The sequence below is a fragment of the Taudactylus pleione genome, unplaced genomic scaffold (assembly GCF_031769625.1).
Source record: "Taudactylus pleione unplaced genomic scaffold, aTauple2 ptg001008l, whole genome shotgun sequence".
NCBI classification, from domain to species: domain Eukaryota; kingdom Metazoa; phylum Chordata; class Amphibia; order Anura; family Myobatrachidae; genus Taudactylus; species Taudactylus pleione.
The window spans coordinates 86,866-158,954 of NW_028285409.1; the positions used below are offsets into that span (position 1 = coordinate 86,866).

General features: G+C 45.0%; 1 protein-coding gene across 1 annotated transcript; it reads left to right on the top strand.

The window, feature by feature from the left end:
• Window positions 1–13,771: 13,771 nt before the first annotated feature.
• Window positions 13,772–35,612, top strand: LOC148454317 (ciliary microtubule-associated protein 2-like). The gene is made up of 10 exons (XM_088461051.1): window positions 13,772–13,916; window positions 21,071–21,158; window positions 21,654–21,812; window positions 21,890–22,012; window positions 22,580–22,715; window positions 22,782–22,925; window positions 31,897–32,064; window positions 33,645–33,773; window positions 34,146–34,267; window positions 35,522–35,612. Exons 5-10 carry the CDS (start codon window positions 22,674–22,676, stop codon window positions 35,610–35,612), a joined length of 696 nt encoding a protein of 231 aa, XP_088317177.1. The 5' UTR covers window positions 13,772–13,916; window positions 21,071–21,158; window positions 21,654–21,812; window positions 21,890–22,012; window positions 22,580–22,673.
• Window positions 35,613–72,089: the final 36,477 nt, after the last annotated feature.

Sequence of the window (72,089 nt, forward strand, 5' to 3'; positions counted from 1 at the left end):
TGCTGCCCGACTTTGAGTGCCTCCTTGTGAGTGATGTAAGCCACTGTTGTGGCATTGTCGGACTGAACCTGTACAGGTTTTCCGTGAAGTATGTGCTGGGCTAGTTTGAGGGCCCAGTAGACACCTCGAAGTTCCAATATGTTGATTGGCAGGGTTGATTGGACTGATGTCCAACGGCCCTGAAAGGAATGCGGACTGGTCACTGCGCCCCAGCCCCGGAGACTAGAGTCCGTTGTTAGGATTACCCAGTCCGGGATCCAAAAGGGGCGAACCCTTGATTAGAATAGATGTCTGTAGTCACCAAGATAGAGACAGAAGCACCTCCGGAGAGAGCACCATCGTTTGAGCTTTGATCCGATGTCTTAACCTGTTCCATCTGGAGAGAACTAGCCTCTGCAAAGGCCTGTAATGGAACTGAGCATATTCCACCATGTCGAAGGTGGACAACATGGATCCCAGAACTTGCATTGCTGAGTAGATCGACACTCGGTGATTGTGAAGACATCTGTGCACTCGTACTCGAAGTGTGGAGATCTTGTCTGATTTCAGAAAGATTCTCTGATCCTGAGAATCCAGCAGGGCCTCCAGATGAATCATTCTATGTGAGGGATTCAGGGAGGCCCTTATTTCCAGATGATTAACCAACTGTGCTTGTGAAGGAAAGCAATGATTAGCTATAGATGGCTTTTTAAGCCCCTCTGGGGATTCTGCTAATAGCAGGAAGTCGCCCAGATATGGTAGCAGTCGGACACCCTGACCATGCAGGTGGGCTGCTATGACAGCCATAATTTTTGGAAACACCTATGGAGCTGTGGACAGTTCAAAGTTCAGAAAACTGGAGATATCGGTAATGAGAGGGCGCTATAGGTACATGTATGTACTCGTCCTGAATATCCAGCGATACCATAAAGTCTCCCAGCTCCATAGCTAGGATGATGGAGCATATGGTTTCCACCCTGAACCTTAGCACCCTTAGGGATTTGTTCAGGGATTTGAGGATAAGCCGATGAGACCTATTCGGCTTCTGAACCAAAAAGAGTAGAATTATATTCAGTCCCTCGCTGAGATAGCAGGACTGGCACAATTACCCCTGCTTGCAGCAAGTACTGTATGGCCTTCTGGATTTGTATAAAAACTGGTGGGGAGGCAGTCTGAGAAAGTAGAGGGCATACCCATGAGAGACCACTTCTCTCATGGTCTCCAAGCATCCGTGGTGGTTTGACACCAATACTGGGCGAACTGAAGAAGTCGGCCTCCTTCTCTGGGAACCCCTAGAGGGAGGCCCGTCCCACCAGGCTAAGGGGTTTATCCTCGGGTTTTGAAGCAGGGCGTCTGCTTGGTTCTGGTTTTGGGGAGCCCTCGTGGAAGCCAAATGCCTAGAAAAGGATTTCCTTTAGGCTTTCCTTGAGGAGGAAAGGACTTAAAAAGATTTAGAGCCTGATTCAGACCCGCTCGCGAGCGCATAGCACTCACAAGCGGGTCGATGTTTGGCCCCTGCGCATGACGGGTGCTCCGTCGCTACGGGTCTGGTACCAATACAGGTCGGCTGTTGATTATAATTGACAGCTCGCCCTGTTTTGGAGGTGGGCAGGGGGGGTTGGCTTGACAAACGGAGGCGTTCCAAAGGGAACACCTGCCGTTTGTAGGCAGCCCTACTGACATCACCAGTGATGTCAGTAGGTGGACTTCCTGCTCTATTAGAGCAGGAAGTCCACTGGGACTTGCGATGGACGAGACCCTACCTCAAGGGTCTCGTCACAAGCCCGATGGTCGCGACCATCACCTGGCCGCTCGCAAAAGCTGTGGGTGGTCACCCACAGCTATGCGAGCGGCCAGGAGGCCAACACACACAAATAAAAGAAAAAGGCCCTGATTCAGAGCGAGCACTCTGAAAGAGCGTCCGGCTCTGAATCAGGGCCATAGTCCGAGGCCTTGTAGTAGAGGTAGCTGAAGGCAGAAATGCCGCTTTTGATACTACCAACGTGGTTACGATATTTGTCAATGGGTCAAACAAGATCTCCCCATTATAGGGTAATCCTTCAAGGCCTTTCCTGGAATCCACATCTGCCTTCCATGATCACAGCCACAGGGTACGGCAGGCAGACAAAGAGGCGGCCGAAACTGTGGAGGTTAGGAGACTGGCATCTAAGGTTGCTTCACCAATATAGGAAGCTGCATCTCGAATGTGAGCAACAAAAGACATCTGATTCCTAGAAGCTTCTGAGGGAAAAGTGTTTTCAAGTGCGTCAGCCCAGCTCTCTATAGGTTTAGCTACCCATGTGATAGCCATGGGTGGGCGGGCAACAGTCCCTTAAAGAGAGCATATCGATTTCAGGCAATCTTCCACCTTCCTATGTAGTTCAAGGAAGTAATTGTAGGAATAGGCAACGTATTTTAATTAAACACGTAACATGGGAATCCACAGGGGGTGTTTCTGACTTTGCACAATGAGCCACAGAAAAAGGGTAACATGAAGTTAGCTATTTTTGTGGTTGAAACCTCTTACCAGACCGATTGCCAGGCTGCAGCCATGTGTTCAGCTAGCTGATCCGATATAGGGAAATCTGCTGAAGTCCCTTTCTGCCATTTAAACAGCGGGTGCTTGGATTTAGGGGCTGGCTCGTCATCTTCTATTAATAAGATGGATCTGACAGCTCGCACCAAAGCAGGAATATTATTTTTGACCGACTCTCATTCTCCTCCAGAAGGGAGTCAGGTTTAAAGAGATCAGCATCTTTTACCTCATCGGATGATACCTCAGAATCTGAAAGTTGCGTGGACTGTGACGATACCACAGGACGCTTAAAGGGGTTACTGGGAAGGGGCTTCTTACCCTGCAACATGGAGTGAAAGCCATTAGATGTAGCCACCAGACTCTGCACCGAGTTAGAAAGTACATCTACCCATGGTGGCAGTACAGGGGGCTTGTATCGCCTGAACCTGTTGAGGCAACCCCAAAGGGGACATTACTGCCTGCTGTGATAACCCCATAGGGGGAATTACAGCCAGATCCGCTATGCGGTCCGCAATAGTGGCTAGTACCTTGGAGAAAATTAAGCTCAGGAGGGCCCTAGCACCGGCTCTGTCTGATGGGCCAGGTGGAGTATAATACTTACTACATAGCCCATCTTGTATGAAATCCTCCTCACTTAAGCCTGCAGCACATAACTTGCAAGATAGCAGTATGTGAGCAGATGCCTGTTGTTACTCTTGCCTTTGCTAAGCATAGCTGCAGAGTAAATTGCACACAATATGGCACTGGGTATAATGCAACCTCTGTGTTATTGTAGGATACTAGTAGCAATGCAAAATACTGGTCTTGTCTTATGCTTGGCTAAGCAGCATGAGCCCACAGCCCAAATATGGCACAGTGCAACGAACTCCTGTATGTGACAAACCTCACAAATACTTAGTTCTATAGAAGTGAGGCATTGGAAACCCCCTGAATACACCTGTATGTTAGGGTAATAGTCAGAGAAAAGATAAGGATAAATTCCATCCCATCATGGTACCATAATAATCTATGGTATTTAGTGTTCCCTCTAGCTCCGGCGGCAGGCAGGGCGCCGGAGCTAGAGAGGGCAATGTTGTGCGCGCGACGAAGGCGCGCGCGTCCGAAAAGGGGGCGTGGTTATGAAAAGGGGGCGTGTCTATAAGACGCGTCCCCTTTTCGTCATACTTGGGGGCGTGCCCGGCGCTTACGGACATGCCGGGCAGTCCCCAAGCGCTGCAGAAAGGGAGAATAGACGTCGGGCACATGCGCCCGGCGTCTATTCTCCGGCGGTGACCGGGTCACCGCATGTTTGTCCACCCGCGGGACACTGCGTCCCGCGGGTGAGAACGGCTCCCGCAGGCTGTTAGGGCAGGGTGCTTTTTGCCCTCCTCCTGGAGGGCAGGGTGCTTTTTGCCCTCCAGAAGGAGGGCAGGGCGCCGCGCCCCGCTAAAACAGCCTAGCGGGAACGCTAGGTATTCTAATGGTGCATACACACGGTCAGATGTGTCAAATGAACAATTAAACGATTTTACCAATGATTTGAACGATTTCTGACTGCATTAAAATGAATGGAATCGTCCAAATCTGACTGCAAAGACATCAGATGTCAGATATCGTTATCTGACAAGCGGGAACGCGCATCGTTCATCTGACCAACATGTCAGATATGTCAGATTTTCCTTCAGATATGAACGATTTTTAAAATCGTTATTGTACAGATCTGAAGGAAGATCTGACTGTGTGTATGCACCTTAACCCTATATTAGTCTTCTTTTGCATCCTGAAGATAGTGCATTAAAGCACTGAAACGAACTGTGAGTGGAGTGGTTCTTTATGGATGAGTGCTGCACCTATGACATACTTATTGGATTTTATGTGAAGGCACCGTCTGCAGTTAAAGGTTTGGTATTTGAAGCGCCAGACCACGATATATATAAAGATACAGTCAAATCCTGCATACTCAATAATCAAATGAATGATGGGTGCTCAGTCATAGGTGATAAATGAAAAAGTCCGGTATGCACTAAAAACAAGTAGTGTGTGTTATTGTTTAACTGTGATTTGCCCCGTGATGAATATGCCAGTGGCCACCGAAGCGGCCGTCGGGCTATCTATATATCATGATCAATTGCTGTTGTATCGGCTCCAGGCAGATGAAGTCCGTTAAGTATTAACTGGTATTTTCTGCATGTAGCACTTTGATTTGTGACTGAAGAATCATACTGGAGGCTGTTTTATGAGCATGCATTATATATAAATTACATTTTGGCATAGTTATTTGAAGTGCTGTTTTTTTTCAGTGCATACCGGCACTCTCTCTAATTCTATACTTCACCCCGCTGCTCTCATTATGTCATGTCTCCAACATGAGGATGTATGCAGGTATTGACTGCGGCACTCAGGGTTTCTCAAAAGAATAAAACAGCAGCCTTTGGTATGTCAACGTTTCAATGTTTAAACCAACATTTTCATCAGAAATAAAGAATAAGTGTGTATTCACCATTTATATGTGCTCCCCTTCACCATGCTCAGCCTCCTGCCGGGGGTCCTGTCAATAGGATAGAGCAGCCATAAAGAAAAATTTAATATCAAAAAGTATAGTATGTAGTATACACCATATGAGGAAAGCAACACATATTCATGTCACTATCATTGATGTCAATGAGGGAATAGTCCCAGAAGAAACATATTGGCCAGAAGTATGTATGGGGACCGAACCAGGAGACTGCATCCATAGGCACCTCTCTCTGGTCTGCAACCCAGCCGTCCAAGCCAGTCTAACTGTCACAGAAAACATGAGTACGAAATACTTACATTTAGGCCCCAAGGAGCGACAACATCGAGTTTAAAATTCACTGTGCCTCCCGTCTAAGCAGCATCTTGCCCAGATCACCCCTATGTTTAAGTGGAGGGATGTGGTCTATCATTCTGTATTTTAGCGATGTAAGGGGATGATTATATTCTAGAAAGTGGCTTGCCACCGGTTGTTCACTAACACCAGTGCTACCCGGATGGCTGATCTGTGGACCGCCATCCTTTCCTTTAATTTTCCTGTCAGGTCATAAAATAATAATAATAATAATAATAATAATAAAATACATAAAATAGAAATATAAAATTATTATTAACATAACATTGTGCTTAGCTGCCATCCTTTAGATGAATGAAGTGGTGCTGTACACACCTGTATTTCTATGGTCTGCACCACTTCTGATGGCAGACACCAGCCATGGGGAGGTGGAATATGCACACATGATGAGGTAGCAGAGGTACTAGATGGGGAAAGAAGCATAGGGACAAATGGAGATGGTTGCAGAGGTACAGATGACAAAGGGGGCAGAGACATAGCAGGGGGAAGTATCAGAGGCACAGATAGAGGAGGACAGAAGGAAAATGTGGCAAAGGATGGGAAACAGGAATGAGGCATACCTGTAAGGGGAGGGGCAGAGGCACAGCATATAACGGTGGCAGAGGCACACATTGGTGGCGGTTTAGGGGAACACGTGGGGTGGGTAGGTGGAGAGGCACAGGTGAGGAACGTCTGAGTGCCTCTATTTAGCCCAGCGAGGGGAAGTAGGGGGTGGAGGAGAAAGGAGGAGCTGTGGGGGACCTTGGGGTGGGGCATCATGCAGAGTAGTCGGGAGAGGAAAGTGAAACTCAGCCGGACAGTGAGACTAAAGTCCCCTGCAAGAGTGGGGGAGGAGAGCACACACCACCAATGCCCCCATCTAAAATATGGCTGGGTCTAATGATCAAAACTGAGGGGCCACTGGTGCTAACGATCCCAGCCCAAGCGGCTTCTGACTCACAGACAGAGACATGTGGCTGTGAGCGAGAGGCAGGCTGCAGCTGCGATCATCAGCACCAGCAGCCCATCTGTCAGATCTGTGCCCTGGCGCTTCCTTTACTTTCCTTTATGGGAGTGTTTAGATCCCCTTCAATATATGTACTTGGAAGTAGCGTTCCCGCTAGGCTGTTTTAGCGGGGCGCGGCGCCCTGCCCTCCTTCTGGAAGGCAAAAAGCGCCCTGCCCTCCAGAAGGAGGGCAAAAAGCGCCCTGCCCTAACAGCCTGCCGGAGCCGTCTTCACCCGCGGGTCGCAGTGTCCCGCGGGTGAAGAAATTTGCGGTGACCCGGTCACCGCCGGAGAATAGACGCCGGGCGTATGCGCCCAGCATCTATTCTCTCTGTCTGCAGGGCTTGGGGGCTGCCCGGTGTGTCCGTAAGTGCCGGGCACGCCCCCAAGAGTGACGAAAAGGGGACGCGTCTTATAGACACGCCCCCTTTTTGATGACCACGCCCCCTTCTCGCTCCGGCCCTGCGTCACGCCGGAGCTAGAGTGAACACTATGGAAGTGACGTGGATTGAGTGCAGTAAGGAATGACATTGGACAGTAACTAATGTCAGGGTACAAATAATGAAAGGGATCTATCCACTACCCTTCCTTTATACCCCTCAGCTCCATCTGCCGCCCAGCTCATCTGTCAGCGTGGCCTCCCAGCACAACCGGCTGACTGACGTATGCTGCGTATACGCGCAGCAATTTAAATGAACGATTTGAACAATAACGATATCGTTCATATCGTTATCGATCATTTTTTGCCTACCAACGATCAGCGATGTGCGGGCACGTATGGACGATAGCGATACCGTCCATCGGCCATGCATGCTGGCCAACCTGCTCGATATCGAGCAGGTTACTATAGGGACCTCGCTATAGTCATTGGTGTGCTGAATGATCGATATCGATCATCCAGTACACCAGGACGATCAGCCAGCGATATCGTTATCGCTGGCTGATCGGTCCGTGTGTACGGAGCTTTGTAGAGCAATTTCCGGCCCACTTAGCTCCGCCCACCTCATTTGTCAGCCCGCCCCTCAGCCCCGCAGGATGACTGCAGACTGTAATATATGCCTGGCCTCACACTTTAGCCTGCCGTGTGTAATTTAATGTGGTCCGGCCCCACTGCAGGCTGCCTCGGCTCACCGGGAATCTTCCTGCTGACTCCAACAGCCAATCCACCCCTGGCAGAAGACACGCAAATGCAGAACGTCAATGCAGCGATCTTTAGCATCTGTGAGATATGGCAGCAAAAGACCCACCAGAGTGCCCATTAACACTACGACACCAGACACAGCGCCTCACCTGGGCTCTTGACGTACAGTCAGGTGAATAAATATTGGGACATTGACAGAATTTTCATATTTTGGCCTCTATTCACCACCACAATGGCTTTGAAATGAAACAAACAAGATGTGCTTTAACTGCAGACTTTCAGATTTAATTTGAGGGTAATTACATCCAAATCAGGTGAATGGTGTAGGAATTACAACGGTTCTATATGTGCCTCCCACTTTTTAAGGGGACAAAAGTAATGGGACAAACTAAACAATCCTAAATCTAACTTTCACTTTTAATACTTTGTTGCAAATCCTTTGCAGGCAATTACTGCCTGAAGTCTGGAACGCATAGACATCACCAGACGATGGGTTTCATCCCTGGTGATGGTCTGTCAGGCCTCTACTGCAAATGTCTTCAGTTCCTGCTTGTTCTTGGGGCATTTTACCTTCAGTTTTGTCTTCATCAAGTGAAATGCATGCTCAATCGGATTCAGGTCAGGGGATTGACTTGGCCATTGCATAACATTCCACTTTTTAGCCTTAAAAAACTCTTTGGTTGCTTTTGCAGTATGCTTCGGGTCATTGTCCATCTGCACTGTGAAGAGACGTCCAATGAGTTCTGAAGCATTTGACTGAATATGAGCATATAATAATGCCCGAAACACTTCAGAATTCATTCTGCTGCTTTTGGCAGCAGTCACATCATCAATAAATACAAGGGAACCAGTTCCATTGGCAGCCATACATGCCCACGCCATGACACTACCACCACCATGCTTCACTGATGAGGTGGTATGTTTTGGATCATGAGCAGTTCCTTTCCTTCTCCATACTCTTCTCTTCCCATCACTCTGGTACAAGTTGATCTTTGTCTCATCTGTCCATAGGATGTTGTTCCAGAACTGTAATGGCTTTTTTAGATGTTGTTTGGCAAACTCTAATCTGGTCTTCCTGTTTTTGTGGCTCACCAATGGTTTACATCTTGTGGTGAACCCTCTATATTCACACTTGTGAAGTCTTTTCTTGATTGTTGACTTTGACACATATACACCTACCTCTTGGAGAGTGTTCTTGATTTGGCTAACTGTTGTGAAGGGGTTTTTCTTCACCAGGGAAATAATTATTTTGTCATCCACCACAGTTGTTTTCCGTGGTCTTCCGGGTCTTTTGGTGTTGCTGAGCTCTCCGGTGCGTTCTTTCTTTTTAAGAATGTTCTAAACAGTTGATTTGGCCACACCTAATGTTTTTGCTATCTCTCTGATGGGTTTGTTTTGATTTTTCAGCCTAATGATGGCTTGCTTCACTGATAGTGACAGCTCTTTGGATCTCATATTGAAAGTCCACAGCAACTGATTCCAAATGCAAGTGTCACATCTAGAATCAACTCCAGACCTTAATTGATAATGAAATAATGAGGGAATAGCCCACACCTGTCTATGAAATAGCTTTTGAGTTGATAGTCCCATTACTTTTGGCCCCTTAAAAAGTGGGAGGCACATATAGAAACCGTTGTAATGCCTACACCGTTCACATGATTTGGATGTAATTACCCTCAAATTAAATCTGAAAGTCTGCAGTTAAAGCACATCTTGTTTGTTTCATTTCAAAGCCATTGTGGTGGTGAATAGAGGCCAAAATATGAAAATTCTGTCAATGTCCCAATATTTATCCACCTGACTGTAGCTAATTTGACACTGGAGTACTGGCAACATGTGGCGTGGTCCGGTGAGTCACGGTTCCAGTTGTTTCGGGCTGATAGTAGGGTTCAGATATGGCGCAAACAACATGAGGCCATGGACCCCAGTTGTCAACAAGGTACCGTCTAGGTTGGTGGTGGTTTCATAATGATGTGGGGTGTGTTCATCTAGCATGGGTTGGGGCCACCTGAAAATGTCACTGACCGTTAACCTCTACGTTGCATAGCTTTATGACCATCTGCAGCCCTTCATGGATTTCATGCACCCCCACAATGATGGAATATTCCAGCAGGATAATGCACCGTGTCATCGGTCCCAAGTCGTCTAGTATTGGTTCGAGGAGCATTCTGGAGAGATTTGACAAATGGTGTGGCCACCATGTTCTCCCAACATGAAATCAAATCTAGCATTTATGGGACGTGGTGGAGAGGTTCATTCCTGCATCTACAAATATCAGGGAGTTGTGGGAAGCTATCCAGACAGCATGGGTCACATCTCTCCAGAAGTCTTCCGTCCACTTGTGAAATCGATGTCATGTCGAGTTGCTGCACTTCACCAGTCTAGAGGGCTTTCTACACGATACTAGGCATCTATCCCATGAGTTTTAGCACTTTTTGTCAGCAGGGATTTATTACAGACATTGCTGCTGCAAGGGAGATCTGTCTCAGGAGATGTCAGATGCTGTTAGCTCTGTCACATGTAATCTAGCAATTCTAACAGTAGGAAAGACCAGACAGAGGCTCCCAGACTAAGCATATGTACATAAGGTAAACTTTCTAAGGCTGCACAATAGAGCTGGCCCTAGCCAATTTGGTGCCCTAGGCAAAATTTTGACTGGTCTCCCTATCAAATAATCCCACCACCAATCTAAGGCCCCTATTTATCAATGAAGTATAACCCCTTTAGCGCTTGCTAAAGGGGTTATGCCATCTTTTCTAGAGAAAACAGTTATAATCAAAGATTACCGCTGTTTGTCATTATAGCTCTCGCTATCTTTTATATATACACACATTTACATATATACATATACAATATATATATATATATATATATATATATATATATATATATTAGTAACAAAAGTCAGGTGGCACTCAGAGTCTCAGTAAATCCATGGTTGCATGGTTGTACAGTGGGGTAAGTGCATATTGTTTTATGTGTTTATATGCCTTGTTGTATGTGTTTCACTTTGTTATGTTGTCCTGAGGAAGGGGTGGATCACCTCGAAACGTCGACCATTGACCATTAAATCCCTCTGGTGAGGGTATTGGATTTACTGAGACTCTGAGTGCCGCCTGACTTTTGTTACTATTACATTTTGGGGGTGCTGTCCTCCTTGGAGGGCACCAGAGCAAGTATTGGGCTTCTTGCCCTATGACACGGATAGTGGGAGTGCCGGTGCGCAGTATTGTATGTATGTATGTATGTATATACTATACGGACAGAGGTCGGCGCCACAAAATATAAACGGCAAGGGTGCACATCCAGAGACCAAAGCTGACCCCAAACGCAGAGAAGCGCAGCACTCCATGAACTTCAAGGAAATGACCACAGCGAAATGCATAATTTTCTGAACATTAAGCGCCGTATTCAATCAGAGGCGAAATCGGCCGTTTTCGCCTTCGTTTGCGAATCGGCCGATTTGTGAAAAACTGCGAAAAACTGACATTTTTCACCTAAAAACTGGAGAAACCTTTTCTCCAGCCTAGGGCAGGAGAAAAAATTTACAAAATCCCTATTTTTGGGTAAAAATGTGGGGATTTCTTACAGAACCCTTTGGACAGCCCCCCTAATGATAATTTAGCGAAAACATATTTCGTAAATTGCGTACTTTGTCAAATTCAGGCGCTGAAATTTCAGTCTAAATTTTTTTTCCCCGTAAAAAATGTGTTTAACGTATCGGGTCTGGTATTTCGGAGGGCCATAAGGCTGCGCCAAGTGTTTTAAACATCGCACGTGGCTGGCGCAGGTGGTTCTTTAAAACCACTAAAAAACCACCTGTGCCGGCAACGTACGATGTTTAAAACACTTGGCGCATCTTTATGTCCCTTCAAAATACCAGTCCCAATACATTAAATGCATTTTTCACAAAAAATAAATAAATTTCAGCTGTCATTTTTCGCCAAAGCACGCAATTTATGTAAAAATGTTTTGCCAAAGTATCATTGGGGGGGCTGTCCAAAGGGCTCTGTAAGAAATCCCCACATTTTTACACAAAAATAGGGATTTTGCCCATTTTCCACCTTTTTAAAAATGAAGGAAAGTTTTCTCCATTTTTACATGATGGCGATAATATCGCCGAAAAATCGGGTGATTGAATACGGCCCTATGCCTTGTGCCGTGGTTATTTCCTTGAAGTCCACAGAGTGCTGCAATTACTTCATTTGAGATAGATGAGAGAGAGATCTCTATCTATATATATATATATATCTATTTGAGATATATCTATTTGAGATACATTATATATATATATATAGATATATATATATAATATGCAAATGGCCCGGCACTCTGCAAACCCTAGTCAGGGTATATACCTTGCTCCAGGTGCCCTCAGATGGTAGAGATCACTCCCCTCAATGAAGTCGACAATGGATCAGCGGCACTCAGGAGTCTTTAAAAGTTAGTGAAGAAAAGGTGTCTTTATTTCGACGTTTCGGGGTCAAGTGACCCCGTCTTCAGGAACACACACAGGTTCCTAAAGACGGGGTCACTTAACCCCCGAAACGTCGAAATAAAGACACCTTTTCTTCACTAACTTTTAAAGACTCCTGAGTGCCGCTGATCCATTGTCAACATATATATATTATAAATATCTATAGATATATATCTATATATATCCCCAAAAAAACAAAGATATCATAGATATGTTTGTGTGTGTGTATGTATATCTATCTATATATAGATAGATATAAATACACACACACATATCTATGACATTGTTGTTTTTTTGGGGGATATATATATATATATATATGACAGCTCAGCCCCCCTCTCTGCCAACATTGCCTGCCTACGCAGGTTACACTTACTTTTTGATGCAGGTAATGCTGCTGGGCAAGGGCTGGGCGCTGGGCAATGCGGGTGGAGCGCCGGCGGTTAGTCTGGGAGCAGAGCCGTGAGGTCACACATGGCTCTGCTCCGCAAAGGCACATGGGAAGAGTGGCCGTGACTGGGCATGCGCAGCATACCCTCCGCGGCCATCTTCTCTCCTACTGCAGCCAATAGCCAGAATGAGCTTCTATGCAGACGCTCATTCTTCTGACCTGGCTCACAGTCAGTCACCTGACTGGCTGACTACCGTACTGTAGTGCCCGATCGGAGCTGCAACGGGAGGGGAGGGGGTGAGGCAGCGTCGCGAAGGGTGTGGGGGCAGCATCAGAGCCCTGGAATGCCTCCCCGCCCCAAGGCGTTTCAGTCGCCCTAGGCATTTGCTTAGTATGCCTAGGGCCGGCTCAGTATTTGTGGGAAGGTACATAAAGCAGTTCATATTCTCTGTAGAGCAATCACAGTAAAATGCACTGACAGGTAGCCACTAGCCAGGGCAGGAGGAGACATCATCTGCAGGTTATGAGGAGACAGGCGCTAACACACATAGGACGCTGCATGGCATCTGACGTCACACCACTGTGCCAGTGCTCTGATTGGCTAGTGAGTGTCATCACGTGATGCGGTAGTAGCAGGGAAGGAGACAGGCGTCTCCGTTGTTATGGTGACCAGGCGCAGGTATGGCGGAGAAGAAGAAGTTTAGTGGAGCTCCCTTCGGCAGCCAGGAGGCCAGGTACAAATGTCCAGCCCAGGACGCACAGGCTGCGGGAATATAATGCTTTTGGGACAGTGGGAAACTAAAGCAAACAGAGACATAACAGCACACCTTGGTGTATGAGAAGGTCTATAATGTTACAGCCTAACTTTCTTTAATGTATCGTTAAGTCAGGGGCGTATCTACATCCAGCGCTATCACACACACACAGCAGCTGGCTGGTTAGTTCTTCTATCATGTATGTGAAACAATGTAGCTGCAGCATGACAGGACACGCTGTCCTGGAGCTGAGCAGCCTAAGCCCGTCCTCCCTCCTCCCTGACTGCTCTGTGTATCGTGTGTGTACTGCTGCTGCGGGGATCACTGATTTAGAGCAGACAGGCAAGAGGCAGCGTCTGCTCTTAGTCACAGGCAGCAGCTTCTATAGCACAAATCCTCCTCCCCAACGCATAAAATTGGCTGGCAGCAAAGTGTTAAACACATAAATTACATACAGTACTTGAAGTTGTCTCTGTCTCTGTCCTCTCTGTCACCCGTCCACTACACCCCACGCTGATTGGATAAGGTCCAATGGTGGGGGTGGGACAAACTTTAAATGACAGGCTACTGGACAAATGATTGCCTGTATAGTGGTGAGTGGACTTGTGCTGTGTGTACACAGGAAGGGAAGTAGAAAGGAATTATGCGTTCCACCTGCACATGGATTCTACTTCCCTATGCTGAGTCTGCATGCTGCATCTGGTTAGACAAGCAACCTGCCAGCCAGGGAGCCCAGCAGCCAGCACCAGCCAGGGAGCCCAGCAGCCCGCTTACCAGTGACAGGGCCCAGCAGTCTTCCAGAAAGTATAATTATTCCTATAAAAAGGAGGGGAGCGGGAGGGGGGGCGCAGGTCCTTTACTTTGCCAGGGGTGCTCGGACCCCTAGATACACCCCTGCGTTAAGTAGATGGCTGAAATGAGCCCAAGGTATTTTAAAGGGGAGATAGACAATCATTTATAAAGAATAATAATGCCTACAATAGATAATATGGACAAATAATGTTTAGTAATTGAGTCCAAAATGTGGCAAAATATATGCAATAATGAGAATGTGACAACAGTGGGAATCACATAGATTATAATTGAAATGGCACCAGAATAATAGCAGCATCAATTATAGTAATAGAAGTTGCTTTCAAGTAGAGAACTGTTCTATAATGCCCAGATGTCTCCTGATAAAAAAAAGGTTTACACGGTACAATATTGGTGTAAGTCATTCATGTATAAGCAGCGCAAGAAATAAAGGATAATACTCTGTATTAAGTAAACACACCCCTATTTGCACTTTGGGCCTGATTTGTTACTGATCGCAACTGCGATTATGCACGAAGACGGCCGATTGTTGCGTTTGCATTGCAGTGCGCAAATGTCACTGCGATCGGACTGCGATCGCAGTGACTACACAGGCCTATAACAGAGTGAGTGTTTGGGAGTGGTGATTCGGGGGGTGGTCGGCAAAACTCAGACATGCCAGTGCATTTGAACGCCATTACAGTGGCGTGCATAAATGCCACTTCGATGGCATATGCAGCTTGGGATCTCACTGCGTGCGATGAGGTTAGCAAATTCTGACCTTGTGCAAGTGTGCGTGAGGGTCTGATGGTACTCGTTGCTACCGATGATTATGCAGATTTGCAAAGTATTATGGATGTGAGTAAGGAGAAGTGGTCATCCTTATTTTAGGCTGCGATGGCACTGAGATTGCAAACATTAGCATATTTTCGCTGTGCAATCCGTAATGAATCAGGCTCTTTGACCCTCCACACTGTTCCAATAGTTTGGCATTTTGACATTACACAATGACACAGTCCATTTATACTGAACTCTACCAATAATGATGTAAATTTGCCTTGATGACCTTGAAAATACACTTTGAAAATTTTTAGGTGAAATGCCAGTTTCATGTTTGGTAAACAGCGAATCGAATTTTAAATGGAAATATAATTTTTTATGTTGTTGATAAATGTGCACTATTTCCCTAGAGTCTATGTTTCTAAAGCATCATATACGGTTCTTTTACCAAAATAAAATGGGCAGACTAGATGGGCCAAGTGGTTCCTATCTGCCGTCAAATCCTATAGTGTATTTTAGCTAGTGGCAGGATTAGCAGTATGAAAGCTCCCACCCATGTTAATACATTTAAACGTGCAGTTGCAGATATGTTATGCAACTTAAAATTAGAACTAAATGTTTATAGAAAAATAAAGTGAAATTAAACCAACTTAGAAAAATATTTTTTTACCATGAAATGCTCTAGTGCTGTCCTTCTGTTGAGATCTTCCTGTCAGGTGTCATACAACAGGGCACAAAAAGCATTTTAAAAAATATATTTTTTTGGAATAACCGAAAAACTGAAATATGGTCTGGTAATTGATGTATATAATACTGCACCAACACTCATGAAGGGATACACCATAGTCTCCAGCTGAACTCTAACTTCGCACTATAGGGGCTTTATTTACGTAGTGGCAGGTTTTATAAGCTGACACTTCCAGGGCCGGCGCTTCCATTAGGCAGCTGCCTAAGAGCGTCGGGACCTGATGGGCGGCCCGCTGAGGCTGTCTTGGAGAGAGGGCATTGCCTTCCCTCTCTTAGAAGCCACTATTGCAGGCTGAGACCCGGTGAATCCCAGTGGCGGCGCCCATTACACCCGCTCCCTCCCACCCAACCGCGGAGAAGACAAACTAAACAGACACACATAGAGGGGAATTCAATTAGAGGCGAAAAGCCATATTCACCTGTTTTTTTGTGAAAAATTTGCCTAAAAAAAAATTCGCCAAATTCAATTCCAGGACAATTTCGCCTAAGTGGAAACAATTCTCCAAAAATGATTCTCCAATCAATAGCTGGTGAAAAGAAATGCAAAATCTTTATTTTGGGGTGTAAACGTGGTGAAAAAACTCAGACCCCTTGGGACAGCCCACCAAAGGACAAATCTGCAAAAAAAACAGAAACAAAAACCTAAGAACACCCCAAAAAAGACATGTCATTTTTGGGGTGAGAATTTAAAAAGTGGGGGGATAAACATTAAAAGTATCGAAATAGACTTCTTGGGGGTCCCCAAGTATGGGTCAGGGGTTTTTGGGATTGCAGGTGCATGCAGCAGGTGGATTTTTCACGTTTTTTAAAAGTTCACTTTAGAGACATAAAAACATGCTAGCACCCTTTTCAAGCACCCCAAATTTGACTGGTTTACTTAATTTCACCAAAAAATACAGCTTTATGCCATTCTTCACCACTTTTACAAAGACGCTAATAGCAAGCAATTTACACAACTTAAGTACCCAAAATAGTCTTATTAGGGCTATTAGTACACATTTATATTGATTCCCTAGGTTAATATATCTTTTTCTGGGGTACAGACTCATTTCCCCAATTCTTTCAGTATTTTTCGCCTGTTCCGCAGTCGCCTATTTCCGTTTTCGCCTGTCTTGCAATTGAATTAGGCGAAAAGCGGGGACGAGCATGGAATAAATTCGCCTCTGAAACAGGCGAATGAAGCGAACAGTCGGACAGGTGAAAACTACACCTCTACTTGAATATGGCTCACAATGCTAGAGGCTGCGGCAGCTGCCTGGGTCCTGTGCCGGCGATGTCATTGGCCGGCCCAGTCTGCTGCTCCGCCTCCAGTCTTCAATGTTCCCTGAGTCCTGGTGCTATGTATGCGCCCCTCCTGGACTGATTCCGGGGGTGGATGGGGGTGGATTGGGCTGCCGGGACGCCAGGTCAGTTCACACTCAGCCCGCCCTTCAATATCTGATCCCCCTCCATGCGATCAGGCAGCTGGATGCTTGATGGAGTTGAAAAAAAAAAATGGCTGACGGAGCCTTTGCTCTGTCTCTAGCCCCTGCGCCGTCAGCCTCAGACTTCAGACCAGGCAGCAGATGTAATGCAGCACTGAGCCAGGCTGCCAGCGCCCAGCAGCAAACTGCCCAATATTATTGTACAGTACTGCAGCACCAGGTAGGCACCAGCAGAAATATATATAATTCTATAGTGTCCTGTGTGGGTGTATATATATATATATATATATATATATATTAGTGTCCTAGTGTTCACTCTAGCTCCGGCGGCAGGCAGGGTGCCGGAGCTAGAGAGGGCAACGTTGTGCGCGCGCCCAAAAAGGGGGTGTGTGTATAAGACGCGTCCCCTTTTCGTCATACTTGGGGGCGTGCCCGGCACTTACGGACACGCCGGGCAGCCCCCAAGCGCTGCAGAGAGGGAGAATAGATGCTACCCGGCGTCTATTCTCCGGCGGTGACTGGGTCACCGCACATTTCTCCCCCTGCGGGACACTGCGTCCCGCGGGTGAAGACGGCACCCGCAGGCTGTGAGGGCAGGGCGCTTTTTGCCCTCCTGGAGGGCAGGGTGCTATTTGCCCTCGTATTATACGTGTGTGTGTGTATAGATATATATAAGCAACAACTCCGGCACTCCTTCACGCAGTGTAACTTGGACAAACAGCCCACACCTTGCTCCGGTGCCTTCCTTATTAGGAGGACAGCACCCCCAATACACACTGTACAAAAAAATAGGCAGCACTCGGAGACTGGATAAGACTCGTGAAACCCTCAGCCGAGGGACTTTTAATCAATCATAGGTCGACCTTTCGGAGTCTTGCACCCCTTCCTCAGGACAGCAGAATAACACAATACAAACAAACAGACATATTTATATCATAACTACTCACCACTAAACAGGCGCCATGCACACCTGAGCTCCGTCCAGCAGCCGCACTTCCGGTCGCGGCAAGTCCGCAAAAACCGGAAGTGACGTCACCCGGGCGGGACCCAGCGCCATGGCAACCTGCAATAACATACACAGTGCGATCGTGAACAAACTTAGTCATTATCATAATGCAATAGATCCATAAAGTGTATATATCTCAGCACATGTACACTGTGTAAAAAACATAAGATCTGCGTACAAATATCATGCACAGAAAGGATTATACAAACTTTGTTGTGTATAAAAAGTGATACTTACAAAAAGTGTAAAGTGAATACACATACATATAAATACTCAAATAAAATACACATATTCTAACGTGGACATATAACTAAAGATAAAAAATGCATTAGTAACACTATAAAAAACATTTTGCCACTAATGACATTGCCTCTTATTGTCATCAATATGACAAGTAAAAAATCAATACTACATAATGGAGAAATGGAGCCATCTAGTGGGCAAAAAAACACCACTACTACCAAATTTAAATGCATATACAATCCTTAATGAACATATTCATGTCATAGAAGATCCACAACATTGGCATATAAAGCCATCCAAAATTACACAAATTTATAAGAAATTAATAAGACCCAAAGAGTCATTTAACCCTCGAGGAAAAAGAGTATCCAATCTACAGATCCACTGTGTCTCCAATTGCAGGAGTTTCCTTCCTCTATCACCACCCCTTAGTGACAAGGGTACATGGTCAATAATCTTATATCTGAGGGTCGCTATACTGTGTTTGTTATGCGCAAAGTGGCGTGCTACCGGTTGTTCACTACCATTAGTGGAGATAGCTGTTCTAATTGCCGATCTATGTTGAGCCATTCTGATTTTAAATTGGCATTCAGTTTTGCCTATGTAATATAGGCCACATGGGCATATAATAACATAGATGATGAATCTAGAGGTACATGTCAAAGGCCACTTAATTTTATATCTTTTCCCCGAGTATGGATGGAGTATGGTATCCCCGGTCTCAAGATATGAATACGTCGTGCACCCTAGGCACTTAAAACATCCATCTTTACGTGTCAAGAAATTGGGCTTAGGCATAGGTTTTAAAAAATTTGTCACATCAGTTTTAACCACCAGATCTTTGATATTTCTCCCTCTGGTATAGCTAGGTAATAGTTTAGTATTGTGCAAACACTTTAGCTCTGGATCAGATGTAATAATGGGCCATAACTTCTTAGCTCTTTTGTTGGTATATTTGCTCTTAACATCGTATTCATGGACCCATGGTAGCTGATTTAGCTTTTTGTCCTTAGGATCAATTCTCAATAACTCTTCCCTACTCAGACAATGCTTTTTGTCTAGCCTTAATCAATTCTTCCACCGGATACCCTCTCCTCTCAAATTTTTTAGACCTGATATCTAATTGTCACTTCCGGTTTTTGCGGACTTGCCGCGACCGGAAGTGCGGCTGCTGGACGGAGCTCAGGTGTGCATGGCGCCTGTTTAGTGGTGAGTAGTTATGATATAAATATGTCTGTTTGTTTGAATTGTGTTATTCTGCTGTCCTGAGGAAGGGGTGCAAGACCCCGAAACGTCGACCTATGATTGATTAAAAGTCCCTCGGCTGAGGGTTTCACGAGTCTTATCCAGTCTCCGAGTGCTGCCTATTTTTTTTGTACAGTGTGTATATGTATATATATATATATATATATATGTGTATGTATGTAAAAATGCGATGTCTGTCAGAAAACAGCTACAGGCGGCACTCCACGGTCTTTATAAATGAAGAAAAGTGACTTTATTCGCCAACGTTTCAAGACCTGGGCGGTCTTGTCATCAGGGTGTAAAAGTGTGACAAATAAGGAAGCTTACCTTAAATAGCGGTGTATTAACAATGGTGTCCATGAACATCCTCAATCCTGAATATTCAAAATATTCTCCAGTACAAACAGGAATTAGATAATCAACTTTTGGACACTGCAGTATATGAAAAATTAACATATGACCCTACTTTAATATATAAGTCGGAACTGGATTCCACTTTACACACGGCGGTACTTAATCAGCATCTAAGTTCTAATCTGCTAAACAACTGGTGCAACCATTTCCAAGAGTCCCGGTGATTTATACAGTCCCCCCCCCCCCGCAGTAGAGAGAGACTTAACAAGAATAAAAAAAAAAACCACTTACCTGAAAATCCCGCTCCTGGTCCCGCCGCTGTCCGCTCCTCCGGCCGCTTTCATGGGAGAGACGTCGTCATGACGACTTGTCTCCCATCACCCACTGCGGGAGCCGGAAGATGGCTCCTGCAGTGGGAGCAGCAGCAGCCGCTGAGAGTCTGACAGACTCTCAGCCGCTGCTGATTACACCAAACACGCAGCAGCCGGCTCCGGCGGCTGTGTGTTTGGCAGTGTGTAGCGCTGACCGAACTCCGTCCGGTCAGCGCTACACTTGACTCGGGTATAAGCCGAGGGGGTACTTTTTCAGCACATTTTTTGTGCTGAAAAACTCGGCTTATACTCGAGTATATACGGTAGATCACCTGTGCTCAAGCATGGATATCCTTAAAACATGGACTGTATGGCGGAGTTTGGGAACCTCTATCATATGGTCAGGAAGCAATTAGTTACTTATGTAGAATCAGTCATGGTTTGCGGTCACTGGGCCTGATTCATTACGGATCGCAAATCGGCCGATGGTACGTACTTCGTATGCATTGCAGTGCGCGTACGTGAGTTAGCATTGCGATCGATACAAAGCCATCACAGACTGAAGGACAGGAGGGTGTTTGGGGGTGGTGATGGAGGAGTGGCTGGAGAAACGTTGGCGTGCCTGTCCGTTTGAACGCCGTTGCATGGACGTGCATAAATTGTCCACTGCGACGGCATACACAGCTTGAGTACTCACTGCGTGCAACGAGCAATTTATGAGTAAGGTCATACCTGCTGTAATTGTGCGTGAGGGGCCGATGTTACTCGATGTTCCCGATGTATACACAGCACTGCAAGGTATTACGGATGTGACATAGCGGTAGTGGGCGTCTTTATGTTGGCTGTGCGACGGCATTGCGATAGCATTCATTAGCATATTGTTTCAGCACACCTGTGTGCGTAATCGCAGCCGCGATTGCAATAGTTATCCGTAGTGAATCAGGCCCCACTGTTCTTTAATGTTTACACACTTTTTAGCCACGAACCAATGAGTGAACAACAAATACATTTTTTTACATAAATAGTTACATTTAGATTTTCTATCTTATCCCATAGATTTGATGTATCTGCGGTTTATCCTGAATTTAAGAAACCTGGTTCCTACACACAAGTACCTTACTGCAAGAGGGCAACTTCAGAGACAGTGAGTACATATATGATACACCACTGGCTAAGAAACTCTAAAGAACATATTTCATAAAATATTAGGAGGGGAACATGCAGTAGCCAATGGCAACTACATAAATTAATTTGTGTCTCTAGAGTCCTGTAAAGTGATATCTGGTTGGTTGCTGTGGATTGAAACAGTTCATGCTCATTGCACCATGTTATTAAATAAGATCTAGTTGATGAAGTTGATTTTAGATTCAAGAAAGTTTATGAAAGATGTACAGTTCAAGGCTACATCCGAATAACAATAATGTCCTTTTAGAGGTCACAGGACACCACTTACCCCCTCTGTCCCTCATCTACCTAAGCCTCTGTTGATTGCAGGGCTGTATTTTATAGGGTAAGACTGGTTTTCTCTATATGTTTTTCTTGAGAAAGAAAACATTTTTCACGTTTTTTCTTATTTTTAAGTAAGAATGTGAATGTTGGACATAAATTTTATCTGTAAAAAGACTGTGATTTAATCCAGGCAAGACGTTTAGGGCCTGGAACCTATAATCCCTATAATCCTTTCGTTCTGGAGTGAGTTGCATCTACGCCTGGATGGAAAAGAGCAGAAGAAACAGAACGGCTGACTGTGATGCCACATGTCCTGTACAAGGAAACATGGGAGAGGAACCGTTTGCTGGTGAGGTGAAGCTGTAATTTACACTCTGGGAAACATGAATCAATTTTCTGAAACGTTTGTATGCTTGATTACTTTAGAAGCAAAACATGGGGCCGGGTCGATACAACATAAAGTCATTTCTGGAGCTAATGGAAAAGAAACCTGCCAGCGTGCGAGGACTGTGTAACACTAAAGATGTGCGATTCAAGGACGAATTAAAGGTAGAGCATGTTAAACAGTGATAGAGGAGTTCTAGGAATATGCACAATGATCCTCTACAGATTGTGGGTCAGCCAAACTGTAGGCTAGTTCTAGGTACACACTGTGCATTTATGGGACCGATTAACCAATTCCCAGCCTAGTGCTGCCGGCGAACGGTCACAGTAATATAAGCATGCCCTGGCAGCGCCCCCTCTGTTTTACATGGTAGCTTGACCCGACGCTGGCGAAGCAAAGTATTTCCATTTTTGCATGTCCCCGTTGTCGGGTACAGTGTAACGCAATCTGAATAAATTACAGTAAGCTGCCATCTCCATAGAGATTTATAGGGGCGGGGGTAAGCCTCACAAACTGATTTCACTGGTGCTAATCTGTTAATAATGTAATAAAAGCACAGAAAAGTCCTTTGGTGAAAACACCAGAGAAAGGACTTTTCTCATCTTAATAAATAGACACCTGAATCAGTTCTGTACCCCCTTCCTGGCAGTGTGTGAATGATGTCACATGCAGATGAATGTTTGCTATGTGATCTATTTTGTTCATGATTCCTGTTTCTGTCCTCCACACAGAATTGTACCCCAGGACCTGGAACTTACGGCAAAGCAGGGAATCCACACACTCATAGAAGAGAGGGCTTCAGAGTCTGCCAGCTCCAAGGGTATAATGGACAGCGAAACGACTAAATGTGGCTCAGCAAGCAGCAATGTAAGTGATTATGGGATGAGAGGGGCCGTGTGTCATTGCTTTCCTAATGCACTGCTCATATTTCAGGAATGTGTGCCGGGACCAGGAACCTACAACCTAAAATGCTCCATAGATGAAACCTTGAAGCACGTTGTGGGTAAAAGAGGACCTTATGACCTATTCACCGGGCCAAGATCACAGCACATCCTGTACGGACACTTTGCTACACCTGTAAGTATGCTACAAAGTGGAACGCTTCCATTAGAGGTCATTGAATGGAAGATGCTGACCACATATAGTATGTACATGTATAAAACTGAATATAAGAAATTAGGGAACCAGTATATGACGAACGGTACAGGAGGTATACAATAGTATATGCCTGTACTTTTTTATTTTCAATTATTATATAAATGGTATACTTCTCTTTAAGTATTGTTTGTGATTTATGGCTACCATGTAATGATCACAATATTCCCTTGTTTAAAAAAATAAGAAAAAGCAATCTTCTCTGTTCTGTGGCCAACTTGGAAATCCAGAAGACTCTGGGCCTGATCAGAGATGGGTGATAATGCACAGACTGCGACTCTGCATGCAGCGGCTGTGCAATAATATGCTTATGCCACAGGTGGCGTCTAGTTTAAAATGACGCCTACTGTATGCATTGCAGATCCGAGGGGTGCAGCATCGGCTCACTCTGTGGGAACATCTGCCATCTGAGTAACCCTGTGTTGCAAGACGCAGACACTGGCCACGGCGTGCCTCAAAAATGGGGCCGACACATCTGTTTTCAAGACCACCCAGTCCCCAAACTGCCGCAGCTTGTCATTCATGTTGTGGCTTAGGGGGCACTGCTAGCGATCTCTCAGAACGAGATCTGCACATGCACAGATCTCACACCATTGGGTTTGCGTACATCTCTGAATAAGGAAAATCTGACCATCAGGAGGTGAGGTTGAATAACTGCACCCTATACAATACAATACAGTACAATAAAATACAGCCACCCACAAGATTTTATGACCTCTTGATCAAAGACACTGCAGGGGTGGTAAATGAATAAATTGTATGTGGAAATTGCCAGATTTGGCCAACTTTATCTGGAGAAACTTGTAACATTGTAGGTCAAATTGGTGTTATTATTGTCCCACTTGGTGCAGTTATGGGTGGAATGTCTATAATTGTTTACGATTAGGGAACTAATACAGAAAACATTTGAATTTGTTTATTTAAAATATATTTATGCAGCAGGCTCCATAGGGTATCCACAGGGTTACCTTGGGTTATAGTCCTGGCTTGGCCATCGGGCACCACACAGTTAACTTTGTGCTCCCAGCATGCACTGGGCCACCCTCCTATAACCCCGCCCCCAGGCCAAGGCACCTCAGTTTCAGTTGGTACCCGGCCATAGTCGGGTCACTGCATGGGGGCTGCTGGCAAAAACAGCCCCGAAGTTAAGAAGACTGCAAGTGCGGCTAGTGGGGACAGTCCAGCGGAAGCCCCCACTACCCCACCTACACCCCTGCTGGCGCTGAGCCACCGGTACTGAACCAGGGAACTCTGCAGGCTTTTCTGGGGGTCCCAGCTAGCAGGACTGTGGTCAGGTGCACAGGGAGCAACAAGGTAAGCACAGGGGGCGTCTGCGGACGGAGCCCACTGTGGCACAGTCCAGTGTCCTCAGGGCTGGGGGCTACCTGAGGGGTGCAGGTAGTGGAGCCAGGTACTCATCCTGCGCTACCACTAGACCACCAGGGATATGGGGCTGGAGCATTAAGGAAGCGCTCCAGCATCCTGAGGGTTAATGGCCTGCCAGAGAGGGTGCTTTTCCGGTTTTAGACTATGGGAAAGACCCCTCTCTCACTGCACCAGCTGCCTTTCTACTGAGGCTTGGCGCGCTGGTGCTTGGGATCCTTCCCCACGGCTCCGCCTACAGAACGCACGGTGGCCATCTTGGATGCACAGCAACGCTGAGTAGGAATGTGGAGCCTGGGTCCCCCACCATCCTACCTCTCCTACAGCTTAATGTTTGGTCAGGTAGCGCTATTCCCACTTCAGACTTAGCATCTGAGTGGTTGATGATAGCGCTGTTAGTGCAGGCATTTATTTCTGCACAGTATGTGACTTTATGCTAGCAAAGCTGTATATTTTCTTCTGTCATCCATTTTTACTGTCCCTGTTTTCTGCTCTGTTCTACCCTAATTGGTGCACACTACTGTCAGGGTGGATATTAAACCTCACAGTGGGTAGTGTTTTACTTACTGTAAGGGGTCATATACTAACATATCTGGTAGTGAGGATTCCGCACATAGTGCTACCCCCGGTTCACTGTTCCAGGTGTAACATGTGTGGGGGAGGGAGAGTTTCCGCAGGATGGGATATGCAGCACTTGTTTGTCCCTGCCTGTCACCCCTGTAGTGGCCAGCACGTCCCAGGAGCCTCCTTGGGCGGCGCTTAAACTAGCTGTTAAAGCCTTGGTAGGGCGATTGTCCGCTCCTCCTGCGTTCCATCAATTGGGGTTCACGCATCAGGCGGCAGTCCCTTCCCCTGTACTTGGGGCACCGGGGCAGTTGATGGTGGCACAGGGTCCTCCTCCTCAGAGGCTGTCCCAAGAGGAACCTGCCTGGGTGAGCACTCTGGACCTGATTCAGACCCGCTCGCAAGCGCCGGCTCTGACGTGCGCACGCGTGAGACCCGGCTAGCGACGGGCGCTCCGTTGCTCCGGGTCTTGCACCAAAACGGGGCGGCTATCAATTTTGATCGACAGCTCGCACCATTTTGGAGGCGTGGCGGGGGGGTGGCTTCACAAACTGAGGCGTTCCCAAGCGAACGCCTGCCGTTTGTGGGTGGCCCCACTGACATCACCAGTGATGTCAGTGGGAGAGCTTCCGGCTCTATTAGAGCCGGAAGCTCTCTGAGGCTTGCGTCCACAAGACCCTACCACAAGCCCCGATGGTCGCGATGGCCTGGCCGGTCGCAATAGCTGTGGGTGGTCACCCACAGCTATGCGAGTTGCCTGGAGGCCGCACAAAAAAAAAAACGCCCTGAATCAGAGCGAGCGCTCTTTCAGAGCATCCGTCTCTGAATCAGGCCCTCGGTCCGCCACAGTACAGAACTTAACGGACGTTTTGCAGGTGCCCGCTCTACGGCCTGCTGAGAGACCATTAGTAGCGCCACTGTTACCACATTATGACGATGATGATGTCAGATGAAGGGGAGCTCCCGGAATCTGACTCGGAACGACCCACTTAAGCGGTTGAGTATAAGTGCAGGATTTATGTATCCGGGCTAATTAAAGCTTTCCGCAGGGTTATGGAGGATGACTGTCTCCCTGAGACTGCATCGTCTTACGCATACTTTAAAAGGTAAGGCGTCAGTTTTTCCTCTCTGGTCAGCTGGTGGACCATATGGAGGAAGCGTGGAAATTCCCAGGCAGAATGTTTCAGCCCCAAAAGAGACTCATATTCTTATCCCTTTGCAGAGGATTACTTCACTAAGTGGGACACCCCTCCTCAGGTGGATTCCCATGTGACACGCCTGATTAAGAGTGCAATCTTACCCATGCCGTCTATGTCCTCATTTAAGGACGTTTCGGACCGCAAGGTAGAGATTTACTTAACATCCATTTACTCTTTGGCCGGGGGATCCGCCAGACTGCTCATGGCGGTCTGTTGGGTGGCTTGGGCCATGGAAAAATGGGCTGATGCTTTTTAATCGTCATTCTCCTCTGATGCTTCTGAGGAGCAGACGGTGCTGGTAGTATCCGTGATTCTGCTACTTATATTAGCGAAGCAGCGTTGGATGTTAGCCTGCTTACTTCCAGGATTTCAGCAGCAGCAGTTTCGGCTTGCCGATCGTGGTGGTTACGTTCTTAGATTCCACGTCTGCATTCAAAGAAGGGCCTGGAAGGCTTGCCGTTTAATGGTCTGGTCCTCTTCGGCCCAGACCTGGATAAAATTGTAAGTACATTGGCAGCTGCAAAGTCTGCATGTCTGCCATCGCCTCAGGCTCCGTCTAGGACTGCTACTTAGGCTGAAAAGACGATCGTCCTCAAGGTAAGCAGAAGGTGCAGTCTTTTCCCAGGCCATCAGGAGCCACCAGGAAGACACCCTAGTCCAAGAAGCGACCTTGGAGTGCTGGACGCCTTGTCACCAAGCCTAGGGCAAACTCTCAGCATGAGTTGGGCCTCCCCTTGGGGAACCCCAGGGTGGGAGGCCAACTTCTTTGGTTTGCCCAGCACTGGTGGATGATTATCACAGACACCTGGGTCAGAGAAGTGGTTTCTCACGGGTACACCCTCTCCTTCAACAGAAGGCCTCCCCATCAGTTTTGTTTCCTACACTCCGGAGGTAGGCCTTCATTCCACAAAGGCTCTGGAAATCCAGAAAGTGGTAAGTTCTATGCTCCAAGACGGGGTCATAGTTCCAGTCCCCCCGTCCCTCAGGGGGATGGGTTCTTATTCCAATCTCTTTTTGGTACCAAAACCGAACGGTTCTGTCCGTCCTATTCTCAACTTCAAGGCTCTCAACAAGTCTCTGAGGGTCCCTCGGTTCAGTATGGAGACTCGACGTTCCATTATATTAACTATGGAACCTGGGGATTTCATGGTGTCCCTGAATATTCAGGATGCCTACCTGCATATCCCCATTGCTACGGCTCCTCAGAGGTTTCTCAGATTTGCTGTATTGGATCACCATTACCAGTTTCAACCGCTGCCGTTTGTTCTTTCCGCGGCTCCGCAGGTGTTCACCAAGGTAATGGCGGTCATGGCGGCTCGCCTGCGGTTACAGGGGGTTCGCCTGTTACCTTTCATGGACAACCTGCTTTTCCTAGCAGGGTCTCCGGAGGTACTTCGCAATCATCTGCAACTGACAATATCGGTGTTGCATACTCACGGCTGATCGATTGGAAAAAGTCCTCACTGATGCCATCTCAGAGGATGATGCATCTGGGAGCACTGTTGGACTCTCAGCAGCAGAGAATCTTCTTTACAGAGGAGAAGATCTCAGCCCTACATACCAGGTTACGTTCCTGTCTCCAGGGTCGCCAGGTGTTCATTCACTTGGCATTGAGATTACTGATTTCCATGGTGTCGACATTCGACATGGTGGAATATGCCCAGTTTCGTTCAAGACCTCTACAGAGGCTGATCCTCTTCAGATGGGATGGATCACATGGTCGGATTAAGGATTCTGCCTTTGAACCTCTATACACCCCTGCCTATACCTTCTGATATCCTGCCTATAAACCTCTAAGGACGACGCTATTTTGCGTACGCAGTTATACAGTAAATAAAGACTCCAGACCTAGAACCTGTGGTTCCAAAGCACAAAATATTATTCAAGCAAAAGTACAGTCAGTTACACGCTAGTTATAAGTACAAATTTAGCGCAAAGGAATTATACAGACCCAAGTACAGTTATACATACGCAGCGCTCTGGACCAGATGTAGGCATCAGCAAGAAACCCCTCGTCAATCAGCATTCAGCACGAAGACTCGAAACCCAGGGTCAGAGCACACATATTTATACCCTCCAGAAATAGACAACACAATAGAGAAGTTTGTTGCTAATACCATTGGTCCTAAAGGAGAGGGCATATGTTACAAGGCATTTAACAGGTTGGTTCAAATATACACAGTCCAGCCTCTAACAACTGGTGGTCTCTGGTTTCCCACCTCATGCAAATCCTAATGGTTGGTCATATAATGTTCATTTTGTTGCTTGAAGTCTCTGCGGTCCATAAGTTGAGAATGCCTGTTGCGATCTCTACATCGATGTTACCGGAATACTGTTGAGAGAGTATGCATCAGTACAATACCAAACATGGCTTACTTATCACATATAAAACCTTAGTTACAAAATAATCTTTATTTCATAGCAATTATAGTAAATGTGCATACTTGAATCTTATACCTTAAAGCTTTTGGAACCTTGTATGTGAATATGTAATGTGTGAGTATGTGGGGTTTGATGTAAAGACGCTAGTTAGGTTTATCTGATTTGGGGCAGATGTGCACGCATGCAGCTAATAAACAGCGTTCGCATGCAGGATATTGTGCATTCGCTACTGAGCGTCATGTTAGCAGCTTAACTGTGCATAATGTGTGGTGTTCATGCATGAGATTCCATACGGCAGTGTTCATTCCAGGAGTACTCAACTCTGAAGCGGACTTCCTCAGTCGACACGATGTACATCCAGGGAAGTGGTCACTTCACCAGGAGGTCTTCCAACTCCTGGTGGACAAATGGGGTTTTCCAGAGATAGATCTCATGGCCTCCAGATACAAATGCAAGCTAAGAGTGTACGGGTCCAGAACAAAAGACGCAGAGGCTCTCCTGGTAGACGCTCTGTCGGTTCGGTGGACCTTCCAGTTTGCGTACCTGTTTCTTCCTTTCTCCCTTCTTCCTCGGGTATTGAAGAAGTTCAAGCAAGAGGGAGGCATGATCCTGCTGGTGGCTCCAGTGTGGTCGGACGTCACTGGTACTCAGATCTTCAGAGTCTCTCCATAGACGCTCTGTTGCTGTTTCCTCAACGTCCGGACCTGTTGTCTCAGGGTCCTTGTGTTTACACGGATTTGAGTCGTCTGTCTTTGACGGCGTGGGTCTTGAGACATCCATGCTTCGGAAACCTGCTTCTGCCAGGATTTACCACAGGGTATGGCATACCTTCTTTGAATGGTGTCGCCCCAGGGGGTACGATTCCCAGGTATTTCGGATATCCAGGGTTCTGGCTTTTCTCCAGGCAGGATTAGATAAGGGTCTTCGTCTAGCCTCATTGAAAGTACATGTTTCCGCACTGTCTGTGTGGTTTCAGTGGAGGATTGCTCCACTCTCGGATGTTCGCACCTTTTATGCAGGGTGCTCTTCGCATACAGCCTCCCTTTGTGCCTACTGTGGCTCCTTGGGAATTGACCTCCATTTGAACTACTGGGCTCAGTGGATCTCAAATGGCTCACAGCTAAGACTGTGTTTCTCCTGGCTATTGCTTCCGCCAGGAGGGTGTCAGATTTGGGGGCTCTTTCTGGTTTTTCACAGCAGCAGGGCAGTGCTTCGGACTTGCCTTGGGTTCCTGCCTAAGGTGGTCTATAGTTTCCACATTAATGGGGAAATTGTAGTGCCGGCCTTTAACTCACAAGACCTTGTGGTACGAGCTCTACGGTTTTACCATACCAGTTCCCTTAGGAAGTCGGACACTTTGTTCGTCCTCTATGGTTTCCATAAGAAGGGTTGGCCGGCCAACAAGCAAGCGTTGGCCAGGTGGATTCGCATGGCGATTTCTGAGGCTTACAGTCATGAGGGCATTCCTGTTCCGCCCTCTGTTACTGCTCATTCTATGAGGTCTGTGGGTCCATCATGGGCAGCTCCTTTCTGCACAGGAGCGCCCCCACCGTTGAGGATACTGCTTTGGGAACTCCCAAGGTATCCCTGTGGATACCCTATGGAGCCTGCTGCAGAAAATAAGAGAGATGGTAAGAACTTACCTTTGTTATCACTATTTCTGCAAGGTCCATAGGGTTCCACAAGGAGCCCACCCTGTCGCCCTGTGCTTCATATGGGTCTGGTTCTGGTCACCGATTTTCCGTCTCCCTGTTGTGAGAATGTGATTCTTGTGTATTCCAGACTTCCTTCTCTCTTTTTCTCTCCTCCTATGGCCTTGGCTTATTACTGAATTGAGGTGCCTTGGCCTGGGGGAGGGGGACCCAGTGCATACTGGGAGCACAAAGTTAACTGTGTGGTGCCCGATGGCCAAGCCATGACTATAACCCAAGGTATCCCTGTGGAACCCTATGGACCTTGCAGAAATAGAGATATCAAAGGTAAGTTCTTACCATATCTCTTATTTTATATTATTTATATATATAATAATCTCACAAGTTTCACACTATGGGGCCGATGAGGGGTTGAATGTAAGTTGGATGCAGTTATACGCTACTGTGCGCACAGGAAACTAATGTGGTTGATCACCTGTTTGCAGAGCTGTACGCATTTATTTATTTACATTTAGAATATATAATGCTACGCTTTACAAAGAACAATTCAGTCCTTCACTGCCCCAATGGTTCTTACAATCTATGGTCCGTATCCCATGAACATACATACACACTAGGGTCCTTTTTTATCAGAAGTCAGTAAATCTACGCTATGTTTTTTGGAGTCTGGGAGGAAACTGGGAGAGCCGAAGGCCTTGGTCAGGAACTGAACTCCTGATCTTGGAACTGTGAGTCTGCAATGCTAACCACTATACCAACTGTGCTGTCCCATCTGTTCAGCCCACTGTCCCTATGCATTTGCTCGCTTTCATAGACACCATTGTTATGAATGCACCAGTCTGATAACCGCCATATCGCTGTGTACACACTACTCTGCATAGCACGCAATTCTGTTGATAGGCCTGCGAAGCGGTCATGCGACTGAGTTGCATAGGACTCAGCTATGGAGCATACACAGCACAAAAACACTCAGAAGCCAATTGCAAAACAAAGTTACGTTCAAATCTGCATCGGCCCTTACATTGGGTTTCCTGTTCTTTGGAGAACTGGACACAAACTGCCTCATCTTTTTTGCATTTACTTTATAAGCATAGATACTGTTTTACATACCATGCCTACCTATAAGATTAGTGCTTTGAGTGGACATCAGGGACATGAATATCCACAGGATTTTTTTTTTATGCAAAACTCGGCCTTTCTGCTATCAGTGCTGCTACGCCAATCATGTGCACAAAATTCTACTAGGGTCGACCAACAACGGCTCTGTTATCCATGGCTAATGGTTTCAAACCATCAGTAAGAAACCATCAATGATTGAGCCATCAATGGTTTAACTCTGCGCATGCGCTGAACACAGCCGGCATTAGCCATTTGGATTTTGCCATTGATGTTCACCATTGGTGGCCTCCGATTGACGGTAAAACTAGTTATGATCGACATCAGACCATCGATGGTTGCCAATCATCAATGGTCGATGGCCAACCCTAAATTCTGCTTCTAGTATTCCTGATTCAATACAGATGGAGGTTAAAAATATGACTGAATGTGCTAATAGAAGTGTATGAAATATATTCACAGTGCACATGATATAGCTTCAGAACATCACGTGCTAGACTCAACCCACCTACATTCTCCCAAAAAGGCAAAAACAAGTGGCCAGAATATGGTGGTTATTCTGTGTGTGTATTTATGTCTGTTTCATTATATCCCTAGGAATGTTATCAGACAGAGCTAGGATACTTTGATGCAAAGTCATTCATTGAAGATCTTGAAAATGATCAAAAAAAGAAACATGGCAAGTTTGGAACAATTCATCGCTTTCCAAAAACTCCAACGGACAGGATATTCTACAGCTCGCTTGCCCACTGTCTCCGGCCACTTGTCAGTATTCAGGATTTGATTATCCAGTACAAACCATTTGCAGGATGTCTGCTTCAAAATCTAGCCTGTATTACCATGGAAACTTGGATGGGTGTGAATGTATACAAATGCACCCTTTATGCAAATGTACACAACTATGGATGGGCCATATAATATGTTTCCATTACTTAATTGCATATTAAGACTTAGCATGATAAAATAGTATTTTGACTCCTGGCTGTAACAAGTGTTTTGTGCACTAACATTCCTGTAAGCTCAGAATTTGGGTTTAGTTGGCTGAATCCCATGGATCTAAATGAATCCCAAATGTTTGAGTTGCTGTTAAGGTCCATCCAAGTCTCCAACAGAATCCTGAATTTGATACATTCCTTAATACAAAATGTATGTACTGTACATATAGAACACAGCTTTCCAGAGCTGGTTATTTAAAAGGACTGCACATACAGTATGTTAAAGATGGAAGGAACTGAGGGGCTAAATAAGGCATTGGAACTGCTGTGCTGGTGTCTATTGGGCAGCATGAATCGTGCAGAAATGATATATTGGGGAAGCTTATACTTGGCCATCCCACTCTTGCGTCTCATATATAATTATAGTAGCCCACTGATGCTGGCTGGTGATCACGTACTTTCATGCAAGTGCTACACCACATATGCTACATAAAGGTAAATGAAGACACTAGGGGATATATTTAATAAAGTGAGAATTTTTAGAGGTGGATATGTTGCCCATAGCAACCAATCAGATTCTACTTAACATTTAACTAGAATCTAATAGTTAGAATCCGATTGGTTGCTATGGGCAACATCTCCACTTCTAAAAACTCACTTGAGTAAATGTACCCATTGAGCCCTATTATGAGTATGTTCCAATGCCGATATTCTCGCATTGGTCAATGTTTTTTCAACTTTGCATGCGTTTAAATTTCAGCTTGAGCGTCCCACAGTATGTGGGTACAAAGTCGCAGGACCCAATGATACCTTTGCATGGAATCAGAAATGTATTGGGCATTCCTGAACGGTAACTGGGAGGTGGCTCTTCTGACACAGGAAGATGCATCTTATGGGTGTGTTATGGGAGTTTTGCGGGTGTGTCGCAGGAGGGGTTTTGGAATCAGATGCTTAATTGCGTGCATTGGAGGCCACACTCTGACGGAGAATCTGCACCTAGCAGTGACGCACCAAGCAGTAATGTAGCACCTACAGATGCACAAAGTGGCTGTCTCAGTCCTTGCACATTCCTGCGCACGGCTGTACACCAAGTGCTTATTGTAGAATTAGCATAAAGTCACAGGTGAGACTGTGACAGAAGAGCGCAAACACGTACGCCACTTTGTCTGGCTCAGAATCAGTCCCTAGAGGGAGCAATAAAGTGCACATGGTTAGTGGGGTGATCTGTGACAGTCCTCCTAGTGACTAGCTTCCAGTATCAATACTAATGACACCTAGGCAATAACATCTGCAATGTTTATGTACGCGCAGCAAGAGTTCTTACAGGAAGTGTCTGTGCGGCCTGTTATGCCTGTGTTATACTAATATACTGTGTGTCACTGCATCTTGATCTATTGTTTTTCATGATAGCATTCCCCAGGTCCTGGTTCCTATGATGTAAAATCAGTGTTCGCTTCTGTGAGGCAGTCCTCGGTTCCCTTCCTGACCTCTGCTAAGCGATTTGACAGAAAGTCATGCAGAGTCCTCTTTGGAAGTAATGTAAGTTTATTGTGCATAGAATATAGATGTTCTTTTTATTTCTGCATTACTGGTGCTGACTCGGCCTAAGTTAGCTCTTCCTAAGATTTTGGGTTGCTCTGCACAAACTTACACAGTAACTCCCTGAGATCTATGGGTATTTCGCACTCACATTTACAGCAAGCTTTTTATTTTTTTGCTTTATAGTATAAAAATAGTTTCAAATACTTTTAGCATTTTCCTTCTGTTCGCCACGTTTATGAATATGGACCCTGAATTAGTACTGTCTTCAAATTGAAAGCTTATGTCTTAGACAGAGTATTAGAACCTCCGGATTATCCAGTCCCCTTGTTTCTCACATTCAGTTAATCTACTGTACTTGTCACATTGCAGAACCCAGTCGGCGTTGGTCGATACGATATCAACAAACCCACAAGTGGCAAAACTTACCGATCCGCATTTCTCTCAAAAACCGCACGCTCTTTCTCTGATCGGGAAAAAGAAAAAGCTTTCAAGTGAGTTACAATTTGGTTCTTTTGCATTCAATGGTTAACATACCCTAGTACAGTGGTTCCCAAACTTTGTTTGGTACATGGTCCCCTTAGGTCCTCAGCATTTTTTTCACAGCATCCCTAGGCCAGGGGGGAGCTATTTACTAAGATCAAGTGCATTCCAATCAGCTCCTAACTGCTGTGTTTGAAAAATGACAGCTAGGAGCTGGTTGATTGGTACTTTAGCTTTGTCCACTTTATCTCCATCTAAAGCTTAGTAAATAGACTCCTCCATTAGCTTCGAGGTTCTGTTGGAACCTTGTGCACTAATACAATGTGGGTCCTATGACGGGAATTCCTAACACGTTTTTTCTTGCACCCCATAGAGGTGCAAGCAAGAGTAAGCTAGACTTTTCATCAGTAATAACCTGCTGTGTGCACAGTTGGAACTTCATACTTAAATGAATCTCCCCCCAAAAAAACATAGGGGGAATAGCTGGGATGAGGGACAATGGGAGATATACCCACAAAGGATTGACAGAGAAACAGGTACATATTACATTTTGGAGATAGAGAGGGACAGATAGGGACACAGAGAGGGAGCAGAGATGCACACAGAGGATGTGACAAACTTGGGTGGGTGGACCAAAGTCAGGGCTGGACTGGTGAAGAAGAGACAACAATGAATTCTCCCATCAGGACAGGAATCTGTGCAGAGCGCTCATTCACCCTTGTTGTATTGGCAGCAAATATTTGGTGCTCATTAACCTCTTCTCACTTTGCTGCACAGAGAAGGAGGGAGGAGAAATGAGAAGACAGATGGGGCTGTACAGCACAGCCACACACAAGTAGTGCAGCCTGTGTAATTGGCTGCACTCTGACGTTCTAAGGCTAACAGGTAGCACATGGCCCAGCCTACAAATATGGTGGCCCAAGTAATTTATTTGCACCCCAGGTACCACAGAACCCAGTTTGGGAACCACATCCTTAGTATAATATATACTAACATGTGATTAGCAACCAGTGGGCTCACTGAGGCTAAAGAGCTCTAGATGCTGCCTTTAATTTATTCAAACTGTACTAGAAAAACTGATTGGTTGCTGAGTTACAGCAACTTTTGTGTTCTGTTATCTGTGCATCAGTCTCAGAAATGTCCCCCTCAGTAGTGTATTGTTTATACATCCTCTTAACATGTAAGTTGTGCCCTACAAGAAGATGGACTTGAATTCTCATTCTGACGGCCATTATATTTTCTAATTCCACTGTTTGTTGTTCTAGGGAACGGATCCAGAGATCACACAGTACTTTGCCTGTTCAGCCATTAGTAGCACCGGCTAATGGTCCTCTACTACAATCTACTACTACATGAGAGAGAGGATGAGGCTTACCGGACATCATTTTGGCTGAGAACTTGAAATGATGGATAATCTAATGTTTTATGTGTTAAGAGGAACTGTGGGAATTAATCATTAACATCTTAATGCAAAAATCTGTCTATTGCTATTAATTGCACACGTTACTCATTTTCATCAGGATAATTGTTATATATAGTGGTCTGTTTCTTATATGTTCCAGGAGATATTCAATAGTTATTACCTCTTGTTATTTTATGAAGCACTCCCAGGTTTTCCAACAGCTCAATTCATAACACTGTCCTTCAGTGTAATTGAGGGATTCAGCATGGATGGGTAAATGAATTAGAGTCCTATGAGGGAGTAGTCACTGCTGTTATCTTTCAATAATAATTGTTGGCAATGATATCCCCCTCCGATTAAATAACTTCACCATTGACACTATAACAGATTTATATTCAACTCATAGGGTGCTACCGCTAATAACTACAACATGATCATGTTCAATGAAATGAGAAAGGAAGTTATACTATGGTGGTGTACATAAGTAACCCACTAATTATATACTGCAATACAAATTTTAATGATATATTAAATAATAATATACTAAAAGCCCAACAAACAAGAAAAAGAGGTAAACAAAGGAAAGCCATAGTAAGTTTTTCAGCGAATAGAACTCACAGTATTATGCTTTAACACACTAGAAGGATCCAATTTTAAAACCACACTTTATATACATGAGTGCCTCCAACTTGAAGTATAAATGAATGACAGCACAGTAGAAGCAGATCTCACTACTTGTACTTATGTGGATGACAAAGGAAACGAATCTGAGGAATCTCCTAGTGGTGCAGGACATAACCCTGCTCTCTGGTAGGAAGATGTGCACTACTATGGTTGGAGAGAACAAAGATTTTATGCAGGGCTATATTTTATTGTTGTAAATGTGAGTGTTTTTTATGTGAAAAATGTATCTGTAAAAGGCAGAATACCAGATCTGTTGTTTCCCTTCATTTTCCACCACAATCGCAACCAGAACCAGAACCAAACCCACCACTTATTAAATGTACCCCATGGTCTATAGAGGAGATAGTTCTCCTACACAAACTACAGGGTCAATGCAGAGTTGAACGCAACTCTACCGCAGATGCTCCCTCTTTACGTGCATGGAAAAGGATGCGTATGTTCGCCTGGAAGCAGAGCTGTACGCATCTGTGCTCTGCCCTGCCCACTATCCATATGCGTAGCTTATTACTTATCAACATCAGCTCACACGTGCACCAGCCTATACTTGGGGTAAAAGAATTGTCTGAATTAGCTGTATTTACGCTTCCATCCAACTTTGTATAGCCTGCAATTATGCACTGTAAGGAAATGCAAATATTCATACCACATAAATTGATATACAATTAATTAAAAAGGAGGACTTATGACTGTTAGAGGGAAATGAATCAGACCCTCTAAAGTAGGGGTGGGCAATAAGCGGCCCCCCAGCTGTTGTAGAACTACAAATGCCAGCATGCCCTACTAAAACTGTTACAATGCATGCTGGGATTTGTAGTTTAACAACAGCTGGAGGGCCGCTTTTTTGCCAACCCCTGCTCTAAAAAGAGTGGACAAGTGAAGTTGCCCATAGCAACCAATCAGCTCCGAGGTAGCATTTATCTAGTATATTCTATAAAATGATAGGTAGAAGCTGAGTGGTTGCTAAGCCCAACTTATCCACTCTTTAGAATGTTTGATACATCACCCCCCAAGTCATCTACTATAGCATACACTACACACATCACATCTCACACACAGAGTTGTGGAGGCTTACGCTACTTCTCACAAGGTTGCCTTATAATTACATCTTTCTCACTTTCCTGTACCTCTGTTCAATTCTTTTGTATTTTTTTCCCTAGTATTTAAAGCTCTAATATAGGTGGCGTGATCCTGCAAGTCATATTGTAGGACATCAGAGCACCCATGAAAGTGTTACAGGAGCACAGAAGAGAGATATATGTGGAATCTTTAATAACTAAATGTGCGAAAGTTGTAATATTCTGTTAAAAGGACTTAAGGTGCATACACACTAGACGATATGCTCCCTGAGCGATATCGTCTAGTGTGTCCCCGGCAGGCTGTGCTCAATGTCGTTCATGACATTGAGCACAGCCGCTGAACAATATCATTAGCGATATCGTTCAGCGCCGGGCTCTCTCACCCATTCCCTGACATGCAGCAACCTGACGAGGTCGTCAGGTTGGCCTGCATGTCAGCCCGATGAACGAGGATGACGAACGACCCGCGGGAACGCGCGTCGTCGTCATCGTTCATCTTTTTTGTGTTAAAAATGGACGATAAAGTGGACGACTGAACGATAATGATATCGTTATCGTTCAGTCGTCCACTTTAATCGCCCAGTGTGTACGCACCATTACAGTTTGATGTGGTCTTTGATGGAACCAAGTAAACACCTGCTGTCACAGCACCAGCAATATACCCACTTTCTACTAGTAGTTTGTGCTGGCTCACATGGGGGATGGGTCTAGTGAATACCCCAGTATGGAACAGGGCCACCCTAAGGACATAATTTGCTTTGTTGTGAGCTATGCACATTCTGTGGCCCCCTGGCTCCTCCAGGCAGCAACTGAGAAGTTTGGGCCGAGGTGACAATAGAATCATGAGACATGTTGTTAGGGATAGGCCGGGGGTCAGGAGCTGGCAGCACAGCACTGGGAATCAGTACACAAACCAAAGGTCAGTCATTAGCAAGTGTAGGGTTCAAAGTTGTACGCTAATCTGATGTTCACGCAATTGAGCGATTATCGATGATCTACGCATGCGTCACAGCCACAATGAGCACACGTGGCGATTGAATTGCGATTACGGTGCAGTGATTTGCAAGTGATGGACAGGAAGCGAACATTTTGTGGGAGGTAACTGGGAGTGTCAACTAAAATGGAGGTATGTTCCGGGCGGTTCTCCAGCTGTGTCTGTGATCCAGTACGCAGATAACATGGCTCTGGTGGACATTCTGATTGGCCAAAGACTCACTCAGGGAGTCGATGTTTGCATTATCTGTGTCCGATGCAGCGAATGTGCACGCAATTGCGGCAGGTGTGATGGCTCAGGTGGGCATCTCAGTACAAGTCCCGGCCGCTGTGCCATTAGCATATTCTCACAAATCCTCAACTGTGAAAATCTCATCTGTGGCAGCAATAGCGCACAGCTCTGAGTCAGCATTCATTCATAGATCTCCGGGGAGCCAATACATGGAGTAATGACCGGTAATCATCAGAGACGAGATGGAATACAGCGAGACCTGCAGGAATGCCAGGCTTGGTACTGTCAATAAGAGAGAGGTTATTTCATTTAATAAATAAAATTATCCACCATCCATGCGCTTTACCGTCGCAAAACGGCATATAGCATCCGCCTGCATCGTAAATCTCTTCTTCCACCAGATAGAGATGAGAGGATACTTGTGATGTGGGCACTCCTGTAACTGCCTGATATCACATCGCATAGAACTGAGGGCCTGATTCAGATCTGGTCGCAAGCGCTGAGCGCTCGCAACGGGGTCGATGGTGGCCCACAGCGCATGCGCACAACGGAGCCAGCTCCGTCGTGCGCATGCGCGAGACCCGGCTAGTGACAGGCACTCCGTCGCTAAGGGTCTTGCAACAAAGGGGGCGAGCTGTCAATGTTGAGTGACAGCTCGCCCCCTTTGGTGGGCGGCTGCCCAAACGGAGGCGTTCCCATGAGAACGCCTGTCGTTTGGGGGCAGCCCCACTGACATCACTTGTGATGTCAGTGGAGAGATTCCGTCTCTGTTAGAGCCGAAATCTCTCTGGGGCTTGCGGCCACGAGACCCTACCACAAGGGTCTCATCGCAAGCCCGATGGTCGCGATGGTCTTGACCATCGCGACCCTCATCATGGCCGCTCGCTGTAGCTGTGGGTGGTCACCCACAGCTATGCGAGCGGCCAGGAGGCCGTTCTAAAAAAAAAAAAAACCTCGGCCCTGATTCAGAGCGAGCGCTTTCAGAGCGACCGGGTCTGAATCAGGCCCTGAATTCCCCCCAAATTACTTCCCAGAAGTTAAACACCACAGCTCTAGAGCAAAGCAAAGATAATTAGCAGTTTAATCTCACTTTAAGATGATGAGCAACTGCATGGAAAGTCATATGGAAAGACTGAGCTGTACGCAGATAACAGGCAGATATAGATGTAGATGCGAGAAGATCACCCAATGAAATGTTTCTCTCACTGCACAATGAGAGATTCTATAATTATGGAAGTTACTAAACATAACAAACAGAGGTAACGGGCCTTACTCCGAGGTGGAGGCAGGAAGGTAGCGGCTGTAGGGTAATGCTGCGGCGGATGTGTGTTTTATAGAGAAGCTCACCGGCTGCAACGCGAATCCATGGCCGCACCATTGGACCTGCAGTGGGTCCATGGCTGCCAGTGTCACGGGCATGACCGCTGCCGTGAGCCCCCACCCCACAGTCATCGCCCAAGAGCCCCACTGCAATTGCATGGATCTTTATGCAATATTGATCTGCGATCCCTACTGGTAACCATCAGGACACACGTGTAGTGCTTCTCGGACGCATGCGCAATTGTGCCCAATGCTTTGCTCTGAATCGGGCCCACGGAATGATTTGTACAGGCAGATGCTGTAAGTATATTGGTGTACGAGCATTGCTCATATGCATTTCATAAATAGTCATAGGTGGCTACACACAACTCAATATTTATTATGACATAATAAAATATAGAGAAACAAACAAAGCACTTGATTAAACCATTATGCTTGTTGGCACTTCCCAATACACAAACATTACCATTATTTGGTTTCACATTTCTGAAAAAAAAAAACTCACATTCAGCCCCGGATAGAAATTCGGTCTTCATTTCCCAAACTTGTGTTCCGTTTTGGACCTCTTATCACAATTATTATGTCTGAATTACATGGGTCCTAAAAATCTGTGGCGTTGGACAACAATAGGTTACTCTGGGACTGCCAAGGTGTAATTGCACAAGGTTGTACAAGGTGCAGCTTCTAAAGAGTCTTTGCGTCAGTGATGGCACAATATTAGGCTCAGAGCCCCTACAAGCGGCTGGGAAAAGGCTTGTAGTATGGGTTTTTGTATACAGTCCATTTCTGTAGCTTATGTCTTTTGCCATCAATGACGTGCGGCTTTACAGATTTTATTATACACCTCTGGAAAAGCGTTTTTGCAGTTCAGTTTCTCTCGCAGCTTCTGATACAAAGAAGAGTCAAACATCTCCCAGAATTCATCACGGCTCATGTAACAGTCTGCATACAGCATTTGGAAGCTGAACAGAGAAAGAAATAATTATCATTTGGAGGCGAATAAACAACTACAGGATGTAAATATGCATTTGGTCTGCTTGTATATGCGCACCAATGGCCTGTGTCAGAAACGGATGGAAATCATACAGTTGCCGCGTCTTTGTACTCAGCAGCTGTGTGATAATAGACTAATGCCACAGGAGGTGTCTTCTGTAAATAGACGTCACCTGTAGGCTTCTCTGATTCGCTGATGCATCCGAGGACGTTACCTGTTGCCACCCCCAAATGCCAGCAGCAAGTCAATCATGCTGCAGCATGTGGGGCACTGCAAGCAACATCACAGCCCCAGATCTGCGCATGCGTAGTGCGGTCTCTGCGCAGATCTAAAAACATCAGAGATGTATGTAAACGGGTTTCCGTACATCTCATGAATCAGACCCCAAGTAAATTAATGTTGCAACATCAGTTAAAGCACCAGTTAAAGCAACCACAGGAGGGTTATAATAAACAAATCACACTCTATGCTTCCGGCAGCTGTACAACAGATGCTACAGCAATTAGGGGCCTATTCATCATCGGAGGCCGCATGGCCCCTGATGATTAAGTATTGATCTCGCTGCAAGGGATACTTAAGTATCCAACTCGCAGCGGGGAAAACTTAATTCATCATTTCTTCGGTGCGGGGACAACTGCTCTGAAAGGCAACTGTCCCCTCGGTTAGTATCGCAACTAGAGAAGTAGCTGCATTACTTACCTCCTCCACGTTGGCGCGGCTACGCATGTGCAAAGGTAGCGAGAAAGCGGCAGAGGGATCCGCTTGGATCCCTCTTCGCATCCCCGGAACTCCTTCCCATAGGAACCCATATGAAGGAGCGGGGGATCAGAAAACTAGCGCCATCTGAACATGGCGCTTGTTCTTGCAAGCAAGCTCCAAAAAGTTTTCGGAGTTTGCTGAATATCAGGTGGCCCATTTGGGACCCCTAATGATGAATGGCCCGGTAACTAAAATATGCGGAAACTAGCGTTTCCACATGATTACCGGGCCATTTATCGATGATGAATAGGCCCCAAAATTCTATCCATTTCCTCAATAGGCAGATCAGTGATTAAGGGTAAAATAGTGTAGTATTGCACATTTATACTGGAATAATATAGTTTTTTGTGATACTGACCAAATAAGTCCAGGCAAATAATACAGGTAAAGTAACTGCCCAATGAGGCTACAACTGGAATTTATATCGGTAACTTACCCATGAGCATCTCTGACAAACATTTCTAACTGGCGCATTGAAGCCTTGGCATCAAAGTGCTTTGTCTTGGGTTCCCCATATGCTCCAATATCTACATAGGCTCAGCCTCATTGCCCTTGGGATGTACCATGCCTGGCTGACTTGGTAATATGAATGGACAAAGCCAAAGTGGGTAAACCTGTAATAAAGAAAAGAACATATGCCTCAAAATGTAATATACAGTTACAGAGCAGAAAGATAAATGTGCTGCAACCTGGGACTCAGGAGTCCTGACAAAAGCCCAAGAACCACGGTTTATTACCCAAGATTTACATGATTTAAAACCCAACAAAGGGGCTGATACAGGGTTAGGAACAAAGCAAAAAAAGGAATTTGAGCCTTGGAAAACCACATTGCACTGCAGACAGGGCAGATTTAGGGCCTGATTCAGAGCCGGTCGCTATTTGCGGTCGTTCGTTCAACAAAAAGGGGTGGCTATTCAAATGAACCGTTCGCTCTTTGCGGTCTGTTCACGCCTCTATGTCTGAACGAGCGAACAAAACTTGCGGTTGTAATTTTGAAAGAGACGCCCCCTGGCCGCTCGCATCATACGTCATGTCTGCTATTTATTAGATTAATCGAGTACATCGACCAGCGTATGAACTGCTTGCTATTCTTGTGGCTGGTGTTTGCTACCACAAATTTGCGAGCAGTTCTGGCTATAAAATAACCCAGTGACGTGGTCAATGACGCTCCAGTATTAATTATGCACACCCTTAAAACACCCGTTTTGACCTTTAAGCACGCCTGCGTTCGGATCTCCACTCCCCGTTTTCAAGCACCTTCCTCTGTTACCACCCACAAACGCCTCCTCCTGTCACTCATTAGCAGGCATTCGCTATTTAGCGAACAAACGATTTTCAGCCGCACTGACTGGTTCGCGCATGCGTATAACGATCCGTACGCATGTGCAGTTGGGCAAACATCGCTCGGAGCGAACGACCGGCCGCTTACGTGCGGCTCTGAATCAGGCCCTTAATCTGCAGAGAGATTTAGGGGTAAAATGTACTAAAGGTCGATTTTAATTCTAAATCAATCAAGATTGATTTTAGGGGCTAAATCACACATCTACTAACACTGAAAAATGTATATAAAAAATTGTCTGTTAGTAAATATGTGATTTAGTCTCTGAAACACAACATCGATATTGATCGATTTTTTTAATAGATTAAAAACGACCATAAGTAACTTTGGGGGTCATTCAGACCCGTTCACGAGCAAAGGACGCTCGCAAACGAGTCGATGTTGCCCCACTGCGCATGCGCACGATGGAGGGAGCTCCGTCGTGCGCATGCGCGAGACCCGGAGAGCGACGGGCTCTCCATCGCTCCGGGTCTCGCACCAAAGGGGGCGTGCTGTCGATGTTGATTGACAGCACGCCCCCTTTGGTGGGCGTGCCGGGGGCGTGGCTGCCAGACGGAGGCGTTCCCATGGGAACGCCTACCGTCTGAAGCCGGCCCCACTGACATCACTAGTGATGTCAGTGGAAGCGATTTTGGCTCTGATAGAGCCAAAATCACTCCAGGGCTTGCGGCAGCGAGACCCTACTGCAGGGTCTCTGTCGCAAGCCCGATGGTCGCGATGGTCTTGACCATCGTGACCATCATCATGGACGCTCGCATAAGCTGTGGGTGGTAACCCACAGCTATGCGAGCGTCCATGAGGATGCTCCTAAAACAGGTAGGAGGGCCCTGATTCAGAGCGTTCAGCTCTGAACCAGGCCCTTTATCCCCTAGTTGGGAAGAGCACGTGCTAGCTCAAATTTAAATTCCAGTGTAAAAACAAAATTGCTCCTGGACATAGCTGCATCAAGCTCAACTCATAGGGCCTGATTGATCACGAATCGCAATTGCAACCACGTGCGCAGATTGGTCGATGGGGCGTACTGCACTTGCGTATGAAACGCCGTGTGCGTGATAGCATTGTGATCGCACAGTGATCACCCACGCAGAAAGAAAGCCATCGCAGAGTGAGTGATGGAGGTCAGTGTTTGGGGGTGGTGACGTGGGAGTGGTCGGAGAAACGCAGGCGTGCCAGTCCTTTTGAACGCCGTTGCATGGGCGTGCATAAATTAGCCACTGCGAAAGCATACGCAACTTGAGTACTCACTGCGTGCAATGCGGATAGCAATTTCCGAGTAAGGTCAGACCTGCTGTAATTGTGCGTGAGGGGCCGATGTTACTCGATGTTCCCAATGTAGACACAGGACTGCAAGGTATTACAGATGTGAGATAGTGGTAGTGGGCATCTCTATGCTGGCTGTACGACGGCTTTGCGATTGCATTCATTAGCATATTTTCACAGCAGACATGTGTGTGTAATCGCAATAGCGATCCGTAGGGAATCAGGCCCTTAGTCTAGAATTCTTGACACTAAAGCCAGGTACACATTACCCGACCCGCCAATGCGACACCTGATGGTACGATTGGAACGATATACCGGGCAGTTCGTACACACTGCACTATCCGGTGTCCCACCGACCGATACATTGTTCACCCTCTTGGCTTCGGCAGATGGCTCGCTCCATCTGCCATACATGCACGGTCAACGGAATGACCCCCATGTCGCTGTGCAGGGGTGCGCATAGTGCATACACGCTACACTATCCAGATGATATGTCCGTCCAATTCGCCATATCCTCCGAGAAATCGTCTAGTGTGTACCCAGCATTAGGGGTATATTTGCTAAAAGTTGATTTTAATTGATTTCGAAAATCACTCAAAATAGATTACCATCGATGTTGTGTGTGGGGCTAAATCACACATTTACTAATACTTAAAAACACAATAAAAATGTTGATGGATTTTGAATGATTTTCAATCGATTAAATATGATCTTCAGTAAATATACCACTAACACTGACTACAACTGAAATGAAATACAAACAGGATATACTGTATGTAGAAATATTGCACCAAAGATCCATCAACATGATAAGCTCTCACTAATATCTAAGTATATCACATTTAAAAGAGTTAGCAACAAATCAGGCTACAAATAAACACAGCAGCATTTGAGTCTTGCACACATGACGTGTTCAATAGTAGGAGTTATAGAAGCAGTTTCGGACTGGTCGGGGACCTTGCACTTTACAGATGCATGTGCCTACTATCTATAACCAGTCTCCCAGTGCTTCTTCCTCCCAATTGTCCTGCCACATCAGCCTGCATATGGACCGGACCAATGGTAACTACCCAATGAGGATGGTCTCCTGTTTGTTTCTTACCTACTCAGGGAAGGGTTTTGTCCTTTTACTCTGACAACTAGAAAGCCTAAATCATTTTAGTGATCTACAGGATTGTCTTGAGCCTTAATCCTTGCTTGATGCAGATAATGGCTGTGACAAATGTCAGAGTAAACTACCTGCAGATTAATCAGGACTTTGTCCTGCCTGTATCCTCCTGCAGTCCTGGATAGCAACCCAGGGCAACCTGCCTTCCTACTATAGATAAGGGAATGATTTAGCAGAGAGTCTTCTCCAACAGCTAACAGGCTACAGAGTGTGGCTCTATTGGGGCCTAGTAGACAGGGCAAGCAGAACTCCCAGCGAAAATTGGATGTGTGTTTAAAAGGTGGAGGTAATTCCATCTCTGGGTGGTGGGGTGCAAGTTCCACCACTGTCCACATTAGGGGTGTCGCACACAATTTTTTTTTCTTTCTGGAAAGGGTTCAGACTCTGGGATCCGATATATTTCAGGTTTTCAGTGCATGAGGGTTGTCAAAACCCAGGTTTCAGCTGACCTCCAATGTCCATTCCTTACTAGCCTCACTTTCTCACAAAATATTAAGTATTCCTTCCTGTGGTAGCAGGAGGGGCACCATCTGTCTACAGGTGAGCCATTACCAACAGTGGCGTAACGAGGCCAGGGTGAGCGGGGCACGTGCCCTGGGTGCCATGACAGGCCCGGAAGAGAGGAGCGCCGCCGGCCAGGGCAATGTAGAGTGTGTAGATGTGCTACACACTGGGATCGAGTGTGTGATTCCAGCACCAGCAGTCCAGTGAGAGGTGTCCCCAGTGGGACACATCAGTGGCCGGCGCTGGGACAGTGGACCTGATTCAGCGGGCGATCACAGCTGTGAACGCTAATTGGCAAGCATTTGGCTAATGCTTGCCAAAGCACCGCCGACATAAAGACTCCCACTGCTGCTATCTCACATCCGTCCACTGTCGGTCTTCTGTATAAACATCGGTACCATTGATGCACATCGACCACTCACGCAGCATTTACAGCTGGTCTGACCTGATGCAGACACTGCAAGTGTCTTAGCACACAGTGGGCTCTCAAGCTGCATATGCAATCGCCGTGGCTGATTTAGCAGAAGAATGCAGCAGAGGACTGGAGAGTGGGAAAGTAAAAGAGCTAACGAAGCTCTCCACTGCAGCCTCTCCCGCCAGACAGGTAAGCCTTCTATGAGGCCTTCCCGTCATTAACCCCTCCCTAGACCACCAGGTTGTCGGGCACTAGACCCGTGGTTGTAATCAGGCCTTAGGTCTGTGGCACTGATTAGTGGGCATCAGGCCCATGCTCCTGTAAGTGACCTTGGGCAATAGGACCAGGCCACAAATTTTTTTGGAGGGGGCGCCATTTTTCGATTTGCACTGGGCGCCTAAACTCCTCGAACACCCCTGATTACCAATTCCTAACTGGTAGGGAATAATCATGGAAGACTGTTTCAAGGATTGTGGGACATAACGTTTTGGGGCAAGAAAAGCATCCAAATCAGATCCAGTAGTCTGAACATTTAAAAAAATTTTTTTTGCAAAACAATAAAAAAAAGGACACAGAGGAAATCATTTATCAATAACAAAAATGTATTTTTTTTGAAGCTTGCCATATTTTCTGTACATTGCAGTAATAATTGTTTAGAACTCACATTAATCTCCTTGTGGAAAGCAGTGATGGATTTTTGTAGGAATTTCATGGGAACAAGCATATCCTGAACCACGTGGTGCTGCTCATACAGCCTTCGGATGGTCTCGCCCTGGGTGAGCTTTAATAAGGAGATTTTTGGAGGAACCATCCAACCAAACAGGTACCGGAACACTGGGTGATTACCAAAAGGAATTATGGCCCTGATTCAGAGCCGGACGCTCTGACCAGAGCGCTCGCTCTGAATCAGGGCCCACCTCCATAATTATGGAGCGTCCTCCTGGACGCTCGCATAGCTGTGGGTCACCACCCACAGCCTATACAAGCGTGCAGGATGATGGTTGCGATGGTCTTGACCATCGTGACCATCGCCAGTGCGACCAGAAGCCTGTGGTTGAGTTTCTCAACCGCAAGGCCAGGAGTGATTTTGGCTCTATCAGAGCCAAAATCACTCCCACTGACATCACTAGTGATGTCAGTGGGGCCAGCTTCTGACGGTAGGCGTCCCCTTGGGAACGCCTCCGTCTGGCAGGCATGCCCCTGGCACGCCCAACAAAGGGGGCGTGCTGTCAATCAACATCGACAGCACGCCCCCTTTGATCAGACACTACGAGCGAAGGAAAGTCCTTCGCTCGTCGCGTCTCGCGCATGCGCACAATGGAGCTCCCTCCGTCGTGCGCATGCGCAGTGCACACCATCGACCCACTTGCGAGCGGACAGCCACTCGCGAGTGGGTCTGAATCAGGCCCTATGTCCTAAAACAAAGGGAGAACAAAAAGAAAAGTTTATTACAAATTTTTTGACACACGGTTAATAAATAATTTATTAATAAACGATAAAGCTCTTAATACTTCTGTAACGTTTTGGAACAGGCGATGTTTATCGACATGATATTACAAATCTAGTCCTACTAGCAGCACTGGTACAATCCTATCTTTCTAGAGCACTTGTGCACTGGCGGAGCTGGACACCTACCTGCAACTCCCAGAAGATACTCCGTGTGTGTCTGTGATAGTAATGCCGTAGGGGGATGTACTCTGTTCCACTTCGGTTACTCTTCAAATAAGACTTAACATGTTGGAAAAACCAAGGTTTCCAATAATTTCCAATATTATTGATCTTTAAAATGAAATAAAAAAAAGTTAAGGATTAGGTTTGGGTCAAAAAATAAGACAATTTATAAAAGAATATTAGATATGGGAAATCCCTAAGCAAAACATTACAATATGCTGGTATTACACCTCTCCAATGTTGAAGTAGACAGGACCCGATTCAGAATTAAATGTGAGTCAGTTTCACAGACAGATCTTACAATTTTTAGCAACAGGAGCTGAAATGTATCTATAGGTGATTCTGGGCCATGCAAATCTCAGTCACGTTTTACTAGAGGTTGAATGGGTGTAACTGGGTAGCAATTGGGCATTCGCATGTAGACGAGGTTTACAGAGGGGCGTGTCGTTGGCGTATATGCAGAATTGTGATCTAAGCAGTGTTGAGCATTTGCAGAGGTCCATCTGATAGCAGACGGATCTTTTACACCATTTATAGGACTGACGCTGATAGTGATGACGGCTACGTTCACGGTAGGATGGATAGGTGCAGTCGTATAGATGCGCCCAACTCTGAATATGGGACAAGATCCGGATTTATCTCCGGGCACACAATGCAGCTGCACTTGCAACCAACTAACATTAACTCTAAAACAAGTCCACAGTGAGTACATTTAACAAGTACATAATGGTAACCCATTCATAGTCATTGGATCTCACAAATAGTCATTGTAAAGCAATTCTATAAGCGGCTTTAAATTGTCAGAATACCCTTTAATAATTGTAATGCTCTCTCTGCATTGACATGTAGGATTTACTAAGAAAGCAGAGGCAGAAACTTGGGGGTAGATTTACTAAAACTTCTAAAAAGTGCAGGTGTTGCCTGTAGCAACCAATTAAGAGTGTAGCTATCATTTAACTAGTACATTGTTGGTTTTTCTGCGCCTATGCTATTATTAACCTCAATAACCTTAATTTCCACTCATTTCCAGTCTATTCTGAACACCTCATATCTCACAATAGTGTTTTTATGTCCAAAAGGTTGCACCGAGGTAGCTGGATGACTATGCTAAGCGACACGAGTGGGCGGCACAAACACATAGTTCATCTAGGAGTGACACTGCAGTGGCAGACAGGATGGCAGTTTGAAAAACTAGGCCCCAAACAGTACATAATGCAAAGAAAAAAAAGAGGTGCAAGATGGAATTGCCCTTGGGCCCTCCCACCCACCCTTATGTTGTATAAACAGGACATGCATACTTTAACAAACCAATCATTTCAGCGCCAGGGTCTGCCACAAGACTGTGGCTGAAATGATTGGTTCGTTTGGGCCCCCACAAAACAAGCTGGCAATTAATCTGTCCCTGCACAAACTGGCTCTACGGAGGCAAGATGTCGTCCTCATCCTCCTCATCCACCGATTCCTCACCCTCTTCAGTGTTGTGTACATCCTCATCCTCACAGAGTATTAATTCGTCCCCGCTGGAATCCACAACCACAGGTCCCTCTGTACGTTCTGGAGGCTGGTCTCCCTGGAAGAGTTGATAATTCATTTTATGAACATCTTCTCCACATTTTGTGGAAGCAACCTCCTACGCCTTTCGCTGACAAGGTTCCCGGCTGCACTAAACACTCTTTCGGAGTACACACTGGAGGGGGGGCAACTCAGGTAAAATAGAGCCAGTTTGTACAGGGACCTCCAAATTGCCTCTTTTTCCTGCCAGTACAGGTACAGGACTGACATGCCTACTTGGATGCTGTCACCGATGTAATCCTTTAACAGACAGACACAATTCACAAAGACAGAAAAAAAAGAATTTTTTATTTTTTGTGGAGCGCACTTTGAGGGTTACACCACCCTTTAAGAAATGAGCCAGCCAGCCCTTTACTTATGGGACACAGGCGCACGCTTGGCGCTGCTCCTTTGTTGATGCACGTGCAACCACAGTGCACACAATTCACAAACACAGAAAAAAATGTTTTATTTTGTTTGGAGTGTACTTTGGGGGTTACAGCACCCTTTAACGGTCAAGCCAGCCGGCCCTTTACTTATGACACAGGCGCACGCTTGGCACTACTTTGTTGATGCACATGCGGCTACTGCGCACACAATTCACAAACACAGAAAATATTTTTTTATTTTGCTTGGAGTGTACTTTGGGGGTTACAGCACCCTTTAACGGTCAAGCCAGCCGGCCCTTTACTTATGACACAGGCGCACGCTTGGCACTACTTTGTTGATGCACGTGCGGCTACTGCGCACACAATTCACAAACACAGAAAATATTTTTTTATTTTGTTTGGAGTGTACTTTGGGGGTTACAGCACCCTTTAACGGTCAAGCCAGCCGGCCCTTTACTTATGACACAGGCGCACGCTTGGCACTACTTTGTTGATGCACGTGCGGCTACTGCGCACACAATTCACAAACACAGAAAATATTTTTTTATTTTGCTTGGAGTGTACTTTGGGGGTTACAGCACCCTTTAACGGTCAAACCAGCCGGCCCTTTACTTATGACACAGGCGCACGCTTGGCACTACTTTGTTGATGCACGTGCAGCTACTGCGCACACAATTCACAAACACAGAAAATATTTTTTTATTTTGTTTGGAGTGTACTTTGGGGGTTACAGAACCCTTTAACGGTCAAGCCAGCCGGCCCTTTACTTATGACACAGGCGCACGCTTGGCACTACTTTGTCGATGCACGTGCAGCTACTGCGCACACAATTCACAAACACAGAAAATTTTTATTTTTTTTGCACTTGGGGGGAGCACCCCTGATGGACAGAGCACCCCCTGGACAACACTACAGCACCCCTTTAGGACTGGGACTCTGCACAGGACTTTGGAGTGGACACAGCCCCTATGGACAACTGACTGCACAACACAGTCCAGCCAGCCCCTATGGACTTTGGAGGAGTGGACACAGCCCCTATGGACAACAGCAGCACAGCACAACACAGCCAGCCCCTATGGACTTTGGAGGAGTGGACACAGCCCCTATGGACAACAGCAGCACAGCACAACACAGCCAGCCCCTATGGACTTTGGAGGAGTGGACACAGCCCCTATGGACAACAGCAGCACAGCGCAGCACAGCACAACACTACACTGCACTATACTACACTACACTACACAGCCCAGCCAGCCCTAACTCCCACCCTCCCTCTTGACTATCCACAGCCGAGTGAGAAAATGGCGCCGACGCGGGTACCTTATATAGGATCCAAAACCCGCAAGACCCGGAAGGCGGGACGATGACGTATTGCCTCGATTTCAGATCTGAGTCAGGCGGGAAAAGTCGAGTCTGACTCGGATCGGGAGGGGTTCGGATTTCAGAAATCCGAACCCGCTCACCCCTAATATATATATATATACACACAGCCACATATAAACGGAGATAACCATATATATATATATATATATATACACACACATAGCCACATATATACACAGATAACCATATATATATATATATATATATATATATATATACACACACATAGCCACATATATACACAGATAACCATATATATATATATATATATATATATATATACACACAGCCACATTTATACCAACACTGAAATATAAGGAACATATGTGCTATTATTACCTTGTTATGGTACCACGTTATCCCTGAGCCGGGTGCTCTCCTGTGATGTACTTAACAACTACCTCCACAGCCTGCACTCTGCCTGTCTCCACCTCAGCACTCTCCCCAATCAGTTCCCTCTTACAGTCTCACTAATAGCTCGATCCCCACAGCTCCTGGACCTCACCTAACAGAGAGGAAGGAAAGGGGGGGTGGGGGTGTATTCAGCATGCGGGACTCGGGAGCCGGGCATGCTATCCTGATGGGAGATGGTCCTCGGGAAAATGGCTGCCACTCCTTAACTCTTGCACACACACCTGTTACTATACATATTCACACTCTAGTGCCCAGACCTCCCCCTAGTGCCTGCTTCAGCGTGACATGACCAGCTGCTGGATTCTATGGGGACGCGGAGCGCTGTCCAGCGGCAGCGGAGTCTGCTGCTAGGAGGTGACTTCTAGGGTGGGGCGATCGCCACAATCGCCTCCCCCCCTGGATCCGCCAGTGAGCCATGCTGCAGCACAGATGGTTAAATCAAATTAACTGGGATACTAATTAAGTCACCTGTGCTCAAGTATGGCTATCATTAAAACCAGGACTGTTAGTGTGCCTTGAGGACCGTGGTTGGGAACCCCTGGCTTAGTGAATAGACCCCCTTGTGCCAAACCACCACTGCTTCCACCGCCTATATTCCCAGCCCAGGGCTAAAACTGATCTCGACGGGACTTGGACATTGCGGTAGTAGACGGGGCTGACAAAGTGTTCTGCTGCTGCCTGCATGTAAATCACGCCATCTATTCAGCACCTAAATTAGACCCAAACAGAGCAGACGAAGATGGGTACCAGGCCAATCTCAGGCAGAACTGGCTAATACGCTAGATTGTAAGCTCTCATGAGCAGGGCCCTCTCTACCCTCTGTCTCAGTTCTGCTCCTTCTTTAGCTGCCTCATATGTTGTGGTTCTGCTGTAGGATTTTTTTTTTTTAATGTATGATTTGTTAAACCGACCGTCCGTCACTGAGAAGTTTTGTGTCTCCTTACAAATAACGGATAACCTCCGGAAAAAAGGGGGAGAAGGACAAGCGCCTGATAGTGTAATATACAGTATTAAGTAACAATTAGTCCAAATTAGGTATTCCGATGTATATGCGTGCCCAGGGGCGTTTTAAGAGAGGAGGGGGCCCGTGTGCACTCCTCGTGCGGGGCCCCCTCCTCTCTCCCTGGTGGCTGGCAGCCGACTGACGCGGCTGGCCAGCCACTGGAGCATTAGTAGACTCCGGGCACTAGAGTGTGCCCGGAGTCTACTGCGCATGCGCAGAACACCGGAAAAATGGCCGCGGTGGCCATTTTTACGGTGTTCAGAGCAGCAGTGACACCCGATGTGGGACCTCGGACAGGTAAGTTTAAAAAAAAATGTGGGTGCAGTGTGTGCGGTGCGGGGCCCCCCTGGACCCGGGGGCCCTTGTGCCCCGCACACGCTGCACCCATTATAGATACGCCACTGTGCATGCCATGTATACACTTGTCAGTTAAGCATATAAAGCAAATCTAATGCTGCCCATCCACTAGGCGATTAAACCTAGTGATGGATCGATAACGACGGTCGTTATCGCTCTGTCGCTTGGTAATCGCCTGCAAATCGGGCAGTAAAATGTTAAAACGACCAGCGATACGCACGCCCGCTGGTCGTTTTTAACATCAGTCATCGCCCGAACATGACGGTCAATCTGACGACCGCCATCATGTTGCCATGTTCGGGGACAATTGATCTGCATACACTGAATGTTCAGTGTATGCACTTCACCCCGCGGGAGACGACGACGTCGTAATCGTGCCGTCATCCCCGCATCGTGTAGTGGATGGACAGCATTAAACAATCAGCTTCAGGGCTTCCCACCAGGGAACAACTTCAGATACCTCCTTCCGCTTAGATATACGTTCGTCACCAATGATATCACAGCAACGATTTATGGATATCTGACGCGTATACTGCTGTACTGCCAGTTGCAGACGGTCTGTCTTCGCTCTTCAAATAAAGACTGCCTGCGGTGCCAGCTCTCTTATTTTCTCCTATCCCACAATTCTCCTTCTGGTTGTTACTAATAGGCAGAGGGAGGTTGGATCTCATCTCCTCATCTCACAGCAACAACAAAATGGCTGCTGTGGAGGATAACCTACAACTGAATGGACAGATGTTCCTCTGACGTTCCGGCCAATGATATGGCTATATTCTGGACAGATAACTTGCTAAGCCTGAATTTAGGAATCAGCGTTTGCACTGCTCTATAAGAAACCAAAAAGGCAATTGCAACTTGCACCAGTTAAAAGCCAATGGCCGATCAGTTAGTAAAAGTGCACGCAAAAGTACCGTATGCCATCGAGCCATGGGGTCTGATTCTGAGCCGCACTCCACGCCGATGTTCCCGGAGTACAGTGATTTTCTGCTACTGTGCATACGCAAAAAAAACCCCTAAGAACTCTTACAGTGCATGCGTTCCACTGTGTGTACTCAGAGAGGGGCAGATGACACGGAGAAGCAAGGTATCAGAATTGTACTGGAAATTTGCTGGGCGGTGACTGTGAGGCGGCTATTCACAGACACGGAGATGGTCCATCTTGTGGGCGTGTTATGGGAGTGTCAGGGGCGTGCCACTGAACTGATTGCACACACAGATGCTTAATCGCTCACATTGGCGGCCATTGGTGTGGATTAACAGATAGACAGTAAAAAGGTCGATAGTGTCTAGATAGACACCAGATGTTAGACAGTCAATAGGTCGACACTAAATGTCGACATGTAAGAAGGTCGACATGTACAAATCGGCGACAAAAATTGTCGCCACATGATTTTTTAATATTTATTTTAGCCATAAATCTTCACCCTAACCCTCCCTCCTGGTGCTTAACCCTAACCGTCAGGGTAGGTGCCTGAGCCTAACAGTCCCTTCTAGTGCCTAATGGTGCATACACACTGTCAGATTTTTCTTTATTTAAAAAATCGTTCAATCGCTCATATCTGAAGGAAAATCTGACATATCTACAAATAGAAAGTATGGTGGTCGCTCAAATCAGCTTAATGATATTGCCCAGGTGCTTGTAAAGGGCGGGGTTTACACTGAACCAGAGAAAAAAAAGGGATATTCCCTCCAGCACACTGCAGCAATATTGGCAAAAATACTTGAATCCTACATGATAACAGAAGTCAGAGGTATTAGTTGCATACATTTGCGTGAGGTCACTGGTACCTAGTGAATTAGGCTGCAGTCTAGCAGACGGCTTTCACTTTGAGATATTCCGTTTGACATTAGCTGAACAAGAATATAACACCAGAGCACAAATACATAATATTATTTTTTATTATTATTATTAATAATGAATATCCTGCAAGTAAACACGTCCGCTAACTAACGAGTGACATGCAATCAGGAAGCCTGATTAGAGAAGATAATTACTGGTTTCTGAATATCAATGCTACTCTTTGGGAAATATTAATTGAATAAGTCATGGTTTACTTAAAAGTAAGCGCCATCTGGAGACGCCTCGAAAACGCTTAGTCACAAAAAAATTAATAGATGTGAGCGATTTGTCTGAGTAAATAAAGCAATATAATTATACTAATGATTAAGGCTATTAGTAAAATAGCTGCAAACTACAGCAAAACATGATGCACCAAGCTATAAAGCATGCCCATCTGCTCTAATGATTAATTTGGCATTAAACAGAAGGATGAAGTCCACGCTTGCACTCTACGTGAACATAAGGCGTGGACAACATTGCACATCTGGGTCTGGTAGTGGAATGGACATATACAGATTATGGGGGCAACCATGCTGGCTGGACCAGTATGTACCTAATCATTTACTAGGAACCAGTGACATCATAAAGGCACTGCCTAATATTCATGAGGCCTGCCTAATATTCATGAGGCCTGCCTAATATTCATGAGGCCTGCCTAATATTCATGAGGCCTGCCTAATATTCATGAGGCCTGCCTAATATTCATGAGGCCTGCCTAATATTCAGTGAACAAGTAGATCAGCATGCAAAATAGCTGCATTTGTCATGAGGTTATGTAACAACTGCACAGCATTCTCATACTCCTTTCAGGCATACACCAAAAACCCGGGTTTTCGCTATATGTGAACAGAAATGACCCGGGTCGAAGTCCTGGGTCCATGACCCTGCTCTGTACCAGGGTTTTCCCGGGTGAACCCCTGGTAGGCTGTAGTGTGAATACATCCAACTCAGGTTTCTAGACCCGGGTTTTAAGAAAACTTCTCATTGGCTGTTCCGTGCACCTGCAGATGACATCAACTGCAGTCACCCGGACCACGACAGGGGAGCAAATTAATTTAAGTGTGTATTATTTTACGTTTAACTTTTTTATGTGAAAATTTTGTCTTTGTATAGACCAAGACTTATATTCATAATTATCTTATATTGTAATGTAAACATTTATTGGTTTTCAATAAAAAAAAAAACACATTGGAAACAAAGTTTGTGGCCTTTACTCTAAAAATGGTAATTTTTATACTATGTCATTACTGTGAATAAAAAATATAAAAATAAAAATGTTCCTTTTAAATCCATACCAAATTTCAGGGCAGACCCGGGTTTAGTGTTAATGTATCCGACCCTGGAATTTCCCGGGTTTTGGTGTAGTGTGAATGGGGGTCTCATCGATTTTGTCCCTCACTATTCTACCTTCTCCATCCATCGACTTCAGCTTTGTCCCTCACTATTCTATCTTCTCCATCCATAGACTTCAGCTTTCTGCCTCATTATTCTACCTTCTCCATCCATCGACTTCAGCTTTCTGCCTCATTATTCTACCTTCTCCATCCATTGACTTTGTCCCGCACTATTCTACCTTCTCCATCCATCGACTTCAGCTTTGTCCCTCACTATTCTACCTTCTCCATCCATAGACTTCAGCTTTCTGCCTCATTATTCTTCCCTTTCCTTCATTATAAATCATTATTCTACCTTCTCCATCAATCGACTTTGTCCCTCACTATTCTACCTTCTCCATCCATCGACTTTGTCCCTCACTATTCTACCTTCTCCATCGACAATGTGCCTCACTATTCTATCTTCTCCATCCATCAACTTCAGCTTTCTTCCTCGCTATTCTACCTTCTCCATTTATCGACTTCATCTTTGACCCTCACCATTCTACCTTTTCCATCCATCGACTTCAGCTTTGTCCCTCACTATTCTACCTTCTCCGTCCATCGACTTCAGCTTTGTCCCTCATTATTCTACCTTCTCCATCCATAGACTTCAGCTCTCTGCCTCATTATTCTACCTTCTCCATCCATAGACTTCAGCTTTCTTCCTCATTATTCTACCTTCTCCATCAATCAACTTTGTCCCTCACTATTCTACTTTCTCCATCCACTGACTTTAGCTTTGTCCCTCACTATTCTATCTTCTCCATCCATCGACTTCAGCTTTCCTCCTCGCTATTCTACCTTCTCCATCCATCAACTTTGTCCCTCACTATTCTACCTTCTCCATCAATCGACTTCAGCTTTGTCCCTCACTATTCTACCTTCTCCATCAATCGACTTCAGCTTTGTCCTTCACTATTATTCTACTTTCTCCATCCATCGACTTCATCCTTCACATTTCTACTTTCTCCAACCCATCAACCTTAGTTTTGTCACTTAGGATTTTACCTTCTCCAACCCATCATCATCACCTTTGCCTCTTACGATTCTACCTTCTTCAACCCATAGACTCCATCAACCTTAATTTTGTCCCTCGCGATTCTACCTACTCCAACCCATCAACTTCAACATTGTCCCTCACAATTCTACCTTCTCCAACCCATCAACTTCATCCCTCGCAATTCTTTCTCCATACCAACAACTTCAGTTTTGTTGCTCATGATTCTACTAATTTTTCTGAAAACTTCTAAAACAAATTATAAATAACCAATACTTAAAATAAATTGTTTTTGCAGCAGTCACCTACAAGCAACTGTAGCAGCTATTTTGTCAACCGATACACAAGAACGCCGTTACGGAACCAGCGACACCACTGAGGAACTTCACAGCTATCCCGTATTGTACCTGTAACACTCTTTTGGTAGTGTCTACAAAGCACCACGCAATGACCCACAGATAGCACTACATGTAAGGAATGAGACTGTGCTTTTGTGCACAAGTTACTCTATGCTATAATCCTATCTCGCTGCGGATCTCACCTTTTCTGCAGGGTCTGTGCTCGCTTTGTCAAACTTTGAGGGTTTAGGAGCCACGATGGATAGCAGCTGAAAGAAACCAAAGTCAAGTAATCGTTATCACGAGATATAGGTCGCTTCCAGGTATTTTCAAATCAGAGGCCCTGCGCATTTTCAAGAAATCACACACTACAATTATCGGGGCGTTTAGTGGATATCGGGTGGGTCGCTCCGATAATTGCATTCTAGGGTGTAGAAGTTAATTTTATTTATTTTAAGTTAAAAAAAAAAAAAGTATCAAAATCTGCACTAATGGTTGTTTTGATGCCATCTAGTGGTCAGTGTTAGAAAATGCCAAGTCCAGACAAGAGATAACAGGCCTGATTCATTACGGATCGCAATATTGCGCACTCATGCATGCAGTTCAACTGCGATAACATGCAAATCCATTGCAATCGCAATGCAAACTCAGCACTATATAAGGACGCCCACTTTACATTGCACACATGCGTAATACTTAGCAGAATAGCGAAACCATCGGTACAATCGAGTACCATCGCAGACTCATGCACATTTGAACAAGCCCTGACCTTACTCAGAAATTGCTAACAACCACGCACACTTTGAGACCATGTATGGTAATGGACAATTTATGCACACCCCTGCAACGGCGTGCGAACTGGCACACCTGTGTTTCCCTGACCACCACCCCCAGTCACCACCCAGAAACGGTGCTTCCTGTCAGTCTGCGTAGCCTCTGCGATCGCAGTCCCGATCACAAAAGCTAGTTTGCGCACTGCAAAGCATATGCATGCGCGGACGCAACAATCAGGCGACTGCGTGCGTAATCGCCGTTGCGTACGGTAATGAATCAGGCCCAATGTTGGGTTTGTATCATGGAGATGACCAATCCAAGCGCATTCCGTATCTGAAACCCCTAATCCTGGTTTCCCCGGTTAAAATTTTTTAATTCTGTTACCTACACATCTCAATTCATATGTTCAGACAATAGTAGCCGTTTAGCATGTATGGTACACAATACACGTACAGGACCAGAAAGCCGTTTAGCATGTATGGTATACAATACATGTGCAGGACCAGATAGCAGTTTAGCATGTATGGTATACAATACACGTGCAGGACCAGATAGCTGTTTAACATGTATGGTATACGATACACGTGCAGGATCAGATAGCAGTTTAGCATGTATGGTATACAATACACGTGAAGGACCAGATAGCATTTTAGCATGTATGGTATACAATACACGTGCAAGACCAGATAGTTTAGCATGTATGGTATACAATACACGTGCAGGACCAGATAGCCATTTAGCATGTATGGTGTACAATACACGTGCAGGACCAGATAGCCATTTAGTATGCATGGTGTACAATACACGTGCAGGACCATATAGCCATTTAGCATGTATGGTATACAATACACTTGCAGGACCAGATAGCAGTTTAGCATGTATGGTATACAATACACGTGCAGGACCAGATAGCAGTTTAGCATGTATGGCATACAATACACTTGCAGGATCAGATAGCCGTTTAGCATGTATGGTGTACAATACACGTGCAGGACCAGATAGCAGTTTAGCATGTATGGCATACAATACACGTGCAGGACCAGATAGCAGTTTAGCATGTATGGTATACAATACACGTGCAGGACCAGATTTTGGGAGTAGCCTCAGTCACATTCATTTCATCCTTGACCCTTCTCTCACTGGTTGTGAGCCACAGAAAGAGTACAGGGTGGGACACACTCCCACCTATAATGGTAGGACCATTTACCATGTATATAATTTAAAAGACTATTTCTGTGCAAACTATCACTCATTAACGTGTGGAGGCAGCTAGGTTACAACTATTTATTTTATGTACTTCCCACCAGTGTTCCTCTCACAGCCAGGTCTGTTACACATTATTTTATGTACTTCCCACCAGTGTTCCTCTCATGGCCAGGTCTTTTACACATTATTTTATGTACTTCCCACCAGTGTTCCTCTCACGGCCAGGTCTGTTACGCATTATTTTATGTACTACCCACCAGTGTTCCTCTCACGGCCAGGTCTGTTACGCATTATTTTATGTACTTCCCACCAGTGTTCCTCTCACGGCCAGGTCTGTTACACATTATTCTATGTACTTCCCACCAGTGTTCCTCTCACGGCCAGGTCTGTTACACATTATTTTATGTACTTCCCACCAGTGTTCCTCTCACGGCCAGGTCTGTTACACATTATTTTATGTACTTCCCACCAGTGTTCCTCTCACGGCCAGGTCTGTTACGTATGCACAGCAACCCAACAAAATATAGAGCTCCCTTGCTCAGGGACGAATAACTAATACGCCATTTGATACAATGATCTCTCAGCATTTGGCGCTTTCTCACCCGTAGGGCAGCCGATAAACTCTGGATGATGAAGACGACGGGAATTCCAGCATTTTTAATGGCCTCCACAGCTTCATCGTGTCTGGTTTCTCTCAGATCTACACCCGACACCTGGAAATTATATTCAGAGGCAAATTATACACCTCAAATACAGGTTCTGTGTCACTATTCTATCATAGGAAACACATAATCAGTTTTATTGCAAATTTAGTAATGTACAAATTAGTACCAACATTTAAAACAATGCAACTGGAAGGGGGGAATGATCTACATAATGGCCAGACAGGGAGTACAATAATAAAATGCAATAATTCTAGATACCATAGCTTAAACTAATATTTAAATTCACTAGTTGATAACGAAGGCAGAGGTTTTACGGTACTCTGTGTTCGTGGGATGCAATTCCCACACTTGTCTGGGGTAAAAGAATGGTGAGAATGGTAACATGATGGTAACAGGATGGTTGTAATGGTAACAGAATGGGTAAAATGGTAACAGAATAGTTAGATTGGTAACAGAATGGTTAGAATGGTAACAGAATGGTGAGAATGGTAACAGAATGGTTAGATTGGTAACAGAATGGTGAGACTGGTAACAGAATGGTTAGAATGGTAACAGAATGGTTAGAATGGTAACAGAATGGTTAGAATGGTAACAGAATGGTTAGAATGGTAACAGAATGGTTAGCACCTGTAAGTAACACCAGCGGCGATAGAGGCAGATAATTTATGTAATTGCAACTATTATCCAACAACTTGGTTACCTCTCCTACGGTCTCTGCTATGACTATGCTAAATACTAACAATACAATTATGTCATACAGAAGATTATGGAGATCGTCACAAATATTGGGGGTTGCAAAAAAAAGCTTTGAAGGGCCGCAGCAGACTAAAAGAGCCCTGTATCAGAACATAAGTCATCCGACAGGTCCTTATACTCCTGGCAAGAGACACATGAAGAACATTGAACCTGGTAAACGTCTCAATTGACATATGTAATACTTTAATATTTACAGATATTTTCAAACTTCGCTGCTAAGCAGATGCATGTAACCACACCCTATAGAGTCCTGCACTACACGATTAAGCTTCCTTGCAATGCAAGATGCTACCTAAATGAAGTTTGTATATTCATCATATTCTAAAAGGTCCTCCCACAAGTCAAAAATATATTGTTGGGTTATTGGGCTTCGCTTCTGACTAATTTTTCCCTATTGTTTGTGCGCACTTGTGTGCCTATGGTCGGGGGATTAGATCATAGGCTCCACAAATTGTACTGTACAAATGGTTAGATTGAAAAATACAGAAACTGTACAGGAACAAATCTTTAAAGCCTTGAAACTTAGGGTAAGTTGGTAACTATGCCATGGAAGTCCCAGGGGTGAGGAACCGGTAGGCGTCCAGCTCAGTGGAATAAGACGGGAAGGCGACGTCACCAGGAGGAACAAAATTTACAGAACTGTTCCACAAACTATTAGTCCCATGGTGCATTTACAGTGCATCCGGAAAGTATTCACCACGCTTCACTTTTTCCACATTTTGTTACATTACAGCCTTATTCCAAAATGGAATAAATTCATTTTTGTCCTCAAAATTCTACACACAATACCCCATAATGACAACATGTAAAAAGTTTTTCGAGATTTTTGCAAATTTATTTAAAATAAAAAAAACTAAGAAATCACATGTACATAAGTATTCACAACCATTGCTCAATACTTTGTTGATGCACCTTTGGTAGCAATTACAGCCTCAAGTCTTTTTTGAATATGATGCCGCAAGCTTGGCAACCTAACTTTGGGCAGTTTCGCCCATTCCTCTTTGCAGCACCTCTCAAGCTCCATCAGGTTGGATGGGAAGCGTCAGTGCACAGCCATTTTCAGATCTCTCCAGAGATGTTCAATCGGATTCAAGTCTGGGCTCTGGATGGGCCACTCAAGGACATTCACAGAGTTGTCCTGAAGCCACTCCTTTGATATCTTGGCTGTGTGCTTAGGGTCGTTGTCCTGCTGAAAGATGAATCGTCGTCCCAGTCTGAGGTCAAGAGCGCTCTGAAGCAGGTTTTCATCCAGGATGTCTCTGTACATTGCTGCATTCATCTTTCCCTCTATCCTGACTAGTCTCCGAGTTCCTGCTGCTGAAAAACATCCCCACAGCATGATGCTGCCACCACCATCCTTCACTGTAGTGATGGTATTGGCCTGGAGATGAGCAGTGCCTGGTTTCCTCCAAACATAACGCCTGGCATTCATGCCAAAGAGTACAATCTTTGTGTCTCATGGTCTGAGAGTCCTTCAGGTGCATTTTGGCAAACTCCAGGCGGGCTGCCATGTGCTTTTTACTAAGGAGTGGCTTCCGTCTGGCCACTCTACCATGTAAGCCTGATTGGTGGATTGCTGCAGAGATGGTTGTCCTTCTGGAAGGTTCTCCTCTCTCCATAGAGGAATGCTGTAGCTCTGACAGAGTGACCATCGGGTTCTTGGTCACCTCCCTGACTAGGGAGGTGACCAAGATCCCCCGATCCCCCGATCGCTCAGTTTAGACGACCGGCCAACTATAGGAAGAGTTCTTGTGGCTCCGAACTTCTTCTTTTTATGGATGATGGAGGCCACTGCTCATTGGGACCTTCAAAGCAGCAAATATTTTTCTGTACCCTTCCCCAGATTTTTGCCTCGAGACAATCCTGTCTCGGAGGTCTACAGACAATTCCTTGGACTTCATGCTTGGTTTGTGCTCTGACATGCACTGTCAAGTGTGGGACCTTATATAGACAGGTGTATGCCTTTCAAAATCATGTCCAATCAACTGAATTTACCACAGGTGGACTCCAATTAAGCTGTAGGAACATCTCAAGGATGATCAGTGGAAACAGGGTGCACTTGAGCTCAATTTTGAGCTTCATGGCAAAGGCTGTGAATACTTATGTACATGTGATTTCTTATGGAGCATACACATGGTCAGATTTGTCAGATCTGTCAGATGAACGATTGAACGATTTTTGACCGCATTAAAATGAATGGAATCGTCCAAGTCTGACTGCAAACACATCAGATGTCAGATATAGTTATCTGACCATCGGGAACGCGCATCATTCAAATCGTTCATCTGACAGATATGTCAGATTTTCCTTCAGATATGACCGATTGAACGATTTTTTAAATCATTATCGTTCAGATCTGAAGAAAAGTCTGACCGTGTGTATGCTCCATCAGTGTTTTTTTTTTAATGAAATTTGCAAAAAAATCTCAAAAAAACTTATTGCACGTTGTCATTATGGGGTATTGTGTGTAGAATTTTGAGGACAAAAATTAATTTATTCCATTTTGGGATAAGGGTGAACATAACAAAATGTGGAAAAAGTGAAGCGTTGTGAATACTTTCCGGATGAACTGTAGCTGTAAGTTTTGAACATTTCAATTTTGGAATTTACTCTTAAATTCTCCTATTCCCAATCCAACCACATCACCCGGTAGAATGAAATGATCGTGGCAGTTCTGCAAACCATACTGCAAATTTACAAATACAGTGCAGAATTGAAAAGGAAAAAGCTGGATAATGGGGCAATTCAATTAGCGGCCTGGCCGTGAAGTGCTGTCCAGGAAAGTTACATCGCGACCAGCAACATCGCTAGTTTCTCCTTGCACCCCATAGAAAACTAGCGATGCTCAGCCTACCCTAATAGGCAAATAGGAGCGCAGCCAAACATTGCGGGATGTGTACAGCGGCACAGCGTCTCCAATTCAATTGGTCGGTAAGACTGTATTGTTTGTATTTGCTATTACACTTACTTCTAGAATTTTATCTCCAGTCTTCAAGGCATTGGTTCTCCCCGCGGGACTGTCTTCCAGGACCTGCTTAATAAAAATCCCTTTCAGCTCCTCCCCATTTTTGAGGCGTTTTATAACGGTTTGCCCACCAACAATGCTGATTCCAAGGGAAACTTCAGGCTCTCTCCAAATTTCTACCCTGAAAGGAGATCAGAAAACAGGAGATGGTTGGACAACAGTAATGCAGTTATTGGAAGTGGTTAAAGACAGGGATGCACACTGACAGCTATGACATACACACGTGGGGCGCTCCAGTGGCTGAATGTTGGGGTCTCCTCTCCTTCCCCTTCTTCCCGTTCAGGTAGTTTCCTATAGATAGAATAAAAGTGACAAATGTAATACAGAGTACAAGACAGCAGTGCATCTTACTGCAAATGCCATTACTGCCATGCAAGTACCATGTACCAGTACATCCATGCCCTGCACCTGGGGCGAAGCTGGGAAGATAGAGAGCACTGGGCATCACAGGAATTTTTTGAAGTGGCCACTAACTGACTTCCATCGTTTTGTGCTGTTCTGCATAGCACGGCTATAGGCTACATGAGCTATCGTATACTACTGGAAAAGAAGGATACAACCGTATATACTCGAGTATAAGCCGACTTTTTCAGCACATTTTTTGTGCTGAAAAAGTACCCCCTCGGCTTATACTCGAGTGAAGTGTAGCGCTGACCGGACGGAGTTCGGTAAGTGCTACACACTGCCAAACACACAGCCGCCGGAGCCGGCAGCTGCGTGTTTGGTGTAATCAGCAGCGGCTGCGTGTTTGGTGTAATCAGCAGCGGCTGAGAGTCTGTCAGACTCTCAGTGGCTGCTGCTGCTCCCACTGCGGGAGCCATCTTCCGGCTCCCGCAGTGGGTAATGGGAGACACGTCGTCATGACGACGTCTCTACCATGCAAAGCGGCCGGAGGAGTGGATAGCGGCGGGACCAGGAGCGGGAGTTTCAGGTAAGTGATTTTTTTTTTAAATTCTTATCACGTCTCTCTCTATTGGGGGGGGGACTACAGGGGGCACTACCAGGGGGCGATTACTACAGGGGGCACTACCAGGGGGCGATTACTACAGGGGGCACTACAAGGGGGCGATTACTACAGGGGGCACTACCAGGGGGCGATTACTACAGGGGGCACTAAAAGGGGGGATTACCACTGGGGGCACTACAAGGGGGGGATTACTACAGGGGGCACTATAAGGGGTGATTACCACTGGGGGTACTGCCAGGGGGGGATTACTACTGGGGGCACTAAAAGGGGGGGATTACCACTGGAGGCACTGAAAGGGGGGATTACTACTGGGTGCACTACCAGGAGGGATTACTACTGGGGGCACAACCAGGGGGAATTACTATAGGGGGCACTACCAGCTGTTGCCATTTCCCACACTAGGCTTATACTCGAGTCAATAAGTTTTCCCAGTTTTTTGGGGTAAAAGTAGGTACCTCGGCTTATATTCGGGTCGGCTTATACTCGGCGTATATACGGTAATACAACATTAAAGGCACTGTACCATCATTAACGTAATGTCCAGACAAGTTATTATCCTGCTTTAAAGAGACACAGAGGAGAACACATTTGGTGCTTCTTACAAAGTTCGTACAGTGAATATAATGGAGAAAATAACTTCATATTAACTGCTGGCTCGTAAAATAAGTTATTAGACTTCCAATGAAAACCTGGGAAGAGTAACTGTGCAGCCTTTGGCTAATCACTATTGGTACCTGCGATATGGGACCGTTAAAGTGCCCCCCCTTCGTCTACACACAGTGAAGACCGACAATTTTGGGGCAATATTCATCACCGAGGCAATAGGCAAAAAAGTGCCTTGTGCCTCAGTGATGTCACTGATCATTAGGAAATAGCTAAATCAAATATGGGCTCTTCATGCAAAATGTTCCAGGCGCCCTGCAAGTGTGTAAGCGACATTAAAAAATGCACAGTACAGGCAACATTATTAACCATGACAAGGAATTAACGCTGCTACTACAGAAAAAAAAACTTCCAAAATACTAACAGGAAGCAAAATTACAACAAAACTCTACATCTATCTATGTTAAACAAAATTGAATCAAAGACGCAGTCTCACAGCTTTAACATTTAATGCGATCATGCCCAATATATTATTAAGTGTGACACCTACTGTATTTGCCTGAATGTATAACCGTTTATTAGATATCTAGATAGAGCCAGGAGCAATACAGGTTGAGTCTCCCATATCCAAAATGCTTGGGACCAGGGGTATTTTGGATATCGGAACATTCTGTATTTTGGAATAATTGCATGCCATATTAAAATATCTTAGCTATAGGGCCCAAATCTAAACACAGAATGCATTTATGATTTATATACACCTTATACACACAGCCTGAAGGTCATTTTATACCATATTTTCAATAATTTTGTGGCTCAAACAAAGTTTGTGTACATACATGAAATTTATTTATGTGTCATATACACCTTATACACACAGCCTATTGGTCAATTTATACTTTATTTTTAATAATTTTGTGTCTTAAACAAAGTTTGTGTGCATTGAACCATCAAAAATCAAAGTTTTCACTATCTCAGTCATGCTTAAAATATTCCGTATTTCGGAATATTTGGATATGGGATACTCAGCCTGTATCAGAAATGCATTCTTTTTTTTTTTTAAATATCTTTTTATTGAACAGCAATAAAACAATTATACATTGCACAATCCAAGAATTAGAGAAAATAAAATTATCTGATAAACGACTAGTCTGTTTCTTGGAACAAACAATAGACAAATTACTGTTAATCTTTTCAAACTTTTTTGGAAAATAGTACAAATATAGATTGAAATTATGTCAAAGTACAAAGAAACAAAGTACTTGAATATAATATAATGTAGAAAATTACAAAATTACAAATACTGTATAAAAAAATCGATATAGTACACCGTATAGAAATGCAAGTAAATATACAATCAATGTCACTCAAACTATGCAACTTATAGAGCCAGTGTAAGCAGCGATTGAATTTTGAGTTAACCAATTATCACATCAACTTCGGTATATCAGTCAATCGTTGCGTCAATATAATCTACATCAATGCAGAATTATATTAGAAAAAAGGGGGAGAGTTAGATTAAAATGATAAAAGAAACAGAAGAAGAAAGAAAGGTGAAATAGAGGGGGAATCACTGACAGAAGGTGAGAGATACCTTGTCTGGGGGGATTCACAGAGAGCTACATATAAATAGCAACAATAGGGGCATTTTAAGTGATATTTCTTAGCATAAACCATTCCGTGTGATCAAAGACTTTCCATATGTTATTCTGAATCTGGACCGGTAAACATTGTATGTATGGTTCCCATTTTTTGGAAAAAATCCGTACCCCTCTTTCGATGTTAAAGATAGCCATACGTCTCTCCGCATAAATAACCTCCAGCAGCGCAGTTTTCCATTCCATTAGTGTAGGTGCTGATTTTGAGATCCAGTAATTAAGGATAAGTTGTTTAGCTACTGTAACCATGACTCTCAGAGCAGGTTTCCATGGGCCCAAGGAGGACTCAGACTCCCATATTGAAAATTCTGCGAAAATAAGAGCTGCCGCATTTTTGGACAATTTAAGATGTATTGTATTATTTAGATAACACAAAATTTTATTCCAAAATCTATGGATCTTTCTGCAGTACCAGAGGTTATGCGAGAGAGAGGCATTAGAGCAGTCACATTTCACACAATTTCCCTCCTCCAGTGGCACAAAATGTCTCAGTTGGGCCGGGGACATATATGTACGATTTAAAATTCTAAGATGAATTTCTTGAAGTCTCGCTGACTTAAGGCAGGGTAAAACACGATCCAGATTCGCAACAAATGGCTCCAAGTCACATAATTCGGGTATCTCTGTGTGCCAAGCTTCCGCAACTGGTGCCCAAGCATGTATAGGAATTTCAATCAGGTATTTATATAAATGAGCTATTCTGAATTTGGTTGAGCGACATAAGAGTAGAATGCGACCCATTGTATCTGTGTTAATTGAGATCCATAAAGGATTATCTAAGGATTGAATGAAATGACGTACTTGTAGAAACATAAAAAATTGTGTACGAGGGATGTCATATTTATCCTGTAATTGTACAAAGGAGAGCAAATTGCCACCCGGATCAAATACATCTTTGATGGACATGATTCCCTTTTGATTCCACATTTTAAAAAGAGGAATGTCAAGTGAAGGGGGAAAACAGGGATTACCCCATAAGGGGATGTACGGGGATGAAAAAGGATTTTTCCCCAAATGTGTATTAACCTTCAACCACGTAGTGTAAGTGTCCCAGAATAAAATATTAGAACGAAATATCTTAGGAATGTGTATTTTAGGGGTGTGTAACAAGGCTGCTGGGGCATATGGGTGAAATAATGCTTCCTCCAAGTCAGGATTAGTATAGTGATCGGTATGTAATAACCAATCAGTTATATATCGGAATATGGCAGCTTTTGCAAATGCAGAGATGCTTGGGATGCTCAGCCCTCCATCTTTTTTCAATAGGTAAGCTCGGGAATGCGGCATTCTGGGTTTCTTATACTGCCAAATGAATTTAAAAAAGATCTGCGTAAACTTCAGTACATCCGCTCTTGTTAAAGTAATGGGTAAAGTTTGTAAAAGATAGGCTAGTTTCGGGAACACCACACTCTTTATTACAGTTACTCGTCCGAGTAGAGAGAGTTTAAGATCTTTCCAATTCTGGAGTTGGGAGTTTAATCTATTTAGCAATGGAGAGAAATTAAAAGCATATAGAGAGGATAATTGAGCTGGTATAAATATACCTAAGTATTTTAATTTATGTGTTGCAATTGTGAAAAGAGAGGCTATGTGGGGATGTGTAGCTAAAAAAGTAGCTGCATCAATAGGGAGCAACTCAGATTTACTCACATTGATGCGATAACCTGCAAATGATCCAAATGTGGTAATTAGATCCAGAAGTGTAGGGATGGATCGTAGGGGATCAGATATAAAAAGCATCATATCGTCTGCAAATAAAGACAATTTACATGTTTGGTTTCTGATAGTAATACCCTTTACCTCCGTTTCCTGTCTTATTGCTATCGCCAATGGCTCTAGCGCAATTGCAAACAAAAGTGGAGAAAGCGGGCAACCCTGTCTTGTCCCTCTCTGTGTACAGAATACAGGTGACAAATATCTATTAGTGAGAATCTGAGTAAGGGGAGAAGTATATAAGGATCGTATGATCTCAACAAAAAGGGCGGGCATACCAAACCGACGCAGAGATTCAAACAGGTGATCCCAGGTTACCAGATCAAACGCTTTTTCTGCGTCTAAAGACAACAAGAACCTGGGATCACCCGTCTCGCCCATATGCAGAGACTGCAGCACCGTAAGGACTTTCCTAATGTTTGTGACAGAATTTCTGCCACAAATAAACCCGGTTTGGTCCGGGTGTATGATAGACGGGAGAATCAACTTCAACCGCTCTGCTAAAATTTTTGTCAATAATTTATAGTCTACGTTAAGTAGAGAAATGGGTCTATATGATGAAGGCAAAAGGGGGTCTCTGCCTGACTTCGGCAGAACTTTTATAATGGCCGAATTAAAATAGTGAGGGATTATTTTACTATCCATTATGGAGTTAAATACATTAGTTAAAGTCTCTGTGATTTGGGGACGTAATATTTTGAAAAACTCCCCACTCAGACCATCTGGGCCTGGGGCCTTGAACGTCTTGAGAGATTTAACAGCCTGATCTACCTCTTCATGTGTAATTTTGCCAATCAATATATCAGCCTGTTTAGATGAAATCTGTGGCAGGGTGTGTGATTCCCAAAAAGCCTCCTTTTTAGTGATATCTATTGGGTCTTGGGAATAGAGGTTTTGGTAGTAACGGAAAAAGATATTCGCGATATCTTTGCCATTGAATTGTATGGCAGAGCTTTCATCTTTGAGAGCTGCAATATTATTATGTGGCTTGGTACCTCTCAGCATGTTTGATAGGAGTCGGCTAGGTTTGTTGCCGTATCGAAAGAAATGTAATTTACCTGAGTATACATATTTATCATCCATTTGAGTGAGGATTTGATCAAAGTGTAACCTGCACTCACCATATGCGGCTCTAGTCACCGGTGAGGATGAAGCTCTTAGAGCTTGAAATGCGGATGTTAAGGCCGTCTGTGCAGATCTATAAGTGGCGTCCTGTTCAGCCTTATATTTTGTCATAAAGGAGATAATTTCCCCCCTAATCACCGCCTTAGCAGTTTGCCAATATAAACCTGGGTTATCTTTATGTATTTGGTTGTTCATTTCGTAATTGGCCCAAGCAGACTCTAGCATTGACTTAAATTTAAGGGATGAGGCTAATTTTGCCGGAAATCGCCATTGGGAGTATGAACCCAAAAGGAATTTCCCCTGTACATCCACCCACACCGGCGCATGATCCGAAATAGCTATAGTTTCAATCGATGTATCGATAATCATTGGGGATATTGAGTTAGATAAGTAAAAATAATCAAGCCTAGAAAAGGCGTTATGAGTGGCTGAGTAGTACGTGTATTCCAGATCAGTGGGGTGTCTCATTCTCCACACATCTAATAAATTCAATTCTTTGGCTATATAATTTAAACCTATTTTTGGTTGTTTGGGGGAGGAATGAGAGAAAGTTTTCCTATCTAAGGTTGGGGAAGCGACCAGATTGAAATCACCCCCTAATATAATCTTAGAATCTGCAAAAGAATATAATTTGTTAATCAATCCTAAGAAAAAAGATTTATCATATATATTGGGACCATAGACATTACACAAACAATATCTAGTGCCGTCTAGCGTGACATCCATAAGAATGTATCGGCCCTCTTGGTCTACATCAGAGGAGTGAATATCGAATTGAATACCCTTGCGTATTAGGATTACCACTCCACGTGACTTAGAACCAAATGATGATGACGCCAGTACCTGGTGGTGCAGTGTGTTTAGCTTGGCGTGTTCTGTGGGAGTTAAATGAGTCTCCTGTAAATAAGTGATATCGGATTTAAGCTTATTAAGATATGTCAATATGCGCTTTCTTTTCACTGGTGAGTGAATCCCCCTGACATTCCAGGTGCAAAACCTAAGGTGGGAATGCATCACAAGGTGTGGAAATTAGGTAATGCAAATAGTAAAAAAGTGTAGTATAAATGTTAATATACTCCCCATAATACCGGTTGGTGTTAGGTAGGTTCATAATAATATGAATGTCGGCTCTAGTATAAGTCATAAATAAGCTATGAAGGGCATGAGCTTCGTGATTCATACAGTATAAAGAAACAAATAAACAAATGGACATAGACATAAAAAGAAAATAAAGAAAGACGCTGATATGCAGAGATTGCGAATCAAATGCAAACATATAACCAAAACTATAGTCATTGATCTCAGCCTATTGAAAAGGAAAAAAAAAAAAGACAATAGTCTTAATAATAACTATAAAGCAACGTCACAAGTATATATGTAATTATAATCCTAAATCAGACTATAAACATATTTTTGAAGAAAAGGGTAAAACCTGGTAAAGGCATCAAAATAGGTATGGGACATCTTCCCGTAATCAATCATTATGGTCCATCGTGGAGGGGTCCGAGGACTCTTTTACTTCGTTAAGGAAAGCCTGGGCGTCAGCAACTTCTGTGAAATCTTTAGGGCCTTGAGATGAGAAAATGCGAAGTCTAGCTGGGAATAAGAGCGCGAAGCGAGTCCCTGATTGGATGAGCTGAGAGCAGACAGGGGACATATTTCTGCGTGCTCTGGCAACCTCCGCGGAGTAGTCCTGGAACAAGAGGATACGTCGGCCATCCCACTGAAGAGGGCCCTTCTGTCGAGCAGTTGACCATATCAGATCCTTGTGATGAAAATTTAAGCACTTGAAGATAACAGCTCTAGGGCGTGAGATGTTAGAATCGCGAAAAGGACCTAATCTATGTGCTCGTTCTATCTCAAAATTATTCAGTTCAGC

What these genes read in the sequence shown, in the direction of transcription:
- LOC148454317 (XM_088461051.1), top strand. Translation starts at nt 22,674, where the DNA reads ATGGACAGCGAAACGACTAAATGTGGCTCAGCAAGCAGCAAT. An exon ending in ACGGACACTTTGCTACACCT is followed by an intron (nt 22,926 to 31,896) that starts GTAAGTATGCTA and finishes TTATATCCCTAG; the next exon opens with GAATGTTATCAGACAGAGCT. An exon ending in GAAAAAGAAAAAGCTTTCAA is followed by an intron (nt 34,268 to 35,521) that starts GTGAGTTACAAT and finishes TTGTTGTTCTAG; the next exon opens with GGAACGGATCCAGAGATCAC.